This window comes from Lepus europaeus, chromosome 7, assembly GCF_033115175.1.
Source record: "Lepus europaeus isolate LE1 chromosome 7, mLepTim1.pri, whole genome shotgun sequence".
Taxonomy (NCBI): domain Eukaryota; kingdom Metazoa; phylum Chordata; class Mammalia; order Lagomorpha; family Leporidae; genus Lepus; species Lepus europaeus.
In genome coordinates, this window is record NC_084833.1 from 58,763,644 (window position 1) to 58,825,967 (window position 62,324).

Sequence of the window (62,324 nt, forward strand, 5' to 3'; positions counted from 1 at the left end):
ACTACATAAGTTTTAATTTAACTTTGACATTTGTTAAAATGCACTATTTAAGAAAAATTCATACTGGATCTCAAAAAATAATAGTTTTAGGGGCCGGCACTGTGGTGCTGTGGCACAGTGGGTTAACGCCCTGGCCTGAAGCGCTGGCATAACAATGGGAGCCAATTCTAGTCCCAACTGCTCCACTTCCCATCCAACTCTGCTGTGGCCTGGAAGGCAGTGGAGGATGGCCCAAGTCCTTGGGCCCCTGTACCCATGTAGGAGACCAGAAGAAACTCCTGGCTCCTGGCTTCGGATCGGCGTAGCTCCAGCCATTGCGGCCATCTGGGGAGAGAACCAGAGGTTGGAAGACCTCTCTCTCTCTGTCTCTACCTCTCTGTAACTCCATCTTTCAAATAAAAAAACATAAAAATCTTTTAAAAAATTATAGTTTTAACATGGGATCCCATTAAACTGACAATAAAACAAGGAAATAAGAGCCTGAAAATGAAAGCTTAGGATGTACTTTTCTCTGAAGGGAGGAGAGAACTTCCACTTTGCTTATGGTCTTGTCTAAATACCGACAGAGTTTGTAGTCACAAAAGGCTTCCACAGCCTTGGCAGCTCATGTCGAAAGCTTCAGGTGATCACTGATATCATAAACAAGAGTGTTAATTGTTAAATTAACAATGGAAGTCACTCTGCACTTACTCCCCATGTGAGACCTCTGTCCTTTATGAGTTGTACTATGAGAATTAACTGCAAAACTTGTCTTCAAACAGTACTTTTTACGTTGTGGGGGTGCAAACTGTTGAAACCTTTACTTAGTATAGAGTTGATCTTTATTTAAAGTTAATTAAAAATGAACCTTAAGAATGGGATGGGAGAGGGAGTAGGAAGTGGGACAGGAGTTGTAGCTATGAAATTTGCATTTTTAAAGAAAAGCTTTAAAAATAAGATAAAATTTAAAAAAAGAAAGCTTAGAATTCACATTCATTAAGAACTTAACAAATGTTCATGTTAGAAAACATTTTTGCCAATTGAGATGAGACTGGAAAACAAAACTGAAAGCCTGTTTTCAGTATTAGAGGTTGACACAAATGACAGGGTGTGGCTGTGGGGAGGAATGAAGTACTTTACTTCTTTCACTGGTGCATACAGCATTATTGAGACTTACCGCGCACAGGCAATGTTTCTACAATCAGAGAGAAAACTCCCGATTTTCCTTTTTTTTTTTTTTTTTTTTTTTGTGAAGACCTATTTATTTTCTTTGAAAGGCAGAGTTACAGAGAACAGAGAACAGAGAACAGAGGCAGAGAGAGAGAGAGAGAGAGAGAGTCTTCTATCCGCTGGTTTACTCCCTAGATATCCACAATGGCCGGAGCTGTGCAGATCCAAAGCCAGGAACCAGGAGATTCCTCCAGGTCTCCCACGTGGATGCAGGGGCCCAAGGACTTGGGCCATCTTCTACGCGTTCCCAGGTCCTAGCAGAGAGCTAGATCGGAAGTGGAGCAGCCAGGACTCCAACCAGTGCCCATATGGCATGCTGGCTCTTCAGGCGGCGGCTTTACCTACTATGCCACAGCGCCGGTCCCTGTCCCAAATTTCGTGGAACTTACATTCTAATGGATACAGACAAATAATCAAGGCAAAACATACTATGTTGGATGATGGCAACAGCTAAGGAGGAAAATATACAAAATAAGTATATTACTTAAAATATACAAAATAAGTGTATTATACGTCCTGAACATTGAGGATGGCTGTTTATTACTGAGTCAGCAGAGCAGACTTTCCAGTTGAGGGGATATAGAAAGGGAATCCTGAAGAAATTAAAGGACTGAATGATGGGGATAGCTGTGAACGAGGTTTTTAAAACGGAGGGAACAAGAGTGAAGACCCTCCAAAAGCAGAAGTATGTCTGGGGTGGCTACATCACCAAGGAAGACAGTGTGGCTGTGGCAACATGAGCAATCAAGAGGGTGGTCAGAAACAGAGTTGGAGAGGGAGTAGCCAGAGTAGGCTAGCAGATGGCACACAGCCTTGTGAGACCTTGTAAGCATTGTTTTCAGGATCTGTCAGCCCACAAAGCACAAACAGCCACAGACTTGTCAAGACACACTGCCTCAGAAATAACTTTAACAAGTATCCTGCCAAGAACACTCTAACTGCCAGAATGATGCATTGTAAATGAGTAGCTCTGCCCATTCTGTTCTTGCTTGTCATGCTCAGTAGCTATGGATGGAACTTCCCCTAGGCAGCTGCTCCCCTTATCAGGATCCATAGTTACTGATGAGGCTTTTCTGCATGTACAATTTCCCCCTTTTCCCAGCCAATAGCTTAATTTCCTTACCCACTGGCTAGGAAAGCTGAAGCCTCTTTTCAGAACCCTTGCCCACTGTCCTATCAGACTGAAATCCAATACTACTTTACTATGCTATTCTTTAAAAATAAATATCACTGTTGGCGCTGGCGCTGTGGCTCACTTGGTTAATCCTCCACCTGCAGTGCCGGCATCCCATATGGGCACCGGGTTCTAAACCCGGCTGCTCCTCTTCCAGTCCAGCTCTCTACTGTGGCCTGGGAAGGCAGTGGAGGATGGCCTAAATGCTTGGGTGCCTGCACCCACGTAGGAGACCAGGAGGAAGCACCTGGCTCCTGGCTTCGGATCGGCATAGCTCCAGCCATAGCAGCCATTTGGGGGGTGAACCAATGGAAGGAAGACCTTTCTGTCTCTCTCACACTGTCTAATTCTATCTGTCAAATAGATAGATAGATAGATGAATATCATTGTTGCCTTAATCAACCAGAGCTGGGCTAGGCTGAAGCCAGGAGCCAGGAATTCCTTCCAGGTCTTCCATGTGAATGCAGGTGCTCAAGAACTTGAGCCATCTTCCGATGGTTTCCTAGGCCTCAGCATGGAGCTGGATCAGAAGTGGAGCACTGAGGACTTGAACCAGCACCCATATGGGATGCTGGCGCTGCAGGCGGAGGTTTAACCTACTATGCCACAGCGCCAGCTAACGGGTTGTCTTTACACCCTCTTTGAGGTAATATCTTAAACCAACAATTATTACTTTGAGAATGAGCTGGGAAGCTCTTGGAGGTGTCTTAGCATGAGAAGTGTCATCCTACAACCATCTTAAAAGCATCACTCTGGTTATTATGTGGGGAATAGACTGTGAGATGGGTAGAAGTAGAGTAGAATAGCAAAGAGAAATCAGCTGATTTCTCAACAATGTTGCAGTGGATTCATTTCTGAGAGGAGGAGCGTGGTGGGGGCAAGAGGCGCAGAGTCACCACATAGACTCCAGGAGTCAGGTGAAAGCAGGCTTGAGGCGAGCAGCCCACAGACTCGTTTATTTCAGTTGGTACAACATCTTATATAGCCAAGACCAGATAATCCGGTCAAGGGGTGATCTATGCCCCAACCAATCACAGCCTGTTGCCAGGCAGTTTCCAAAGCCATCCAATCACAGCCTGTTGCCAGGCAGGCTCCGTTGCCAGGTGGGTTTCAAAGCCGTTCCTGAGTAACTGACACTCACTTGCCAGTGCCCACCTTGGCATGGCCTTCTCATTCCACCACAAGAAGACCTCTGCAATAACCCAGGAAAGAGACTGATAACTTGGATGAGGGTGGTGATCAGTCCTGTACACGGTACTGTAGCAGGATTCGTGCAGAGACAAGACACTAAGGCCTTTTAACAGGAAGTAGCCTTTTATTATTTATGCTGGCATAAGGCCCAGGTGGAATTTCTTATCCAAAAGCCTGAGCCTAAACACAGAGGGGTATTTTCTTACATATGGTTTTAGTGTCTTTGTCTCCCTTATATGGTTACATGCACACGTTTGATTGAATATTGTAATGTTACATGGTGGATACAATACTGTGCATGCATACATAGTCACTGATGATAAGCTGTCTGGCAAGATGATAAGCTGTCCAGCGAGAGATAACACCACTGCTTTGTACTAGCAAGCAGAACCTGAAATGTTTACCTATAAGCAGATAATAACATCAGTTGAAGCATTGATAGGCAAACATATAATAACCACATTCCATTTCCAGGGTAAGTTTCTTTTTTCTGTCTGACCTTGGGGAAGCCTCTACCACAACTTAAATCATGTTAGTTAGAAACAAATTTAATTAGAAGACAAAGGCCTTTACCACAGTACAAGTGGTCTAAACTGATACAGAAACATATACCATTTTGACCATAATGCCAACAGAATTTGCTTGAATTGCTTAGGTAAACAAGTGACCAGGTTCATCAGTTTGAGAGTTCAGAAATATTCCTACAAAATGGTATCCTAAGTTACATCAACTCCAAGTATTACTTGACTGACCTAATAACAATCTTAAATCAGCTCGCTCCTCTGACCCCAAATCCAGGGATTCCTTTGTCAGTTAGTAATCTCTTCTCTTGCACTCAACATTCACTAGGCCCACTAGGCGAAGTGGGCCTTAGGCACAGTAGTTAAGATACTGGCTGGGCACCTGTAGCCCACATTCCTGTGTCTGGGTTTGAAGAACCAAAGTGACTCCATTTTAAGACAATAAAAAAAGCAGCCTCCATTTCCCATAGCAGACCTAAGTCCTTGTAAAAGCAGGCATTCAGGCATTCTGGAGATATCAAAGCTTACCAGGGACAGCTAGCTCCGTAGACCAAGGACAGCACAGTAGAGATTGCTAAACAAAGTAACTCCCTGTACCCAAAGCTTCCATGCTGTATGTAACTCTTTTTTCCTGCTGATGTAGCCCTTTTTTCTTTTAAAAACTCTCCCAAACAAATTTAAGCTGCTAAAATCAATCAAAGATACATTTTAATTTGTGGGACCTGAATCTGTGTATCATATGTTTTAAACTTGTTGGTAGAAAGAAACTAAAAATATTTTAGATGGTTGTGCTTAAGTTTACTGGCTAAACAAACTACACCATGTTAGATATTTAAGAGGTGTTTTCAAATACATGATTCTTAAAATTTATAGAAGGCATTGGACCTTCTGGTAAATGTTTTCTTAAGTTGTTATCTAATGGTTGAAACGGTTTGCTAAGTATTCATGTGATATTGCTATTGTCAGCAAGCGATCTAGGACTTGCTCCCTCATTTCTCTATTCTAAGCCCAACTTGTTCTTTCACTTCTCTATTCTCTTCAAGGTAGGAAACTAATTCTATTATGAAGGAATCTGTAGGATGCACAATTTAATCTTTAGACCTTATAAAAGAGATGGCTAACATTTTTCTGCAATAGCATAGCCAAAATAAGAACTTAAATAATAATCTCATAGCTAGATTCACTTCGCCATCAGCGAAGTATACAGTAAGTAGAAAAAACCTCCCTTTCAGACCAAAGGGAAAGAAAGTTTTAAAGTGAGAATATAATTTTCCTCATGGGCATTGTCTACCTTAGAAAAACTACTACAGAACATGCCTGTGACTATAGACTTGTAGTTCAGGCCACCGAAGATTAGAGATGGGACACGGGCACTCCCTTGACTTGCATCCTCTGGTCTGCTTTAACACAAACCAGGAGGAAAAGAAAGCTAGGCATCAGAAGCAATGGGTGGCAGGCCTATTAATGGCTGATCTGTACAGTGATCTGCCCTCAAGGAGACCCAACAGGCCAGTCCACTGCAGTGGCTTTCAATGTGGTAAGCCTGGGCTTCAGCAGAAGTCAGCTTGTGAAGAGCCCTGGCAGCTCTGCCAAGAGTTGGATCACTGGAAATGGACCTGCCCTGGAGTCGAAGGATGCCCAGGTCAGAGCCACAGATCTTATTGGCTCTAAGCTGAAAAGCCCTTCACTCAGCCCAACTTCCAAAGTGACCACTGCAGCTGAGGGGATGGTCAAGTAGGGTCAGCAACATTGCAGGCAGAACTGTAAATTTCTTGTTAGAGATGCCACCTGCCTTTACCTGGCCAGCTCTCCTCCCAGGCCAGCCAAGTAATGAAAGTCAACAGAATGCCTTCCCCTAGGAGGTTCACACCTCCCTTAGGATATACCCCATGTGAAGAGATAGATAGGTCTGGGCCTCTGAATTTACAAGGCCTAAAGCCCACCAGATTATTATCAAGCCCCTTCTATCAGGTTCTATTCGCCTCTCAATCAGAAAACTTAATTGTAGCTTAGACAGCACCTTTCTTAGCTCCTCTAATAATGACTCTGTCCTTTGTTCTAGGCCCTGTCTAGTGCACTTGGGCCTCATTCCTTTGTAATCATAACCTCTACTCTACCACCAATGGCTCTACTCCCAACCTGTGTGTACTGATGGTCCTCTTCCCCACTTAATGCTGTATAATTGTTCAAACCTGGTAAATGCCACTCTTAGGATCATTGGTTACTATCCTCACTCTGTCTTTTATGACCTTGTCTAAATATGATCAGAGTCGGCAAACTTGGAAGGCTTCCATAGCCTTGGCAACTCATGACGACAGCCTAGGATGGTTACTGGCACCATAAACTAGAGTGTCAATTTGTTGGGTCAACAACAGGAGCCACTGTGCACTTGCTCCTCATGTGGGATCTCTGTCCTTAATGTGCTGTACATTGTGATTTAATGCTATAACTAGTACTCAAACAGTATGTTTCACTTTGTGTTTCTATGTGGGTGCAAACTGTTGAAATCTTTATACTAAATTGATCTGTATATAAAGAGAATTGAAAATGAATCTTGATGCAAATGGAAGGGGAGAGGGAGCGGGAGAGGGGAGGGTTGCGGGTGGGAGGGAAGTTATGGGGGGGGGGGGAAGCCATTGTAATCCATAAGCTGTACACTGGAAATTCATATTCATTAAATAAAAGTTAAAAAAAAAAAAACTCTCCCAAACAAAGGCCGGGGCCTCCCTCCTTCCTCTGCTGTGGCGGTTGGTCAGATGGGGTCCCTGTCATGGCTTGTACTCCCGAATAAACTTTGCTTTTGCAGTTCGGTGTGATCGACTCTCTGGGCGTCTCTGCAGGGATCTAACGATCTGGGCACAACATATTTTTTGGTGCCCAACAGGTTAAAGTTCCAGCTCTTCCCAATTCCAGCTTCATGCTAATGTACACTCTGGGAGGCAGCAAGTGATGACTCAAATAGTTGGGTCCCTGTCATCCATGTGGCAGACCTGGATTGAGTTCTGGGCTCCTGGCTTTAGCTTGATCCAGCTACAGCTGTTGCAAGCATTTGATAACTGAGTCAACAGATGGAGATCTCTCCTCCCCCTCTATCTGTGTGCTGCACATATCTGCCATTCAAATAATTTTTGAAAAAAAATTGTTAACACTCTTTTAAAAACATATTCACTATGAGGCGGGTGCTGTGGCATAGTGGGTTAAAGCCCCAGCCTATAGCACCAGCATCCCATATGGCCGCTGGTTCAAGTCCCGACTGCTCCACTTCTGATTCAGCTCTCTGCTATGGCCTAGGAAAGCAGTAGAAGATGGCCCAAGTCCTTGGGCCCCTGCACCCGCGTGGGAAACCCGGAAGAGGCTCCTGGCTCCTGGCTTCAGATTAGCTCAGCTCTGGCCGTTGTGGTCATTTGGGGAGTGAACCAGCAGATGGAAGACCTCTCTCTTTCTCTCTCTCTGGCTATACCTCTCTGTAATTCTTTCAAATAAATAAAATAATCTTTAAAAAAGAGAAAAACAAAAACACTTTAGGGGGTTGGCGCTGTAGCATAGTAGGCTAAGCCTCAGCCTACAGCACCAGCATTCCCTATTGCCAGTTCATGTCCTGGATGCTCCTATTCCTATCCAGTTCTCTGCTAATGACCTGGGAAAGCAATAGAGGATGGCTCAAGTGCTTGGGCCCATGCATCTGTGTGGGAAACCTTGAGGAAGCTCCTGGCTCCTGGCTTCAGATCAACTCAGCTCTGGCATTGTGGCCACTTGAGAAGTGATCCAGTGGATGGAAGACCTTTCTCTCTGTCTCTACCCTCTCACTGTCTGTAACTCTAGCTCTCAAATAAATAATAAATAAATAATTTTTTTTTAAAAAAGAAAAGAAACATTTCTGGGAATTGAGATGAGATTGGGAAATGAAACTGAAACTGGGGAGTTGCCATAATAACAGGATGTGGCTGTATGGAGGACTTTTTTTAAAGATAATATTTATTTGAAAGTCAGAGTTACACAGAAAGAGGAGAGGCAGAGAGAGAGAGGTCTTCCATCTGCTGCTTCATACAAGCAATCAGTTGGGTATATTTTGGTTGTTTTTATTCAGCATAGGAATATCACGCCTGCCTTTTAAATAAAATTGTTTGTTTGGGGTTTGCTTACTTTGATAGCTTCCTAAAAATAGGATCACCAGGACCCAGGGAGAGCACAGCAAGTCAAATATGAATAGCTTTAATTTGCAGGTTTGTGTTGCTTTGCTCTTGTTGGCTTTGTCATACCTTGTTCTTCTTGAGCTCAGTGCCCAGTACCTGACAGGGTTAAGTACACTGCAGGATAACACAAAGCTCTCTTAAAGCTAACAAAATAGACTAAAATGATAGGGATTTTAAAAGTTTATTCTGACGATTTTGTGTTGGTCAAAACCACCCTAAATCACTCTCTCTCACTACTGAAACCTTGGGGAAAGCCCCACACAGTGATCTCATCTGCCTACACCACAATAAATGTATCCAGCCTAGACTCTGGGATCCATCTATGTGACGAAAGACACCATCAACAACAACTCCTACAAAGCCACCAAAGGACCCAAACCAAGGTCAATGGATAATGGTTGCATTGCCTATCTGTCAATCTCCACATGGGTGGTCCAGCCACTGTTTATTAACTCTTGATAAAACCAGGATCACCAAAATAGTAGACACTCCTTGTATTATCCTCTTCCTAATAGGCTCCTGACTCGGGGTCCTTCCATTTCTAGCTTCTGTAATTGTTTATAAACTAAACCTGGGATAAATAATCCTATCTGTATAACTTTATTCTTACTCATGTTTGGCTCATACATATTTAATCTTACAGTAAAACTTGGTTCTTTTCCCCTACAGGCCATTAAGTCCAGATGATGCCACAGATACAGCCTCAGCTAACAACCTCATTCTACTAGGAGCCCTCGGACCAACCCTTCACAGGGGCAAACTTGACTGCCAACCCACTCCTGTGCCAACTCTCAGGAAGAAGTAGGTACAGCCATCATTGTCCCATGTCCCAGATGAAGTTAGTTACTTCTGTTGAAAGGGGAATAAGAGAAGAAACAGAGGTCACAGTGAAGCCGACAGATAGGGTACTGGCCCCAGCTCTCAGAAAGAGAAACTGAGTATGAAAAAGGTTGTGTGAGGCTCTTTTTTGGAAAACCCACAGGGTAACCACAGGAACTTCCTTGTCAGTAGACAGATGCTAGAAAAAGTGCAAGCTGAGCTCAAAATCCTCTGGTTGCAAAAGTACTTGGCTCATTGCCCAAAACTCTGAGAATCCTTTCTAAAGAACAAGTTGGCAGAGTCGGCGTGGGGCAGTAGGCTAAGCCTCCACCTCCAGTACCAGCATCCCATATGGATGCCAATTCTAGTCCTTGCTACTCCTCTTCCAATCCAGCTCTCTGTTGATGGTCTGAGAAAGCAGTGGAAGATGACCCAACTGCTTGGATCCCTGCACCCACATGGAAGATCCAGAAGAAGTTCCTGGCTCCTGGCTTTGGATTGGCTCGGCTCTGAGCTCTGGGGCCATTTGGGAAGTGAAACAGTGGATGGAAGACCTTCCTCTCTATCTCTTCCTTTCTGTGTCCGTAACTCTACCTCTCAGATAAATTAAAACAAACCAAAAAAAAGAAAGAAAAAAGTTGGCTGTGGCTGTTGCTGTGGCATAGTGGGTAAAGCCATCACCTATAATACCAGCTTTCCAGCTGCTCCGCTTACCATCCAGCTCTCTGTTAATGCGCCTGAGAAAGCAGCACGAGATGCTCCAAGTCCTTGGACCCCTGCACCCATGTGGGAGACCCTGAAGAAGCTCTTGGCTCCTGGCTTCAGATGGCTCATCTCTGGCTGTTGCAGCCATTTGGGGACTGAACCAGCAGATAGAAGATTTCCTCTTCTCTTTCTCTGCCTCTACCTCTGCCTCTTTGTAACTCTGCCTTTCAAACAAATAAATAAATAAATCTTAAAAAAAAAAGTTGGCAGACAACAGCTAATTATTAATCTGATGATTGGCTGTTTCTTGCTGGTATTTTACTTTCAGGATTGACATCCTAGCCAACCAATCAAAAGAACTCCACATTTATCAAGATAAAACTATGTCCCAAATCAAGCCAGATGATCTCCTCCTTCAGGAGCCCCTCCAGATGCCAAGAGTTTCTCTTCTGCCCTCTCCATACTAATAACCTGGCTTTTGCTATATTCACTCTTTCTGTCCACATCTTCCTCATAAGCATGGAACAAGAGCCTGGTCAGACCTGGTCAAGAATTAATACCAGAATTTCTGCATCACTGAGAGTTTCAAGCTGAATTTGTGGAGTGACATAGTTTCTAAAATATAGGAAGGCCACCCCATGCACTTGGCCTGTTCTACCCATTTAGTTTCTCTTTCTGTTTTTCTGCCGTGTTGTGATCCAGCCAACTGGGCCATCAGCATCAAAAGATGGGACCACTTGATCTTGGACACTCATCATTTAAAACTGTGAGATAAATAAAACATTTTTCTTTAAACAAGTATTTACTTTCAGTTATGCTGTTATAGCAACAGAAAGTAGACAAATATATACATACTAATCAAACTATCAAAGATAAGACAAAGAAAAAGTAAGACGAGCAGCAAGAGATAAGAAATATATCACATCACATACAATGGGTTCCCATACAATACCAGCAGAATTCTCAGCAACCCTGTAGGCTAGGAGCGAGTGAGATGGTATATTCAAACTGCTGAAGGAAAACTAACCAAAGCAAAATATTTTAGCTCAAATAGAGTTCCCAACTCCTGACTTGGGCCTGTCCCAGCCTTGACTGTTCAAGCATTTGGGGAGTGAACTAGCAAACAGAAGGTCTTTCTATCTATCTATTCTATTCTATTCCACATACTTTATCTCTCTCATACTCAGTCTCCTTTTCAAATAAAAACATCTAAATAAAAATATATAATAAATATATTAAAAATATATAAAATAAATTAATATATAAAATAAATAAACATATAAAATAAATAAATAAAATTTAAAAGTTCAGTTTTTAGAAGCTTGAAATAGACTGTAATCATAAAAAGATTTTATGTATAAGCCTCATGGTAACAAAAAGTAAAAATTAAAATTATTCACAATATACCAGTACCAAAAGTCATCAGAACCCAAAGGAAGACAGTAAGAGAAGAATATACAAGGGTCGGCGCTGTGGCATAGTGGGTAAAGCCTCCGCATGCAGTGCCGACATCCCATATGGGCGCCGGTTCAAGTCCCGGCTGCTCCATTTCCTATCCAGCTCTCTGCTATGGCCTGGGAAAACAGCAGAAGATGGCCCAAGCCTTTGGGCCCCTGCACCCATGTGCGAGACCTGGAAGAAGCTCCTGGCACCTGGCTTCGGATCTACACAGCTCTGGCCGTTGAGGCCAATGGGGAGTGAACCAGTGGATGGAAGACCTCTCTCTCTCTCTCTCTCTGCCTCTCCTTCTCTCTCTGTGTAACTTTGACTTTCAAGTAAAATAAATAAATCTTGAAAAAAAAAAAAGAATATACAAGGTGTCTTCAAAAAAGAAAGCCAGTTCAAATATGAGCCGCTCTAATCAAACTATGCTAATGTGCCTGGGAAAGCAGCAGAAGATGGCCCACATGTCTGGGCCCTGGTTCCTGGCTTCAGCCTGATCCAGCCCTAGCTGTTGCAGCCATTTGGGGAGTGAACCAGCAGTTAGAAGATCTCTCTCTCTCTCTCTCTCCTCTCTCTGTAACTCTGCTTTTCAAAATAAATAAATAAATAAATCTTTTTTAAAAAGAAACAAAATGGATCGCTTCTCGGCCTTTTGGCTAAGATCATGTGTAAAAAAGAAACAAAATGGAAATAGTAATTCCTTTCCTACCAATATTTCCCTTGAATATAACAGATTATGTTCTGAAATAAAAACATATACAGTGAATTAATAGGTTTTAAAAAAGAAAAAAAAAAAGACCCAACTCCTCACTGCCTACAAGAGATTCTTCACCTCTAAGGACATACATAGACTGAAAGTGAAGGGACAGAGGAAGCTATTCCAAGAAAATGGAAACCAAAGGAGATTAGGGGTTGTGCTATTATATAAGAAAAAAATACTTAGTTCAAAAACTATAAAATTATATAAAGGACATTATGTAATGAAAAAGAAGACAATCAGTTATGAGAATATAATAATTGCAAATTTATATGCACCCAAAAATGGAAAACACAAATGTAAAAAGTAAATATTAAAGAGTCTAAAGGGATACATAAATTCCAATACAATTGCAAAAGATATCTATATTTTCAATAACGAAAAAAATTCAGACAGAAAATTCATAAGGAAACATTGAGCAATACATTGGAATAAATGGATCTAATAAACATACATATAATGTTCCATCTATCTGCAAAAAATTACACATCCTAAGAGAACACAGAAAATTCTGCAGTATAAATTATATGTTAGTTCACAAGACAAGTTTTAATAAGCTTAAGAATACTGAAATTAAAAAAAAATGCTGAAATCATTGCAAATATCTTTTCTTACCACAGTGGTAGAAAACTAGATACCAGTAAAGGAGGAAATTTGAAAAATTCACAAATTCATGGAGAACAAACAGGATGCTCCTAAACAACAAACATGTCAATGAATAATTAAAAGGAAAGTTAGAAAATACTTTAAGGCGACACTCTGTCAAAAAAAAAAAAAAATGACCTAAGTGAAAGATCTCCGTGAGTGAGATCCCAGTGGAAAGAACAGGTCATCAAAGAAGGAGGTACCTTTCTCAGCCGGTGCCACAGCTCACTAGGCTAATCCTCCGCCTTGCGGCGCTGGCACACCAGGTTCTAGTCCCGGTTGGGGTGACAGATTCTGTCCCAGTTGCCCCTCTTCCAGGCCAGCTCTCTGCTGTGGCCAGGGAGGGCAGTGGAGGATGGCCCAAGTGCTTGGGCCCTGCACCCCCATGGAGACCAGGAGAAGCACCTGGCTCCTGCCATCGGATCAGCGCGGTGCGCCGGCCACAGTGCACCAGCCACTGCGGCCATTGGAGGGTGAACCAATGGCAAAGGAAGACCTTTCTCTCTGTCTCTCTCTCTCACTGTCCACTCTGCCTGTCAAAAAAAAAAAAAAATTAAAAAAAAAAAGGAGGTACCTTTCTCTGAAGGGAGGAGAGAACTTCTACTTTGACTATGACCTTGTCTAAATATGATCAGAGTCAGCGAACTCAAAAGGCTTCCATAGCCTTGACAACTCATGACAAGAGCCTAGGGTGATTACTGATGCCATAAACAAGAGTGTCAATTTGTTAAGTCAACAACAGGAGTCACTGTGCACTTACTCCTCATGTAGGATCTCTGTCCTTAATGTGCTGTACATTGTGATTTAATGCTATAACTAGTACTCAAACAGTATTTTTTTTCACTTTGTGGAGACAAGACAGAGTTAGACAGTAAACCCAGGCACACTGTTTATATCAGAATTCATGAACAGAGACGAGACACCAAGGCCAGGAAACAGTCTTAAGTTATGCTGGCATAAGACTCAGATGGATTCGTATCCATAAAGACTGAGCCCAGAACAAAGAGAGGTATTTCCTTATACATGGTTTTTAGCATCTTGGTCTTCCTTATATGGACACATGCATAGGTTTTATTGTATATTCTAATGTTACATGGATGCCACAGAAAATGATACAATACTGCACTTGTGTACATAGTTACTGATGTTGTTTCCACATCCATGTACCTGGGGCAAGGGTTAACACCATTGCTCTGTACCAGCAAGCAGAACCTTAAATAGTTAACAAATAAGCAGATGATAGCTACAGTTGAAGCATCCATAAGCAAGCAGATGACCACATTTCCTTTCCAAGGTAAGTTTCTTTTTCTCTATCTGACCTTGGGGAAGCTTCTACCACAATATGGTTTATGGGTATATTAAGCAGTCTCTTAATGTCTTAGCCATACACCTGCCTCTTCACCATTTTTAATAAGGATTTATTTACTTGAAAGGCAGAGTTACAGGGAAGGAGGGAGAGGCAGAGTAGAGATCTTCCATCTGAGGGTTCACTCCCCAAAATGGCTGCAATGGCAAGGGCTGGGCCAGGCCAAAGCAAGAAGCCTGGAATTCTATCTGTGTCATGGGTGTCACAAGAGCAAATACTTGGACTATCTTCCTCTGCTTTCCCAGGCATGTTAGTGGTGGGGCTGAATCAGAAATGGAGCAGTGAGGACTTGAACTGGCACTCCTATGGTGTGCCAGCATTGCAGACAGCAGCTTAGCCTGCTGCACCACAATGCCGGCCTCCTTTTACCACTTCTTCAACGTAGTCCTGGAAGTCTTGACCAGAGCAACTACACAGAGAAAGCAATAAAGGGCATCCAAATTGGAACTGAGGAAGTCAGATTGTCATTGTCTGCAAAGGACAAAACCCAAACAGAGCAGGCTCCATGGCTCAGTTAATCCTCCGCCTGCGGTGCCAGCATCCCATATGGGCGCTGGGTTCTAGTCCCAGTTGCTCCTCTTCCAGTCCAGCTCTCTGCTGTGGCCCGGAAAGGCAGTGGAGGATGGCCCAAGTGCTTCAGCTCCTAAACCCACGTCGGAAACCAGAAAGAAGTACCTGGCTCCTGGCTTCAGATTGGCGTAGCTCCAGCTGTGGAGGCCATTTGGGAAGTGAACCAATGGAAAAGAAGACCTTTCTCTCTGTTCTCTCTCTCACTAACTCTGTCAAATAATTTAAAAAAAAAAAAAACAAAGAACCCCCCAAAACACCAACACTCCATCAAAAAGCTCATAGGAGACAAGTCAGCTTGGGGGAGGCAGTGGTGGCACAGCAGTAGGGGTGCAGCCAAGGCCACAGCCCTACCCAAGGCCCAGCAGCAGGGCGGTTGGGCGAGCAGCAGCAGCCCCAGCATAGCCCAAGGCTATCCAATCCTCTCTTAAAGAAGTAATGAGGGGGCTCTAACATCCTGAATCTTTCATCTACAAAGACTGGAGAATTATCACCTCTCTCACCCAAAAAGCAGCAAAGTTAGTATTTTCACCAAAAAGAAAGACATGGAATTCAAGAGACTTGCAGACAATGAGGGTGATTACACTCCATAGGAAAGAATGGGACCTTGTTAACCCAACAACACACTCTTCTGACTGTTTTAAAGTAAACATAGTTACAAAAACCACTCAAGAGAGGGAAAGCTCCCAACCCACATGCAGATATTTGCTTACTGTGTAGGCCAATAGCTGCGAACTACATGAGGTTTTTTAGTTTTTAATTAATAGTTAAGATTTTTAGACATTACAGACACAACCCTATAACTTTTATCTTTTTCCTATTTTTCTTACCATCTACCAATATTGCTGCATATGCCTTTAGAATCCATGCAGTATTATCCTTGAAACATGGGACTCTTACCAACTCACAAAGCCGCTTAGGAGCAAACTATAACATTGTTAGGTATTGAGGGTTCTTCTTCCTGCATCATTGAAGCTGCTCATCATCATTGGCAATCAATTTCAACCAAAAAGCTGCTGGATAACACTTGTCATTCCTGCTCTTTGCAAGCACTCATACTAGGATTTTAGCACATTTGGGGTCATAAAGAGAAAGCATCAGTTATTGATAATCTTCTGTTGGGGCCATGCTATATTTCTCTTGAACTATAACGTAATGATGCTCTTCATCTTCTGATAATTTTCCTTATTTATCAAAAAACTGTATTAAAAGATACTTTCCTAGGCCGGCGCCGTGGCTCAACAGGCTTATCCTCCACCTTGCGGCGCCGGCACACCGGGTTCTAGTCCCGGTTGGGGCACCGGATTCTGTCCCAGTTGCCCCTCTTCCAGGCCAGCTCTCTGCTATGGCCTGGGAGTGCAGTGGAGGATGGCCCAAGTCCTTGGGCCCTGAACCCCATGGGAGACCAGGAGAAGCACCTGGCTCCTGCCTTCGGATTAGCGCGGTGCGCCGGCCGCAGCACGCCGGCCACGGTGGCCGTTGGAGGGTGAACCAACGGCAAAAGGAAGACCTTTCTCTCTGTCTCTCTCACTGTCCACTCTGCCTGTCAAAAAAAAAAAAAAAAAAAAAAAGATACTTTCCTAATGTCAGCCAACATGGTGGTCCAGGAATAGCAAGCAGATAGTAAAATACAAGGTGTCCAGAAGGTTCGTGCAGTTTTAAGCATTTGTGTGTGAGTGGGCCCTCCAGGGCACTGCAGCAGAGGTAGACATGCTACAAACGTAGACAGAACATCATGTGAAAGTTTAATTATATTTCTTTTAAACTTAGTTTTTCGTAAATTTGGAATGTTAAGCATTTAATTTTAATGTTTTGTTTCAGTCCCATCTTAGATTGCATCTATTGACTGAAACCCCCTCTCCCCAAATAGAATTGGAAGTTTGATATTCCAAATTTTCAAAACTAAATAAGCCTGAAAGAAATAATTGAGCTTTCAAGTAATGTGCTGTATGTAAGTTTGTAGCATTTATACTTCTACAGCTATCAAAGCTTAAAGCAGCTTTAATAGTTTTCAAATACCTTGTTGTCACCTAGGAAGAACCTCCCTTCTTAAAGCAGTCCTTTGCAGAGCTATACTCTCTCTGCTTGGATCACCTCCCTTTACTCTAGATCTGGTAAAGGAAGATTATGAAGAGCAGTGTTAATGCACATGTGATCAACAACAAGGAACTGGACCCTAAATTGTTGTAGATGATGCAAAGCGGTTGTTTAATCCCACACATTCACCTAGCTGCAAGCGTCCCATTTCAAGTCCTGCTGTTTAAACAGGAACTTACATAAATCTTAGGAACCCTCCTAATGCTTTAAAGGACAAGGAATAGACAATGTTAGGGGATTGGTAACAACATCACCCTAGATTTGAAATACTGGGGGAAAAAATGAGTGTTCTCAACTATATGAAATCTGTTTCTCCTACCTTCTCAAGTATAATCCCAGGAATCTGACCAGTAAACAAAGCATTTCTGGGCCAGGAATATTTTCTCTAATATAGCAACACTCTACATAATATTGAGTATTATAGGTACCATCATTTTTAAAGGACAGAGACATAAATAATGGTATATAAAATATTACAAATCTGTCACCTCAAAAAAATATTGTTTATGGAGTTCAGAGCTTGGAGATTCAAGAGTTGGTTGCAATTTTATTTTGAAAAGAATGCTGCAACTCACCTGATTTTTCTTGTGTTTATATTAAAAGAAAAGCTAATAAACTATATTTTAATTTTTTAAAAGCTAATAGAACTAATAAATAAACCAATAAACAAATTCTACAAATACCGGAAACCAGCTCCAGCCAGTCCAGGGGCCCCAAGGTGTGAGAGGTGTCGACGCTCAAAGAAATGAGAGACACTCACAGCAAGGCTGATGGCATGGCTCTGGCTTTCGAGCACCAGACTTTATTTTTATATGATAAGCCACATAATGATTTTTTTCTTCTTACAATGAAAAGCCTGTTGTCCATTTTCTCTAATTACAATTTTTTTTATTTTCAAGGGCATATTTAGAGCATGGGTAACAATCACAGACAGCTGCAAGATAACAGGCTGCCCACACAAGCCAAGGCCTCGAGTGCTGCTGAACTATGCAGAAATTGGCTACATAAACTAGAATAGTACCTTCCTAATCTAATCTTTACTAGAAGCTCCAAGTTCAAAGCGGACCCTTTTTAAAATGTATCCCTTCTTTGCAATTTTTTCTGTAATTCTTTATTGCACTTATTTAAAGGTTTACTTAGATCTATTCTACAGTTTTGACATCCTAACCATTGTAGTATTTGCAGCATATAGTGAATTAAAGCTTTATTAACATCTATCTTTATTCTACTGGGAAGTATATACCAGAGAGCCTGTTGCCTTTTAATTCTTTTCCACAAATAGCTTCAGAAAATAGGAGCTATTCACACGTTCTGGAGAAATGGACATCCCGGGAGGGGAAGCACGAACGTGGGTGACAGCTGGCTTGAATTTGGCCTCCTGTTAGGGGAAAAGCAGCCGAGATGTTTGGGAGGTGAAGGTGAGCTGGGAGCTGGGTGATTGGTGGCTCATGGTGTTGCACAGTGCTGTTCCCATCATCTGTTGTATAAATGATCAATTATAAAAATTCCTGTAATGTGGAGCCCTTTCTGTCTTAAATTATTGTTGCCTAACGCTAATAAATGCGAGTCATGAACCTCAAAAAAAAAAAAAAAGCATAAAGCATTAACCCTTTCTCCTACACTAACATTCTGCTTGATTAAAATTCTACAAAGCAATGGACATTTCGGAGGTTATGAGACTAAGTGCTCTTCCCTAAAATTAGGAATACAGCAATCATTAGCAGGACCACCAGGAAGCTCCGGCTTGCTTATGCAGAATGTAGTTCCCATCAAACCTAAAACCACCAAGAGGATCGCAGCTGTCCTTCTCACGCCTTGCTGAGACAGACCTTCTGCTGTGACCTTGTCAGCCAGCCGAAGTTGCCTTGGCCTCGTCATACAAATTTACAGGATACAAACATACAAAAATCAATAGCATTGTTATACATCCATAGTGAATTATATGAAAAAGAAATCAAGAAAGCAGTCCCATTTTCAGCATCTACAAAAGATAAAATAAAATACCCAGAAATAAGAGATGAAATGTCTCTACAATGAAAACTATTACGATGCAAAAATATTGAGGAAGACAAAAGCAAAGGGAAAGAATGAATGAATGAATCGATGTCATTCAAATTTCCATACTACTTAATGAGATTTAGAGACTTAATACAATTTCTTATCAAAACAATACCAACGATTTTTTGGAGAAATAGAAAGAAAGAGTGCTAAGTTTGCATAGGACCACAAAAGACGCAGAATAACCAAAGCAGTTCTAAGGGGAAAGGACAAAGCAGGAAGCGTTAAATACCTGATGTGGGGAGCCAGTGTAGCCAGTGCTATAGTGGGTTAGGCTGCCACCTGAGACACCTGCATCGCAACATCCCCTTTGGACATCGGTTCATGTCCCAGCTGCTCCACTTCCAGCCCATCTCCCTGCAAAGGCATCTGAGCCACTCATGTGGGAGACACAGATGGAGTTCCACATTCCTGACTTTGACCTGGCCAAGCCCTGGTTACTGCAGCCATTTGGGGAATGAACAAGTGGATGCAAGGTCTCTCTCTCTCTCTCCCTCTCTTTCTCTCTCTCTCTCTCAACTCTTTCAAATAAATAAATTTAAAAAAGAACTATGTGACTATAAAATATATTACAAGGCATAGTAATTAAACCAGCTTGGTTTGGGCAAAAAACTCTAACTGGATCTCCCGTATGTGTAACAGGGACCATCATCTGTTGCATTCCCAGGGACATAAACAGAAAGCCAAAACTCAAACCAGCACTGTAATAAAGATGAGAGCATACCAAGCAGCTGCTTAATCCACTGCACCAGAACCCCCACCCCAAAATCATAGATTTTGTAGTCAATGAGACCCCTCAAGAATTCAGGTAGAAGGCATACTATCAAAGAAGGATGAGAACATTTGTGTTAAGCAAAAGCACTCAGTGGAACATCATGCAGTTTTAGATCTCCTCTTTGCCCATTTTGAAAGTTTGTGTATGATGCTGAACAAAACTGAATGAGACACTTATTTTTCCCTTGATTTACCAACAGAGGAAGCTCAATTTAAAAAATGGTACTACTGCAGTTTCTCTGAAATGCCACCAAATAGATCAAGGACATTTCTCAGGGGGGGAACATATTGTTTATAGGAGCAGCTAGCTGTTGATTTGCAAGAATCCTGAATAGTGGATGGCAAATATGGCTATTCTAGGATTTTCTAATATTCTTGTCCCTTTTAGTTGGTCTCCAGGTTACTGTGACTTGTATTACCAGTGTAACTGCAAAAATGGTTATCTCTTTAAATCAGGCTATCATATAGTTAACATAATTGCCATGGAACGCTGGCCACACTGTGACCAATTATATCCAAACAATGTAAAATTGTCTGGCCTGAACTTTGAGCTTTTGGATTTTGATCAGTCCAGTTCCTGGATACCTAAGTGTACTTCAGATTAAAGTAATTTTTTACCAGGAATCAACACAAGACACAATCAGGCTTCCTTTTAATCTGCTGACTTTTTTTAAAAGGGGGGAACAAAAAGACAAGATGAAAGTGAAACAAAGTTCTTCATTTCCTGCCTCTCTGAGGATAAATACAGTCCCCATTCACACATAGAGAACCAAAACGCCGGGATGGAGCTGTGAATCAGCAACCTACCACACTCTGGGAAGGAACTCACTCCACCAGATCTCTCTGTGGCAGCTAGGAACTTGGCTTCAAGGAGACAGGTAAGTGAAGAACAAAGTGGGAAATAGGGTAGATAAAAACAGCACATGCAAAGACTAAAATGAAACAGAAATTGATGGAAATAGTCATAGGGAACAATCAGAGACACAGGGAATTTAAGACATGCAAAGTATCAGCTGTTAAAAAAAAGAATGAAATCCTGTCTTTCTCAATAAAATGAGTGCATCTGGAAACCATTATTCTTGGTGAGACAAGCCAGTTTCAAAAAGATAAATATCATATGTTTTCCCTAATCTGTGGTAACAGGGTACAGAAAATATAATATATATGAGCAAAATTGACATTTTGAGATTTTTTAAATATTTTTATACACAAGACACAATCAGGCTTCCTTTTAATCTGCTGACTTTTTTTTTTTAACATTTATTTAATGAATATAAATTTCCAGTGTACAGCTTATGGGGGAACAAAAAGACAAGATGAAAGTGAAACAAAGTTCTTCATTTCCTGCCTCTCTGAGGATAAATACAGTCCCCATTCACACATAGAGAACCAAAACGCCGGGATGGAGCTGTGAATCAGCAACCTACCACACTCTGGGAAGGAACTCACTCCACCAGATCTCTCTGTGGCAGCTAGGAACTTGGCTTCAAGGAGACAGGTAAGTGAAGAACAAAGTGGGAAATAGGGTAGATAAAAACAGCACATGCAAAGACTAAAATGAAACAGAAATTGATGGAAATAGTCATAGGGAACAATCAGAGACACAGGGAATTTAAGACATGCAAAGAATCAGCTGTTAAAAAAAAAGAATGAAATCCTGTCTTTCTCAATAAAATGAGTGCATCTGGAAACCATTATTCTTGGTGAGACAAGCCAGTTTCAAAAAGATAAATATCATATGTTTTCCCTAATCTGTGGTAACTAACAGGGTACAGAAAATATAATATATATGAGCAAAATTGACATTTTGAGATTTTTTAAATATTTTTATTTATTTATTTGAGAGGTAGAGTCACACAGAGAGAGAAGTCCTCCATTCACTGTTTCATTCCCCAAATGGCCACAACAGCTGGCCAGGAGCCAGGAGCTTCCTTCATAAGCAGAGCGGGGATCAGAAGAGGAGCAGCTGGGACATGAACCAGCACCTTACAGGATGCTGGTGCCACAGGCAGAGGCTTAGCCTACTATGCCACAGCACCAGCCCTGACATTTTGAGATCTGATTATTGTTTACAGTCCTTGTCTCTATTGAGGAACAGTGTTTTTTTTTTTTCTTACCATTTTTTGAATTCTTTACTTAGTAGAGTGTTAAGCTTATGATTATAAAATAAACTGAAAGTATGTCATTGTAAAAATTAAGAGAAAGAATAAGAATAAGAAAGGAAAGAGAAGGGAGATGGGACTGTAGGCGGGTAGGAGGCTAAGTTGGGAAGTATCACTGTGCTCCTAAATCTGTATATATGACATGAAAACATTTGTTCATCTTATATAGATTATAAAAATTGAAAAAAATAAAGAACATCTACCAAAAAAAAAAAAAAAGACATGCAAGGAACACAAATATGAATGCTCCAAAAAACAATTCTCAATTCCAGTTTCTAGCTAAGTCATACCCTGTGAGGCAACCAATGATGGTTCAAGTAGTTGGAGTCAGCCATTCATGTGGGATGCCTGGATTAAGTTCCTGGCTACTTTTTGGCTTTCTCCTGGCCCAGTTTCATCTGTTGCAGGCATTTGGGGGAATTAATCATCATATTCATATTTCTCTCTCTCTCATTCTCTTTTTCTAAATAACTAAATAAACACCAGAAGAAACTTTTCCCAAATAGCTAAATCTAGAAATTTAGCATAAGATTTTAATTGAATAAGATACTCTACATAGATGACCCAACATGCTCTAAGAGAAGCTTCAGATCTGAAAGAATGAGAATATATAGGCTAAGGGGTAAAATCTAAGAGGCAAACTAAAATTTGATAGCAATTAGAAAAAGCAAGAAGAGCTTAAAGCACCATTATGAAATTATTTTCCTTATTTGTGTATTTACAAATTTGTAGTCTGTCTTCCTTATTCAAATGCAAGTTCTCCAACTGCAAGGATCTAGTCTGTGAACATTTCCCAGCACACTGAAAGTCCTCAATAAGTGTGTGAAATAAATTCTAGTATTTTTAGCATATTTTTGTTAAATCTCTAGTACATATTTTGTGTGATCAAATTTAGTGATAGACACATTATCATGATGGTAGATGACAGGAGAGCCAACAAAGGATGAGTGGGATAAAAATGTAGGAGAGACATCCAGGCTTAGTAATTTGAATGTACTGGGCCTATAAGAACATTTTTAGAAAAATGTGAAAGCATAATGAGACAAGTTAAAAATGGGGAGGGTACATTCATAAATTCAACAGGAAACATTTATTGACCCAGGTATATATATTTAAAGTACTTTTTGAGAAACCTGGAAATTGTGTAAATATAAATAATACAAAAAATTATAAAGTAAGGAGAATATAGACTGCATAGAAATAGAACATGAGCATATGTTTTTACATAACATGAAGGAAAGATGCTCAAAATCCTCAAGATATAGATAACAAGACTAAAGGGAAGGTGAACAAGATTAAGAGAACAGAGTCAGTACTGTAAAGAGGCTAGGGACATTTCTTCCTTGGGGAAGTAAGAGAGAAAGTGAGGGAGGAAGGAAGGGAGGGAGAGAGAGAGAGAGAGAGATCCCCTCTATCACCCATTAGTTCTTATGTGAGCCTTTAGGCTACATCTAAGATTTAAATTAACATAAGGCTGATCAATAATAGAAAAGTATACTCATCTTATTAAATTTGCATCTATGTGAGAATCTTTCCAAGAGAGTGAAATCTAAAGAGATGACCAAGGCAAGATACTTTAAAACTTTGAGACACAGAACAATACATTTGTGAAGGAACGGAGCTCTGAACCAGGGTAGCAAATTGTAAGGATTTCAGTAAGACATGAGAAAAGGCTATAAAAGCCAGTGAGGGGCCTGCGCTGTGGTGCAGTGGGTTAAAGCCCCAACCTGCAGCACCAGCATCCCATACGGGCACCGGTTTGAGTCCCAGCTGCTCCTCTTCCGATCCAGCTCTCTGCTATGGCCTCGGAAAGCAGTAGAGGATGGCCCAATCCTTTGGGCCCCTGCACCTGTGTGGGAGACCCAGAAGAAGCTCCTGGCTCCTACCTTTGGATCAGCTCTGGCCATTGTGGTCTTTTGGGGAGTGAACCAGAGGAATGAAAGACCTCTCTCTCTGGCTCTACCTCTCTGTAACTCTTTCAAATAAATAAAATAATTCTTAAAAAAAAAAAAAAAAGCCAGTGGAAAGTAAGAGTTAGTCCAATGAGGTTATCTATTCAGATTCAAGGCTACCCCAGTTATCAGTTCTTGGTAGTTATGAATGTTTTCTTGCCTTAGTTGAGGGAGAAAATCCCTCTGAGAAGAATTTATGGCTGAAGTATTACATTGTACATCAGCAGTCAGCACAAGAGCTGATCAAGTCACTGTTTCTCATAGTGTCTATGTCACTTCAACAGGTTTCCCCTTTGGAGCTCAGTTAGTTGTCGCCAATCAGGGAGAATATATGATATTTGCCCCTTTGGGACTGGCTTAATTCACTAAGCTTGATGTTTTCCAGATTCCTCCATCTTGTTGCAAATGACCGGGTTTCATTGTTTTTGACTGCTGTATGGTATTCTATAGAGTACATGTCCCATAATTTCTTTATCCAGTCTACTGTTGATGGGCATTTGGGTTGATTCCAGGTCTTAGCTATTGTAAACTGAGCTGCAATAAACATTAAGGTGCAGATGGCTTTTTTGTTTGCCAAATTAATTTCCTTTGGGTAAATTCCAAGGAGTGGGATGGCTGGGTTGTATGGTAGGGTTATATTCAGGTTTCTGAGGAATCTCCAGACTGACTTCCATAGTGGCTTAACCAGTTTGCATTCCCACCAACAGTGGGTTAGTGTCCCTTTTCCCCCACATCCTCTCCAGCATCTGTTGTGGGTAGATTTCTGAATGTGCGCCATTCTCACCGGGGTGAGGTGGAACCTCATTGTGGTTTTGATTTGCATTTCCCTGATTGCTAGTGATCTTGAACATTTCTTCATGTGTCTGTTGGCCATTTGGATTTCTTCTTTTGAAAAATGTCTATTGAGGTCCTTGGCCCATCTCTTAAGTGGGTTGTTTGTTATACTTCATCCATTTTAGTATTTTTTTCTCTGTTTTGTTCTAGTACTATTGGTTGAACTCTGCAATTAACACACAATTATTCTTAGGTGTTTAAAGCTTAACTGAAAAGTGATTGCTGTTAAATATAAGAGTGGGAATAAGAGACGGGGGAGATGTACAATTTGGGACATGCTCAATTGGACTTGACCCAAATGGTGGAGTTAGAAATGTGCCAGGGGATTCCAATACAATCCCATCAGGGTGGCATGTACCAATGCCATCTCACTAGTCCAAGTGATCAATTTCTGTTCACAATTGATCACACTGATAGGTCTAAGAGTCAAAGAGATCACACAAACAAGACTAGTGTCTGCTAATACTAACTGATAGAATCAAAAAGGGAGAGAAAGATCCAACATGGGAAGCGGGATACACAGCAGACTCATAGAATGGCAGATGTCCTAAACAGCACTCTGGCCTCAGAATCAACCCTTAAGGCATTCGGATCTGGCTCAAGAGCCCATGAGAGTATTGTAGGCATGGAAAGCCAAGACACTGTGGCAAAACAAAAAAAGAAGAAGAAGAAGATGACCTAAATGAAAGATCTCTGCAAGTGAGATCTCAGTGGAAAGAACTGGGCCATCAAAGAAGGAGGTACCTTTCTCTGAAGGGAGGAGAGAACTTCCACTTTGACTATGACCCTATCAGAATAAGATCAAAGTCGGCGAACCCTAAAGGCTTCCATAGCCTTGGCAACTCATGACTAGAGCCTAGGGAGATTACTGACGCCATAAACAAGAGCGTCAAATTGTTAAGTCAACAACAGGAGTCACTGTGTACTTACTTCTCATGTGGGATCTGTCCTTAAATTAGGGTCCAATGTGAAGTAATGCTATAACTAGTACTGAAACAGTATTCTACACTTTGTATTTCTGTGTGGGTGCAAACTGATGCAATCTTTACTTAATATATACTAAATCAATCTTCTGTATATAAAGATAATTGAAAATGGATCTTGATGTGAATGGAATGGGAGAGGGAGTGGGAGATGGGAGGGGTGAGAGGGGGAGGGAAATTGTGGTGGGGGGGAAGCCATTGTAATCCATAAACTGTATGTTGGAAATTTATTTTTACTAAATAAAAAATTTAAAAAAAAAGAAAGCAAAAAATAATTTATGGCTTGCTGCACATAGGAAAAGAAAGGTGAAATGGCCCTTTCTGAAGCTGCAGTTCCTCAAGTGACCACAGCTTGAAACAGTCGATTTATTGCTCTGTTTGCACCCATGAATTCCTGTTTCACTTGTATTTTTTTCTTTCCTACTTTTGTAGTACTCATTGAAATTTATTTTCTTTTTATTCCATTTGTTAGGATGTAATTACCATTTTTGTGTGAGCTTCATGACCACCCTCTATTGTTATATGATACTTTCAAAAATAATTCTCCATGAACTTATCACATGGTCACTCTCACCACCACCATCACACGTACTCTATCCTGTTCTGTACTAAATCATCTCTTATATTGAACCAGCTGGAATTTTAACCACAGACTTTTATATTTTATATTAGCAACAATACTTATACACTAATAGCTTTACTTGTTTCTTTACTAATTTGGTGTGGGTATAATCTTGGGTTCCAAATAATATTCCTTTTTTTTTTTTTTTTTTTTTTTGACAGGCAGAGTTAGACAGTAAGAAAGAGAGACAGTCAGAAAGGTCTTCCTTCCGTTGGCTCACCCCCCAAATGGCTGCTACAGCCAGAGCTACGCCGATCTGAAGCCAGGAGCCAGGTGCATCCTCCTGGTCTCCCATGGGGTGCACGGCCCAAGCACTTGGGACATCCTCCACTGCCTTCCCGGGACACAGCTGAGAGCTGGAATGGAAGAGGAGGAACCGGGACAGAACCGGCGCCCCAACCGGGACTAGAACCCAGAGTGCTGGTGCCATAGGTGGAGGATTAGCCAAGTGAGCCGCGGCGCCGGCCTCCAAATAATATTCCTTAAGAATATTAAAAATTGTGCTGTAATATCACACAGTATCCGGTGCTATGCTGAGATCTCAATATTAGTCTGCTTTTGACTTCTATGTCAATAAGAATTTACTTGTTCATTTATTTCTTTGTTAAACTCATTATTTAAGAAAATGAAAGTTATTCTAGAATGAATCTAGTTATTATTATTATTATGAATTTGGATCAGCATTTGATGTACACTTTCAACATGAGGAATTAGGTTATACTGCAGCTCTGGGAAATGTTCTTCTATTGTCTCTTTGATCATTTCTCTTCCAGGTTCTTTCTCATGCCTCCTCAAAATCATACCAGAATCAATCCAAGTTGGCACCACTTCTGGACCTATGTTCCATGCCTTTTTATACCTCCTGTTTTCTATTTCTTTATCCTTTGACTCTAAGTTATAAATCAGTTGAATATTTTAGCATAGTAATTGAGCCTTCAGATGTGGTCATGCAAATATTCAGACAGAAAGAATACTTCAATGGAAAATTAGGATGCAAAAAATCTAAAAGAAGTTGTTTTCATATCCAAACCATCCAGAATGGCATATTTTTTATACTCTCATAATCTCTCCACTGGAAATGTTTCCTTAGAAACTGACTGACATTTGGCATTACTTATCAAATGAAATTTAGGGTGTTTATGAAAATAATGCTTTCTTGGAGTCTGTGTTGCTACAGCATGTTAAGCTGCTTGCAGTGCCAGCGCCTCATTCCAGGGTACCATCTCAAGTCCGTGATTCTTTACTTCTGGTTCAGCTTCCTGCTAATGCATCTGGGAAGGCAGTGGATGATGGCTCAAGTTCTTGGGTCCCTGCCACTCACATTGGAGACCTGGAAGAAGTTCCTGGCTCCTGGATGTGGTCTGGTCCAAGCTTGGCTGCTGTTGCAGGCATTGTGGATAGAAGATTTCTTTCCCTTCTCTCTCTCTTTCTGACACTGCCATTTGATTAAATTAGCAAATAGACCATTAAAGAAAATAATAGTCCTTTGACACAGGGCTTCTCTCCTCCTCTGCAAGTCCGGATGACAAAATCTCCAGAATCAGACTTCTGGAGGGGTCTTGGTCCAAAACATTCCACTTCCCCAACAAGTTTCTACCCTAAATCCCACTTTTAGGACCTATAGTTTTAGGATTTGGGCCAGGTAAGGCTGTGGAAGATCCAGAGATGAACCAGTCGCTGGGTCGTGGCTTAGGAAGAGTTGATAGGATATGTGGGGATGCTTAGGGTGAACTAGGCTCACTCTCTTCTCTTCTTTTGTTATATCTCCACTCTGAAACTTTATTTTTTGTGATCAAGTAATTCATGGTTATCTTTAGCCTTCACCACTAGGACTTTGTCCATACTGCCAGTGGCCATTGACAAGGTCATGGTGGTGAAATATATGGGTTTCTCCTTCCTCCAACTTGACAAAGCACTAATACTTGCACTACGGAATCACTGGATTCCAGGGAATGCTGCCCACATCTGATAGAGGAGTCATCATGGATGTGGGATTCTCAAGGTATCATCATAAATGAATGCATGATGGTATATGCCAGTGGGCAGGAACATTAGACTAGAGCCTGCTAGGCTAACGAGTAGGTACTTCTGTTTGAATAGACACCAATAAAGACTAGAATCCAGGTACTTTTTCTGTACAGAATTTCAAGCTGAGTTCCTGCTACCCCAGTGAAATGTGTAAATACTATGCTGACAGACAAGAGTTAATGAGAAATACTGACCAACTACTGCAAGTCACCAAAACTTCCCAGGAATTCCATCCAGAGATGCTGTTCCCCCTCTACCACAAAGCCATCTGCAGTCCAAAGTCAGCACTAAAGATGCCCCAAGGACCCAGGAATCCTAAGATTTATCAGTGAATGATAAATGTATTCTCATGCCAGTAGTACACTGTTCTGATTTTTGTGGCTTTGCAGTGAATTCTGAAATCTAGAAGTATGATTCTACCAATTATGCTCTTAATGTTCAGTATTACTTTGGCTACTTTGGGTCCCCTGTACTCCATTAAACTCTAACTTTCAAATAAACAAATAAATTTTTAAAAATTGGGGAGGCTGGCGCTGTGGCGTAGTGGGTAAAGAGGCCGCCTGCAGTGCCAGCATCCCATATGGGTGCCAGTTCATGTTCCAGCTGCTCTACTTCAGATCCAGCTCTGCTGTGGCCTGGGAAAGCAGTAGAAGATGGCCCAAATCCTTGGGCCCCTGCATCTGCATGGGAGACTTGGAGGAAACTCCTGGCTCTTGCCTTTGGATAGGTGCAGCTCCGGACATTGCAGTCAGTTAGGGAGTGGGCCAGCAGATGGAAGACCCCTCTCCCTCTCTGCCTCTCCTCTCTCTGTGTAATTCTAACTTTCAAATAAATAAATAAATAAATCTTTAAAAAATTTTTGACAAAATACTGTATTTCCAGCAAAACAGATATACATAGGCTTTTCTTTCTCTCTTTATTCCTTTTTGTAAACGGTGCTTATACAAGAGACATTTATTAATGTTCTGTTGTATCTACAGGTTTAACATAGCAAACCAAGATGAATTACCATGTGAGCAGAAAGCACATCATTCTACATTTACAACTAATTTGTTTCTGCTAACACATGATAAAGTAATACAGTACATCAAGGATCATCTCAAAAGTTTCAAGCTAATTCTTTCTTTGCTCTTTATACCCAATCCTCTGGGACTCTAATCAGACAGACAATATCAAGAGCTATATCTAGTAATTAACCTGCATTTGCCCTGTCCTTCCTCTTTTATACAGTGACACTTGTAGAATTCCTATGGTACACCCACACAACAATAAAGTACTGTAAAATTTCAAATACAGACTATTAAAAAAATCAACACTTTTTATTTTCCAATTAACATGTTTTTGACCACATCTTAAATGTATTTTGCACTATGATTTTGTTTCCAGGTGTTCATGAATAAATTTATAGGTTAATTTATGGATTAATAAACAAAAATGCAATAATAGCATGCTTTAACTTTTGAGAAAACCCCTTTAAAATGCCAGCATTATACATATATTACACTAAAATGTTTAATTCCAAATTCACTTTGAGCTGGAGGCAGAATAAAGTAAGACTGCCCCCTACTGACAAGAGACTTGGTTCATGCTATTTAAAATGGCTACAAATAATACATAAGGCATTACTGTACATCACAGACTTCATTGCAAGAGCTTTTTCAAACATTAACCACTAATATTCAATGATTAGAGAATTCGGCATCAACTATTAAAATTTTACCTAGGAACAAGCAGAAAGAGATGGTCTTTTTCAACAGAATTTATTGTTTCAAAGCAGGTGATTATTCTTCTATGTTCTCCATCTTGATTCACTTCCTGCAGGTGTTCTCTTGCTGCTTCAGAGAGAATTTGTAAATGCAGGAGAGCCTTCTCAGAAAACACCTTTGATAAACACAGAGAACTTTGGTCCTGGGGAGACTTGAGAAAGTTTCTGGCATCTTCCAAACTCCCATGTCATTAATATTGTGATGTCTCCAACTTGATGTTTTCCCCTTCAGGATCATTTTGGGTATTCTAGGTCTTTTGTGATTCCATAAGTATTTTATAGTTGATTTTTCTAACTCATTAGAGACTGTCCATTGGTATATTGATAGGAATCCCACTGAATCTATAGATTGTCTTCAGAAATATGGACATTTTAATTATATTAATTCTTCCAACGCGTGAAAAAGGAATAGCATTCTATTTTTTGTGTGGACTTGATGATTTCTTCCATCAATGTTTTATGAATTTCATTGCAGAGATCTTCCACTTCTTTGGTTAAACTTAATACTAAATATTTTGTTTTTCTGGCTACCATAAAGGAGACTTATTTCTTGATTTCTCTTTAGGCAAGATCATTACTGCTATATAAAAAAAAAGCTACTGTTTTTTGTATGTTGATTTTCGTGAATTGGTCTATCAGTTCTAATGGGATTTTGGTGCAGTGTTTATGGTTTTCCATTTATATTATGTCATCTGCAAACAGATATTTTGACTTTCTGCTTTCCAATTTTGATGCCATTAATTATTTCTCCTCACTAATTGTTCTTGCTAATGCTTTCAATACTATATTGAATAAGAATGGTGAATGTGGACATCCTTGTACCAGATCTGAGGAGAACTGCTTTCAGTTTTTACCCATTCTGTATGGTATTTGAGGTATATGCATTCTATACCTAATTTGTGGAGGGTTTTTCATGAGATGTCAAATCCCATCAAATGCTTTCTCCACATCTAGTGAAATGATCAAATGTTTGTTCCTCATTCTATTGATGTGATTTATGACACTTATTGATTTACAAATGTTGAATCATCTTGATTTCTAGGATAAATCTCACTTGATTATCATGTATGAACTTTTTTTAAACTTTTATTTAATGAATATGAATTTCCAGTGTACAGCTTATGGATTACATTGGCTTCCCCCTCCCGTAACTTCCCTCCCACCCGCAACCCTCCCATCTCCCGCTCCCTCTCCCCTTCCATTTGCATCAATATTCATTTTCAATTCTCCTTATATACAGAAGATCAATTTAGAATAAAGATTTCAACAGTTTCCACCCACATAGAAACACAAAGTGAGACATACTGTTTGAGTACTAGTTATAGCATTAAATCAAAATGTACAGTACATTAAGGACAGAGATCCCACATAAGGAGCAAGTGCACAGTGACTCCTGTTGTTGACCCAACAAATTGACACTCTAGTTTATGGCACCTGTAACCACCCTAGGCTGTCGTCATGAGTTGCCAAGGCTATGGAAGCCTTCCAAGTTTGCCGACTCTGATCATATTTAGACAAGGTCATAAAAGACAGAGTGAGGATAGTAACCAATGATCCTAAGAGTGGCATTTACCAGGTTTGAACAATTATACAGCATTAAGTGGGGAAGAGGACCATCAGTACACACAGGTTGGGAGTAGAGCCATTGGTGGTAGAGTAGAGGTTATGATTACAAAGGAATGAGGCCCAAGTGCGCTAGACAGGGTCTAGAACAAAGGACAGAATCATTATTAGAGGAGCTAAGAAAGGTGCTGTCTAAGCTACAATTAAGTTTTCTGATTGAGAGGCAAATAGAACCTGACAGAAGGGGCTTGATAATAATCTGGTGGGCTTTAGGCCTTGTAAGTTAAGAGGCCCAGACCTATCTATCTCTTCACATGGGGTACATCCTAAGGGAGGTGTGAACCTCCTAGGGGAAGGCACTCTGTTGACTTTCATTACTTGGCTGGCCTGGGAGGAGAGCTGGCCAGGTAAAGGCAGGGGGCATCTCCAACAAGAAATTTATAGTTCTGCCTGCAATGTTGCTGACCCTACTTGACCATCCCCTCAGCTGCAGTGGTCACTTTGGAAGTTGGGCTGAGTGAAGGGCTTTTCAGCTTAGAGCCAATAAGATCTGTGGCTCTGACCTGGGCATCCTTTGACTCCAGGGCAGGTCCATTTCCAGTGATCCAACTCTTGGCAGAGCTGCCAGGGCTCTTCACAAGCTGACTTCTGCTGAAGCCCAAGCTTACCACATTGAAAGCCACTGCAGTGGACTGGCCTGTTGGGTCTCCTTGAGGGCAGATCATTGTACAGATCAGCCATTAATAGGCCTGCCACCCATTGCTTCTGATGCCTAGCTTTCTTTTCCTCCTGGTTTGTGTTCAAGCAGACCAGAGGATGCAAGTCAAGGGAGTGCCCAAGTCCCATCTCTAATCTTCGGTGGCCTGAACTATAAGTCTATAGTCACAGGCATGTTCTGTAGTAGTTTTTCTAAGGTAGACAATGCCCATGAGGAAAATTATATTCTCACTTTAAAACTTTCTTTCCCTTTGGTCTGAAAAGGAGGTTTTTTCTATCTACTGTTTACTTCGCTGATGGCGAAGTAAATCTAGCTATGAGATTATTATTTAAGTTCTTATTTTGCCTATGCTATTACAGAAAAATGTTAGCCATCTCTTTTATAAGGTCTAAATATTAAATAGTGCGTCCTGCAGATTCCTTCATAATAGAATTAGTTTCCTACCTTGAGGAGAATAGAGAAGTGAAAGAACAAGTTGGGCTTAGAATAGAGAAATGAGGGAGCAAGTCCTAGATCGCTTGCTGACAATAGCCATATCACATGAATACTTAGCAAACCGTTTCAACCATTAGATAACAACTTAAGAAAACATTTACCAGAAGGTCCAATGCCTTCTATAAATTTTAAGAATCATGTATTTGAAAACACGTCTTAAATATCTAACATGGTGTAGTTTGTTTAACCAGTAAACTTAAGCACAACCATATACAATGTTTTTAGTTTCTATCTACCAACAAGTTTAAAACATATGATACACAGATTCAGGTCACACAAATTAAAATGTATCTTTGATTGATTTTAGCAGCTTAAATTTATGGACAATCTTATCTATAAGCCATTTAAAATAAAACTCTTAATAAAATTTCCCCATGTGGACATACAATATGTACACACATATAACATAGCATAATAGACCAATATAGCAATTTTAATAATACCTTTTAAAATCTTTAACTCTTTTTGTAGATTGCCAATTGATTTGATTTGCTTTTTGTTTTTAGTAACCTCAGTTAACCATACTTTCTCTCAGTTGGTACTGTTAATACATTATTGGCTTCATCTGTTTACAGAGCCATCCCAAAGTACTGAATACAATAGAAGTGGCTGGAAAAAGTCCATAGGAACCTATAGGAGGACAGCTAAACACAGAGCCAACAACGCTTTAGTTTTATGAACAGCAAATCATATATAACTGTGGATGACAAAAGACTTTAAGTTGCCATGTTTAAAATTATAAACTCATCAACCAACAAGAGGCACTTGCTTACCTCACAGTATTTTTGAAAGCACCTGTAGGATTTTACAAGTATTTAACCCTTTAGGCCTCTGGGGCTTCCTCATTAAGATAACTATCATGTCTAGTAACACAAGATCATTAGACTTTTTAATTCTCAAACATTTGTATTAATAGCATTTTCCATTATAGAAACTTAAAGTTTGGTGCCACATCACATCTTGACAGTACTTCTAATATAATCCAAATAGCCTGATTAGTTGGTGTCTCTATAAGATGAGAGACATAGGTCCTTCGAGTTTTTCAGTTGGGCCCAAACTGGAAAAACCAAAGTCCAGGATTTAACTGGAAATTTTAGAGACCAGGTTGTTCGAAACTTTGATTTTTTGAATGCCTGTCAAGAATGCCAAGAAGGCTCAAAATCCAAAATACCTGGTTGAAATAAGATTCCTTAAAATCATGACATAACATAGACCAAATTTGATCATTGTTACAAGGTGATTATTCAAATCTTTGAAAATAAGCACATATTCAAATAACCCATAGCTCTTAATATAAATTAGGCTGTTTTTGAACAATTACAATTTAACAGACATCAAGAGAACATAATAGATTACTTTAACACATTGCTATAACAGAGCATCAGATTTTAATTCTATGTCAAAGAGAAATTGAGCTTCCTGTGATCTTTTGCTGTGAGGTTTCCTTCCTTTACCTTCTTTCATATTGATGACCATGTTTCTGTGTTTCTGTGTGTAACGCATCTTTAAGCATCTTTTGCAGGGCAGGACGAGTGGCAACAAATTCTTTCAATTTCTGTTTGCTATGAAAAGTCTTAATTTCACCTTCATTCACAAATGAGAGCTTTGCAGGATATAATATTCTGGGCTGGCAGTTTTTCTCTCTTAGTACCTGGGCTATGTCTCGCCATTCTCTTCTAGCTTGTAGGGTTTCTGATGAGAAGTCTGCTGTGAGTCTAATTGGAGATCCTCTGAGAGTAATCTGGCATTTCTCTCTTGCACATTTTAGAATCTTTTCTTTATGTTTCACTGTGGTGAGTTTGATTACGACGTGTCATGGTGAGGATCTCTTTTGGTCATGTTTATTGGGGGTTCTATAAGCTTCCTGTACTAAGATGCCTCTGTCCTTCTCCAAACCTGGGAAATTTTCTGCTAGTATCTCACTGAAAAGGCCTTCTAATCCTTTCTCCCTCTCCATGCCTTCAGGAACTCCTAGAACCCGAATGTTAGGTTTTTTAATAGTATCCTGTAGATTCCCGACAATATTTTTTAGATTTCTAATTTCCTCTTCTTTTCTTTGGTTTGCCTGTTTCCTTTCCTGTGCTCTGTCTTCTAATTCTGATATTCTCTCTTCTGCTTCGCCCATTCTGTTTTTAAGGCTCTCTAATGTGTTTGTCATTTGATCTATTGAATTCTTCATTTCATTATGATTTCTCATCACTATCACAGTTTCTTGTTGTACTAGTTGTTTCATTTCATTTTGATTCCTCCTTAATATTTCATTTTCACGAGAGAGATTTTCTATCTTGTCCATTAAGGATTTCTGTAGTTCAAGAATTTGTTTTTGAGAACTTCTTAATGTTCTTATCAATTTTTTGAGATCCGCTTCTTGCATTTCTTCGATCTCATCATCTTCATAATCTTGGCTTGGGGTGTCTTGTTCATTTGGGGGTGTCATATTGTCTCCCTTGTTCTTGTTACCTCAGTTTTTGCATTTGTTCTTTGGCATGTTGGAGATATTTGGTTTCTTCACTGTGGTGTTTTTTCTTGTTACACTATGGCTCTATATTAAGTGGACTGTCTGCTTTCGGTGGAGCCTTAGAGGCTTGAGATGAATGTGACCTGAGAGCTGTGTTTGATTCCTCAGGGTTGAGGGTGTGTCAAAGATGACACTCCCAGGTTAGGTGTGGTAAATCTTTCTTTTTTCTTTTTTTTTTTTTTTATTCAAAAGGGAAGTAATTCCGCACAGCTGAACATAATTGGAGGTAGTTAGCAGGCAAATGATATACCCACAGGAGCCAGAGATCGGAAGCTCTTTCCCAAGGACCACACAGGGAATCTCTGCTGCTCTCGGTGTGGGATCAAATTCTCCTGCAATCTCCCACTGGGTTGCCAAGTTAGATCCTAATCTCCTGTTATTTCACCCCTCCCCCCAGAGTCAGGTTTTTCTGCTAGGCTCAGGGCCGGTGCAGACCTGCGGTCACCCTGCTTATGACGTATGTCCAAAATGGCGCCTGCTCTTTGTCTTGCTAGCCTTTGAGGGGTGAGCGGAGAGAGAGAAACTCATGTCCGTATCGGTCACTTTTTTTTTCTTCTCTCTCTTCTAGTTAGCCTGGTGAACTTTTCCCCACGGAGTTTCAAGCCTCATTCCCTCTAGTCTCCTCTTTCCGCTTTCCCGCTGGTGTCTCGGGCTATTGAGGTTCGGCTCACCTCGTGTTCCAGCACTGGTGTGTTGATTCTGCCTCTGGTGTCCCGAACTTGGGCTCCCACGCTCTCCACGCAGGTCCACTGTGAATCACTAGTTAGGGAAGAGTTTCCTCTGCTATTTCTTCCCCTACTCTTCCTTGACCCTGCAGTATCTCCACTTTTATTAACCTGTGTCTTGCCAAACTATCAGTGTGCTCCCTTCCTATTCCGCCATCTTGCCGCTCTCTCATGTATGAACTTTTTGCTTGCTAGCATTTGTTGAAAAGTTTTGTGCCTATGTTCACCAAAGATGCTTGTCTGCATTTTAATTTTTTTTACTATGTCTTTGTTTGGTTTTGGCATCCAGTGATGCTGGCCTAATAAAAAGAGGTTAGCAGAGTTCTATCCTGTTCAATATCTTGGAATTGTTTGAAAAGTATTGACATTAGCTCCTCTTTAAATGTTTCAATAGAATTTGATAGCAAAGCCATCGGGCCCTGGACTTTGGTGACCTAGACTTTCATTGAAGGGAGACATACAATTAGTGCTTCAATCTCATTGCTTGTTATAGGTCTGTTTACATTTATGACTATATTCTTGATTTCAAGAATATGTGTCCAGGAATTTATACATTTCTTTTTAAGGTTTTCCAATTTGTTAGCATATACCTTTTCATAGTAGTTTTTATTAATCCTTTGTATGTTAATGGTATTGGCTATAATATCCCCTTTACATATCTAATTTTATTTTGAATATTTTTCTCTTTTTTTCTGTTAGTCTACCTAAAGATTTGTCTATTTTGTTTATCTTCTTAAAAAAACAGTTTTTGTTTTGTTGATTTTTAGTTTCAATTTTATTTTTCTCTGCTCTTATCACTATTTATTGCTTCTGGCTGATTTTAAGTGTGGTTTGTTCTCATTTTTCTGGGTTTTTTTTTAAAGATTTATTTATTTATTTGGGAGGCAGAGTTACAGACAGACAGAAGGAGAGACAGAGAGAGAAAAGTCTTCCATCCACTGGTTCACTCCCCAAATGGCCACAATGGCCAGAGCTGAGCCGATCTAAGCCAGGAGCCAGGAGCTCCTTCTGAGTCTCCCACAAGGGTGCAGGGGCCCAAGCAGTTGGGCCATTTTCTACTGCTTTCCCAGGCCATCAACCAGGAGGTGGGTCAGAAGTAGAGCATCCTGGAGTCAAACCAGCGCCCATATGGGATGCCGTCAAAACAAGTGGAGCTTAACGTACTAAGCCACAGCCCCAGCCCCAGTTGTCATTATTCTAAATCCTTGATGCATCATTAGATTATTTATGTGAGAGCTCTATTTCTTAAATGTAAGCACTTATTGCTATAAACTTCCCTTTTAAAAAAAAAGATTTATTTATTTATATGAAAGTCAGAGTTACACAGAGAGAGGAGAGGCAGAGAGAGAGAGAGGGAGGTCTTCCATCCAAAGGTTCCCTCCACAGATGGCCACAACTGCCAGAGCTGTGCTGATCCAAAGCCAGGAGCCAGGAGCTTCTTCCCAGTTTCCCATGTGGGTGCAGGGGCCCAAGGACTTGGGCCATCTTTTACTGCTTTCCCGGGCCATAGCAGAGAGCTGGACAGGAAGTGGAGTGGCCAGGTCTTGAACTGGCGCCCATATGGGATGCCGGCGCTTCAGGCCAAGGTGTTAACTCACTGTGCCATAGTTCCAGCCCCTCAAAGTCTTTATATGAATCCAGCATCACTTTAATTCCTAAACCCATTGCTGTTTCATTGAGTACTGATTACCTGGAAACCTCAAAATTTGGAAGGCCGATGTGTGGATGGAGCTCGCAGAGCGTTCAGTAGCATGGAAGGAGTTCCGGAGGTGTGCTTTGTGACTGGCAGAAATCCAGGACCACAGAGCACTGGGGGACACTGAATTACCAATATGAGGCTATCCAAGTCATGGCACCAATGTTATATCTTAATGTTAGCCGTCGCAAAGCATACCGGACACCGGAGTAAGGGAAAGGGCTTATTGGGGAACACCCTACAGACCGGAGTGAAGGGGCGGCAAAGGAAAAAGAGAAGGAGACTGTAAGAGAGAGAGAGACAGAAAGGAGGGAGAAGAGAGACAAGAGGAGGAGAGAAGCCAAGAGAGGCCAAGAGAGCAGGGAGCAGAGCCAAGAGATAAACTTCCCTTTTAATACTAATTTTGCTATAACCCACAGATTTTGTTGTGCCATTTTTTGTTTTCATTTCATTCATTCAAAGTTTTTTATTTCCTTTTTATAATTTCTTCAATGACCCATTGGTCATTCAGTAGTATATCGTTTAATTTCCATGTATTTGCAAATATTCTATTGTTCTAGTTGTTGATTTCTAGTTTTATTTTCTTGTGGCCTGAGAAAATACATATTATGATTTCAATCTTTTAAAATTTACTGAGCTTGGGCTGGTGCCACAGCTCAATAGGCTAATCTTCCGCCTGTGGCACCAGCACCCTGGGTTCTAGTCCCGGTCGCAGCACAAGTCCTATCCCGGTTTCTCCTCTTCCAGTCCAGCTCTCTACTGTGGCCCAGGAGTGCAGTGGAGGATGGCCCAAGTCCTTGGGCCCTGCACCCACATGGGAGACCAGGAGAGGCACCTGGCTCCTGGCTTCGGATCAGCACGGTACGCCGGCCGCAGCCAGTTCAAGACCCGGCCACTCCACTTCTTGTCCAGCTCTCTGCTATGGCCCGGGAAAGCAGTAAAAGATGGCCCAAGTCCTTGGGCCCCTGCACCCACATGGGAAACTGGGAAGAAGCTCCTGGCTCCTGGCTTTGGATCAGCACAGCTCTGGCAGTTGTGGCCATCTGTGGAGGCCGGTCACAGTGGCCATTGGGGAGTGAACCAACAGAAAAAGGAAGACCTTTCTCTCTGTCTCTCTCTCTCTCTCACTGTCCACTCTGCCTGTCCAAAAAAAAAAAAATTTACTGAGCTTGATGTGTGGCCTAATACACAGTCTATCCTAGAAAATATCCAGGTGTTAATTAAAAGAATGTGTTAAAGGAATTCTCTAGCTGTTGGGTGAAATTTTCTGTAAATGTCTGTTTAGTTCAACTCTGTTGAATGTTGTTGATTTTCCATCTGCATGCTCTGTCCACTGATGACAGTGGGTGTTGAAGTTCCCCACTATTACCGTTTTAAAGCCTATATCTCTATTTAGGTCTAATAGTATTTCCTGTATATATCTGGGTGGTCTTGTGTTGGGTGCATATATATTTATGATTGCTATATCCTTTTTTTTTACTTGACAGGTAGAGTCATAGTGAGAGAGAGAGACAGAGAGAAAGGTCTTCCTTCCGTTGGTTCATTCCCCAAATGGCTGCTACGGCCAGCACTGCACCAATCCGAAGCCAGGAGCCAGGTGCTTCCTCCTGGTCTCCCATGTGGGTGCAGGGGCCCAAACACTTGGGCCATCCTCCACTGCCCTCCCGGGCCACAGCAGAGAGCTGGACTGAAAGAGGAGCAACCAGGACTAGAACCCGGCACCCATATGGGATGCCAGTGCCGCAGGTGGAGGATTAACCAAGTGAGCCATGGTGCCGGCCTCAATTGTTATATCTTCTTACTGAATTGATCCTTTTATCAATATAAAATGTTCTTCATCTCTTTTTGCAGATTTTTATTTAAAGTCTGTTTTATATGAGTATAGCTGTTCCTGTTCGTTTTTGTTTTCCACTTGCCAGGCATATATTTTCCAGTCCTTCACTTTCAGGCTATGTGTATCTTCTTTACTTGTGAGTGGGTTTACTGTAGGCAGCATATAGTTGGGTCTTCATTTTTTGGCTTGTGGGATTTTTTTATTTGTTTTTTAAGATTCATTTATTTATTTGAAAGTCAGAGTTGCAGAGAAGCAGATTGAAGGATAGGGAGAAAGAGAGAGGGAGAGAGCAAGAAAGAGAACTTGCATCTGCTGGCTCATTCCCCAGATGGTCACAATGGCTGGGGCTGGGCCAGGCGGAAGCCAAGAACCAGGAACTTCATCCAGGTCTCCCACATGGGTGCAGGAACCCAAGGACTTGAACCATCTTCTGCTGCCTTTGCAGGCACCTGAGCAAGAAGGTGAATCAAAAGTGAGGCAGCCAGGACTCAAACCGGTGCCCATATGGGATGCCACCACAGCAGGTGGCAGCTTTAGCCACTACACCACACTGTTGGCCCAGTTTTTATTTTTTTACTCATTCAACCGATCTGTATCTTTTGACTATGGAATTTAATCCGTTTACATTCAAGATTACTTTCGATAGGTAAGAACTAACAGCTGCCATTTTGTTGACTGGCTACTGATTGTATCTGCATGGTTAGTGAATTTAGTAGTGTCATGTGTTTTCACAATGTTTATTTCTAATGTAGGAATACATTCAGAATTTTTTGTAAGGCTGGTCTGTGGTGATGAATTCTTTCAATTTTTACTAATATGGGAAATTATTTATTCTTCATTTCTAAAGGATAGCTTCATTGAATATAATTATTTTGGTTAGAAGTTTGGTTTTTTTTTTCTTTTTCTTCTTTTTTTAATTTGACAGATAGACAGTGTGAGAGAGAGACAGAGAGAAAGGTCCTTCCTCCATTGGTTCACCTCCCAAATGTCTGACACGGTCAGAGCTGCGCCGATCCGAAGCCAGGAGCCAGGTGCTTCCTCCTGGTCTCCCATGTGGGTGCAGGGGCCCAAGCACTTGGGCCATCCTCCACTGCCCTCCCAGATCATAGCAGAGAGCTGGACTGGAAGAGGAGCAACTGGGATTAGAACCCGGTGCCCATATGGGATGCCAGCACCACAGGCAGAGAACCAACCAAGTGAGCCACGGCACCAGCCTTTTTCTTTCTCTTTTAAGACGTTGACTAGATAACCCCGTCTTCTGGCCTGTAGGGTTTCTACTGAGGAGTCTGCTGTTAGTCTAACTGATTTTCCTTTATATGTATATTGACAGTTTCCTATTACTGCCTTTAGATTCTCTCCCTGTTTTTAACTTTCAACAATTTAACTACAATGTGCCTTGGACATGGGTTTTTTGGTTGAGTCTGCATAGGGTCTTTTAAGTTCCTGTATCTGGATGTCCATATCTCTTTCTAGAGTTGGGAATTTTTCAACCCTTATTTCATTTAGTAGGTTCTCAATGTATTCCTTCTCTTCTCCTTTAGTCATCTCTAAAATTCAAATATTTGATCACTTAGTGGTACCTCATGTTCTATGTAGGCTTTCTTCATTTGTTAATTATTTTCTGGGTTATTTTAAAAGTAATGTCTCCTACTCTCCAAATGCCTGCAACAGCCAGTGCTGGGTCAGCATGAAGCTCAGAGCCAGGAACTCCATCAGGGTCTTCCATGAGGACAGCAAGCACTCAAGGATATAAGGCATTATCTGCTGCTTTTCTAGGCACATTAGCAAGGAGCTGAATCAGAAATAGAGTAGCCAGGACTGGAATGGGCACTCCAGTATGGGGTGCTGGCATCATAAGTGTTGGCCTAACCCACTGCCTCACAAGGCCACCCCCACCAAAGGATTTTTATAAACAGTTAACAATATCTGAGCTCTCCTTCTGAGGTTCTGGTTTTAGATGCAGCTGAGAATCTGCATTCTTAGAAAGTTTCAGGGCTGATCCTGGTGATCAGAGAGGGTTTAAGAATCGTGTAGAAGAAAGTTTTCAATCACTCAAAAGAAGGCATGTGAAAAAATCCTGATGTTTATACAAAGTACTTGATATTAAATTAAATATTTGATGTCAAATTATTAAAATTATTTGATATGCATTGAAGATATTTTGATGTATATTAAAGTAGAAAAATCTATCAAAAAAGTCATATCTTCTAGATCAGAATTTCATTCTTCCATTTGGTCTTTTCTTCTGTTGAAGTTCACACTTGTATTTTTTAATTTGTTGATTGAAATTTGCAGCTCCAAAATTTGTTTGCTTCTTATTGATTTCTACCTCCTTAGTGAATTTCTCACTCATTTCACCTATTTATTTCTTTGGTATTTCAAACTGTCCATCTGTATTCTCTTGCATCATATTGCATTGCCTTAGGATCATTAGTTTGAATTTTATTTCATGTATTTCATAGATTTCCTTCAGATCAGGATCTATTTCTGGAACTATACTGTTGTTATGGAGATGTCATACTTCCTTGCTACTTCATGTTTCCTGTGTCCTTATGTTGACATCTGCACATCTGATGTAGTAGCCCATTCTTCTTTAGGGAGTACATTTTGTAAAACAAATACCACATATTCTCCAATATATTTGGAAGCTAAAACTTAAAAAGAAGAAATCAATAAACAAAAAAGGACAGAAATGCCTGTGTGTGACAGTATGGCTATAAATATAGTTTTCTCAAACTTTATTTTTTGTCAAACCAATGGTAAGAATATTATACTACCATAATTTTAATGGTCTATGATTATTTTAAAATTGTATATGGGTGAAATGGTCGTATTTACATTTGATTGTTGTGTATAGTGATTGCCCATATCTCCACTGAGTTAAGATCTTTTTACTTTTTATTTGTTGAACTTTCATTTAGTGGATCATTAAGCCCTTGACTATAACATAAATTAAAAATGTTATCTCAAGAACTAAAAAAGAAAGAAAGAAAGCGAGGGAGAGAGGGAAAGAGGGACACACAGAGGGGAAGGGAAGGAGAAAGGGGAAGGGAGGGAGAAAGGGAATATATTCTTAGAATTGTATCTATGAAAAAATTTAAAAAGAAGAGTTCTTTTGTTCAGACACAATGCAAGATATTCACTTGGTTTGTTGCTTTGGCTTTGGTTCTTGTTGAGTCCAGAAGTGTTGAGAATTTCTTTTGTTTTAATCAATGTCAACAGTGTCTATAAGTCACAGCTGTCTAATCTGCAGTAGTGCATTGAGGTAGAAGTATGACTTAAGATGATGGCTTTTTAGGGAGTGTATCTTCAGTCCTCAGAGTTGGGTGTCAGTCACACCAGGATTTGTGATAGATGGAGCCTTGTTCTTGGTACTGAAGGACACCAAGGGTGCCGTCTTCTTACCCCACTGAACATGCCTGAGTGATGCTGGGGTTTGTGGCATCAAACACCTATGGCTCTAGCACTGTGTGATGTGGATGGGACCTGATCCCAGGTCCCGCTGCGAGAGTTTGGGGCTGGGGCTTCAAGCTCCAAAGCCCTAGTCCCAGAACTGGAGGATATGAAGGGACCACTACTCCAATACTACAAGGTGACTACAAAATATACTGGAGATGTTGCACTGGAAGATAGGGGTCCAGAGAAGTGAATGCTTGCAGGTTCTTTCCTGAGTCTCACAGGGTAGATACTGGCGATGCTGAGGAAATTATTACTAATTGACATAGTCCTGGTGCTTCAGGATATTGTGGGGTCATTATTCAGGTTCCCAAGACAACAGCCACTTGTGCTAAGGATGGTGATAGTCACCTGCTTAAAGCAAAGCAATGCAGATGGAGTTCTCCAGATACCACAAGCACATGTTACTACAGATTGTAATAGCAATATCAGCAGTCTCAGCTCTGCAAGGAGCTTACAAAGCTGCCCCAAATTCCCACACGACATGCAAGGGTGATGCTGGGGTTTGTACACTGGGTTTCCAGCACTGTAAGCTGGGAGGTACAGAGGAGTATCCACAGTTCTGGTCCTCTTGAATTTATTTATTTTTTTAAGATTTTATTTATTTATTTATTTGGGAGGTAGAGTTACAGACAGTGAGAGGGAGAGAAAGAGAGAGAAAGGTCTTCCATCCTCTGGTTCACTCCCCAGTTGGCCACGATGGCCGGAGCTGAGCTGATCCAAAGCCAGGAGTCAGGAGCTTCTTCCCAGTCTCCCACGCGGGTGCAGGGGCCCAAGGACTTGGGCTATCTTCTACTGCTTTCCCAGGCCATAGCAGAGGGCTGGATTGGAAGTGGAGCAGCCGGGACTAGAACCGTTGGCCATATGGGATGCCGACGCCGCAGGCAGAGGATTAGTGTACTGCGCCACAGTTCTGGCCCCAGTCCTCCCGAGTTTATCATGCTGGTGTTAGCACCAAGAAGCCAAGAGGAATCACCTTGGATTGCACAGAGTGAATAAGCAAAAGCTGCAGAACTTACGCCTAAAACTCCACAGTCGTTAGGCATACAGAGTCTTTTCTCCACTCTGGAAAGTGTCCTGTCTCTGGCTCTTGTGGCTTCTGGCAGCATCGGACAGCTTGCTGTTCCCTAAATCGGAACACAGTTCAGCAGCAAATCTGCCCTAGTGAATCGAGTCCAACAGGTGCTGGGGAGGAAGTAAGGCTATGCCGTTTCCCTTTTTAGAACAATATAAATGCCCCAGCCCCAGTCAGCTCTCCAGGCTGGACTTGAAGTCAGTGGAGACTGTGGAATTCTCTGGCAGTAGGGCTGCTTGCTGTGAAACTGAGGCACCCTCTTCTTACCTTTTCCGAGCAAGATGGCATTCCCAGGCTGGAAGCTGTCAAGTAGGTGCTGCAGGGGATGCTGGTGGCAGTTGGCCGTAGCGATGTGTCCATCCTCTCTCTTTCTTGTCTGACAGAGTCTTTGCTGTTCTGTCACTTTCTTACTAGAAATTTATCTCAATCATTTCTCTGGGAACACAATCCTTCCTTTGTTTATCTGGTATTTCTCTGTGGCTGAGGTGAATGCAGCATCTCACTATCCAACCATCTTGAATCTCCTTAATTCCATTTTTATACTGTGGTGCTTCTGGGAATTTTCTTTTTTTTTTTTCTTTAATATACCTTATCTAATTTGTTGGACTTCCTATTTTCATAGTATTCTTCTAGGACATTTTTGTGTTTTTGACCTTAAGGTCAATAGCAATGCCCACACTTTAATATCTGATTTTCGTAATTTGAGTCTCCTGAATTGTCAGTTTTGTTGTCCTTTTCATAAACAAAATTTCTGATCATGTTGATTTACTCTATGATTTTTCTATTCTATATTTTATTTATCTCCTCCTTAACATCTATTATTTCCTTCCTTCTACAGTCTTCAAATTCACTTTGATGGTTTTCTTCCAGTTCCTTAAAATGTAAAAGTAAGTTATGGATTGTTAAATTTATTTTAATCTAGGAATTTGTAGCATGAATTTCTTTTTTTATTTTATTATATATATATATATATATATATATATATATATATACACACACACACACACAGAAGATCAGTTTAGTATATATTAGGTAAAGATTTCAACAGTTTGCCCCCATATAGCAACACAAAGTGAAAAAAATACTGTTGGAGTACTAGTTATAGCATTAAATAACAGTGTACAGCACATTAAAGACAGAGATCCTACATAATATTTTTTTAAAAATTAATTAATTTTCTGTGCCACTTCCAATTTAACACCAGGTTTTTTTTTTCATTTCCAATTATCTTTATATACAGAAGATCGATTCAGTATATAATTAGTAAAGATCTTTACCCACACAGAGACACAAAGAGTAAAAATACTGTTTCAGTACTAGTTATAAAAACAAGCCTCTGTGCAGCTACAGATTTTTTTTAAAGCACTGATTATATTTCTTCTATTTAATTCAGGAAGAAAATATCATTTCCTCTGGGATGAAATAAAATTTAAGTTTTTTTTAAATCCCCGTGCAAAATTTAAGAACTACAAATGAGAAACTGAATGAGGTCATTAAGTGCACATTGATTACTGACCAGCTATTTATATTCTGCTTATTCCCTAATTCATCCAAAAAACCCTTCACATTAGATCTTCAGCAGAATAATCCTTAAATATACTTTTCAAGCAAAGTAAGCACTTTTGTTCACAAAGTTTCTGGATTTTTACTGCTCCTAATTATATTCTGAAACTCAGTTTTACCCCAAACCATAATTACCATATTAACTTTGTAACACGCAGTTGTTCACAATTCAGCAAAGCAGTAGTATACCATCATTCTACTTACCTAGAGCTTAGGAAAAGATTGGTCACACCCACTTAAAGACACTACCAATGTTTCAGTTTCAGTTCTGAGAATGAAATACATTGATATATATTTCTATATCTAGATTTTCAGATGTAGCCAAAGGGGGATCACAGCTCAGCCTTGCCTGATGGAAGCTGATTTTGTAACTTCATAGTCAGACTGAAGTCGCCAGTGATTTTACGCTGCCTTTAAATAAGGCCAACTGAGAAGTGAGTCTGTAGTTCTGAGTCAGCCATGAGGACTGCACAATCAGCCTTGTCACCTGAATTAGGAAGCAGGGATCCTTTGCCATTAGTCGCATCTACCACCCAGGTGGCTTCTGTACCCCAGGGCCATTGTTCACCTGGGAAGGCAAAACATCACCACTTTTCTTCACAAATTGTTCTCCTTACTCTTCAAGCTTCTTCTCAACCTCCTTACAGACAAGATGGACCTTAATTCCATCATCTGAAGAGCTGGTTGGAGGAGACTCAATTTGATGGGCTCTAAAAGAACAGGCAGCTTCGGGAAAATCCATCTTGCAGTGTGACAACTACAGCTCCTCTGAGACCTAAGTCTCCACCAGAATTCTTTAAGCATATGTCACACTTTTGTAGAATTTTTATGTCAATAACGTCCTTCTGTGTATTATTATTATAGCTCCCTATCTTCTGGCTTCCACTAAGAGCTGCTTAAAAGTCAGCTCTTGCTGTAAACGTTTTATAGGTCTTCTCTGAATAATTTGTTGTTTTGTTTCTTCTCCTCCAGTTTCACTGTAAATTTCTTTCATTTTTCTTGCTTGGTATTTGCCAAGGTTCTAATTTTGTCTAATATATAGGAAATTGTTAAGTCATTATTGCTTCTTATAATCTATCTCTTCTGTAAGATACACTGCACTATCCAGTAAACTCTTTGAGGCTTTAAAGACTTTGTCTTAGAATTTTATTTAGCTATCTTAGGTGTCTTCAGCTTAAAATGTTGGTTTGAATTGCTGAGTCTACCATGAAAGCCTAGATTCAAATTTCAGTGACAATGGGAAAGATGGAAATCACAACGTGAAAATGAATGTAAGATAATATCTTAGTCCATTTGTGTTACTATAACAGAATACATGACACTGAGTAATTTGTAATGAACAGACTCTTACTGGCTCACAGCTTTCAAAGCTGAGAAATCTAAAACAAAGTTCCCAGCACCTGCTGAGCAACTTTTTACTCAGTTATCACATGGCTGAAAGAGAAAGGGAAAAGAGGAAAAAAAAAAAAAAACCAGCCAAATTCACACTTTTATAATGGGCATTAATCATGTCTTTTATAATGACATTAATTATGGCACAATCTAAAGTCCAACTTCTCAATACTGTTAAAATGGCAATCAAATACAAATGAAGGAGACAAACATTCATATAGCATTTCAACACTGTCCTCTCAAAACTATATCCTGCTCATATACAAAATACATTCATTCCATCCCAATAGCCCCAATAAAATGTTAACATGGTCCAAGTCCAGAGAATCATCTAAATCAAATATAGCAGAAAATAAAAAAACAATGCATTCTAAGTAAATTCTTCTTCAGCTGTGAATCCATAAAATCTAACAAGTTACCTACTTCCAAAATGCAATGGTGGGGCAGATGCAGTATAAACATTCTCTTTCCAAAATGGAGCAACAAGAAAGAAGAAAGGAGAAACAGGTCCCAAGTTAGTCTAAACCCTAAAGTTTGAGAATAATGTTCTGACTCCATTCATTTCCTTCTTTCAGGGTGTATTAGGGTGGGAAACCAAGACCTCAGGCAGCCGTGACTCTATGGCGTTGCTGACATTGGTCCATACAGCTCACCTAGTTTGGAGTCTCATGCCTGTAGCTCCCCCAGGCTGGCACTGTACATTGGTGGTTCTTCACTTCTCAAGTCTCAGGGAAGTCCATCCCCCATGGCTCTACTAGGCCCAGTGGAGAATCTCTTCAATGGATCTGCCCCTGTAACATACCTTGGAAGCATCCTTTGTAATCCAGATGGAGGCAGTCATAAATCAACAATTCATATACCCTATCTGTTTGCACAATCAGTGCCATGTAGATGCCACCAAGGTTGATTGTACTTTAAGGAATGGTGATCAAGGGCCCACCACGGCCCATATTAATCATAAGTGGGGTGGTCAAGGAGAACTACACGAGAATACAGGGAGCTGATACTTGATGCGGCACAGGGCAGCAGGTGCTCATTTCCTATAAGCACCTTGGGTACCACTCTAGAACCCTTTCTGCTCTCAAGGCCCTAGCATTCTGGGCCTGTTATGGGAGTGGCACCCTCAAAGATTCTAAAATGCTTCTGTCATTCTCTTTGTAGTGATGAATATATAACGTCATCCTTCCATCCACATTGATTTCTTTATCAAATGGTCCTTGACCACACCTTTGACTTCCTCTATTAACCCATGTCACCATGACACCAGCCCCAAACAACATGAGTTTTAGAGGGGACATAGCAAATGGGCTATTATAGCAATCCAATAAAGATGTGAGGAAGACAAAATCAGGCAGACCTGGCAAGGAACAAATAAGAAATGGGTTTAAGAGGATAAATTGAAGATACAGTGTATGGGGCCAGTGTTGTACTATGGGTTAAGTCACTGCCTGCAACACCAGAACTCCATATGGGTGCTGGTCTGAGTCAGGCCTGCTCCAGGTCCAGTCCAGCTCCCTGTTAATGCTCCTGGGAAAAAAGTAGATGTTCCAAGTGTTTTGGCCAGAGCACCCATATGGGAAACCAGATGAATCTCCTGGCCATTTGGAAGATTCTTTCTCTCTGTCTCTCTGTCTCTCTGTCTCTCTCTCTCTCACTGCCTCTGCCTCGCCTCTCTTTTCAAAATAAATAAATAAAACTTTTTAAAAAGAAAAAACATATAGTATATTAAGTTCATCTTAAGAAGAAAAGGGATGAGTAGGACACCCATTGCCTAGAAGTACCACAGTATCATTTAGTAGGACAGAAATTGAGTGAGGAAGGGAAACCTGAACGATGTATGAAGTTGAAACATGTAAAATCTTATCTCATTTGTGATCCAAGGATATGTCATTAAGAAAATTTAAAGAGAAAGCATAACACTGATGAGATTTAGGTACTGGAGCACATTAAGTCTATATACAAAGATGTAGATGACATAAATAGTTTTGCATGTAACAAAGAAAATATTAAGTAAGAAAAGAGAAAGTGTAAGAAGTGGGGTAGATGTTGTGGCTAGTGAGTTAAGCTGTTGCTTAGGAAGCCTGCATCCCACATCAGATTGCCAGTTGAGTACCAGCTCCACTACTACTGATACAGCTCCTTGCCAATGCAATTCAAAGGGAGGATATTATGACACAAGTGCTAGGGTTTTTGTCACCAATATGAGAGATTCAGATGGAATACTTGGCTCCTACGCTTTGGCCTGGTCCAGCAGACTTTTGGAGTGAACCAGCAAGAGGAAACTCTCTATTCTCTGCCTCTCCCTCTCACTCTGTTATTCTACTTTCAATGAAAAAAAATCAACCTCAGAAGGAAAAGGCACAAAAGTGATGCATATAACTCTGACAACATAATCTGCCCTTAAAGCATTCTAGTATGGCAGAAAAGCCCATGAGATTGTGGTTAAAAATGTCCTACATGAAGGACCTCAGTGGGTGAGACCCCAGTCAAAAGAAATGGTCATTAAAGAAGGAGGTACTTTTTTCTGAAGGGAAGAGAGAATTTCCACTTTGCTTATGGCCTTGTCCAAATACTGACAGAGGGGCTGGCACTGTGGCATGGCAGGTAAAGCCGCCACCTACAGTGCTGAAATCCCATATGGGCGCTGGTTCAAGTCCTGGCTGCTCCACTTCTGATCCAGCTCTCTGCTATGGCCTGGGGAAAGCAGTAGAAGATGGCCCAAGTCCTTGGACCCTGTACCTGCATGGGAGACCCAAAGGAAGCTCCTGGCTCCTTCCTGGCTTCTGACCAGCTCAGCTCTGGCTGTTGCGGCCAGTTGGGGTGTGAACCAGCAGATAGAAGACCTCTCTATCTCTCTCTGCCTTTCCTTCTCTCTCTCTCTCTCTCTGTAACTCTTTCAAATAAGTAAGTATTTAAAAATAAATAAATACATACATACATACATACATACTGACAGAATTTGTGGTTTCAAAAGGCTTCCATAGCCTAGGCAGCTCATGTCAAGAGCCTCAGGTGATTACTGACCTCATACATAAGAGTGCTAATTGTTAAATTAACAACAGGAGTCACTGTGCACTAACTTCCCATGCAGAACCTCTGTCCTCAAGAAGTTGTATTATGAGAATTAACAGTAAAACTTGTTCTCAAAGATTTATTTCATTATAGTGTATTACATGGATGATATTCTTATGTCATAAGTTTTAGTTATGCCTAAGTGTCCAACTCCATTGCTGTTTTCTTAGGTGCTTCCTTTTTTTTTGTTTTTTAAGATTTATTTTATTTATTTGAAACACAGAATTAACATAGAGAGGTAGAGACAGAGAGAGAGGTCTTCTATCCACTGGTTCACTCCCTGGATGGCCGTAATGGCCAGAGCTGTGCCAATCCGAAGCCTCGCCAATCCAAAGCCAGGAGCCAGGAGCTTCTTCCAGGTCTCCCACGTGGGTGCAGGGGCCCAAGGACTTGGGCCATCTTCTACTGCTGGATTGGAAGAGAAGGAGTTGGGACTAGAACCAGCACTCATATGGGATGCCGGCACTTCAGGCCAGGGCATTAACCAGCTGCACCACTGCACCGGCCCTGAGGTGCTTCCTTAATTAATGATAAAACGTGTTCTCAGGGACTTACTTTCTTTTAATGTATTAAGTGGAGGATATTCCTATGTCTAATAAGTTATAATTATGTCTAAGTGCTTTCAAAAGATGTATCATTCTTGGGTGCTGCCTTAAAGTTAATTAATTTTCTAAAAATAAAAAAAAGAAGGGAAATTAACTTCGAGATGCAATGACTTTGAACAGCCCTTGTCTCAACTGTTGAGGAACAGTTTTGTGTGTGTGTGTGTGTGCAAATTGTTGAACTCTTTTAGTATAGAGTTGGTCTTCTGTATATAAAGTTAATTGAAAATGGATCTTAGTGGAGATGGGACTGGGAATGGGAGAGGAAGGAGGATGAGAGGTAGGAGTGATGGTGGAGGGGAAGGTATGATGGGAAGAATCACTATATTCCTAAAGTTGTACTTATGAAATGCATAAAGTTTGTATTCCTTAAATAAAACTTTATTAGGGGAAAAAGAAGTCATCATGGCATCCTTATGAGGATTTTCCTCACAATATCCTGGACATAAAAATGCATTAATCTTTCATTTCTCTGTGTCATAGTAAAACACATGCTACTGTGGTTAGTTATTAAGATGTTGCCTCTATTACATATCTACCTACCTGGGAAAATGATCATTTCTTTTTAGATCTTTATGTCCATGTAATGCTAAAGAAAATTTACAGAGTCAAAACAACAAGAATTGATGGATGCAATTACTAGTAATAAAGTTATTAATTTACTAATAAAAAGTGATGCATATAAAAGGGCAACAAAAGAAATACATATTATTAAACACCCTAAGAAAAATTCATAGAGAGGTGGTAATAGAACCAGCCAACATTGGTTTTACTGAAACAAATAGAGGTAAGTTAAGTGATAGGTACCATTACTCCTGTTTGAAAAATAAACATCAAGCTTTCAAACTCACACACATTTTCAAACTTCATTTCAAAGGTAAACAGTCTCCATGGAATTGATTCTGTGAAATAAGTGTCAAACTCAAACTCAGGCTAAGAAGCAACTCACCATGGCAATTAAAAAAAAAAAAAGATTTTGTGAACACCCATAATGATGACTTGCACTTAAAATATGTGTTGGGGTCGGCGCCATGGCTCACTTGGTTAATTCTCTGCCTGTGGCACCAGCATCCCATATGGGCACCAGGTTCTAGTCCTAGTTGCTCCTCTTCCAGCCCAGCTCTCTGCTGAGGCCCGGGAGGGCAGTGGAGGATGGCCCAAGTGCTTGGGCCCCTGCACCTGCATGGGAGACCAGGAAGTAGCACCTGGCTCCTGGCTTAGGATCGGCCCACCGCCAGCCGTGGCGGCCATTGGAAAGTGAACCAATGGTAAAGGAAGACCTTTCTCTCTGTCTCTCTCTCTCTCACTGTCTAACTCTATATGTTAAAAAAAAAAAGTGTTAACAAAAAACCTATGTTGGAACACTTAAAGGAGGGAATTATCGTTTCTATACGTACTCCATTGGTTATGAGACTGATACCGCCTAGAGTCAGGAAGCAGTCAGGCTAACTGAATTCCTGTTTTCCACACAGCCATGGCCACAGCAGGACACACCCATGATGAACATCTGCTCAGAGATGGAAGGAAGCAAGATCTCCAAGAGATGCTGAGAGAAGCTGGACTGGCTGTTGAGTACTGGTTGCCAAAGCTGCAGGAACACTTAGGTGTGACCTGTGCCCAAGCCTTGCAACACATTGATGAAGAGGACCTCCAGAAGCTGAAATCCCAAGCTCAATATCCATGGGAGAAAAGGGCCCTGGAGAAACTGCTGGAACTGTCACAGTCTGGTCTTTCAGAGTCAAAGCAGTCTCATGTGGAGCTGATAAACCAAAAGCAGATGCAGGCACAACAGGCCCTGCAGGGACTGAGAGACTTGCTGTCAGAAGGTAGGCAGAGACAGGAAGAGGCAGTTAGGAGAAAGGAAGCAGAGCTGAGGCAAGCAATGGAGATCCCTGAGGAGTACTGGCCACCATCTGAAAAGCCCCTTCAGGAAGTCATGGAAAACATGCAGAGACAACTGAAGGTCACAGAAGGGACACTGTCCAACAGGCAAAACCTCCCAGATAGAGATCTGGTGAGATGGGCATCTGGAGGGCTGGCCCTGCAGGGAATTTTCAAAACCAGCCAACAAAGGGGCCTGCTAGAGAAGAGAGAGGAACTACTCAGTGTGCCCAAGGAGTTCTCACTCTTTGGCCCTGAGCAGGGTACATGGATGGAAACAAAAGAATTCACCTCTTATCAAGCACAGTCCATGTTCACTCAGAGTATAGAGAAGCTGGGCTTCAGTTTAACTGCATCTGCTAAGGGTGGAGGTTGGGGATTTAGTCTAGAAGCCGGTATGGATCACAGCAAACACTCGGAATCCAAGGAAATCCAAAGAGCACATTCTGAGCACTCTTATTTTTGCTCAACCAAGTTCAGCTATATCCCCTTGGCCTCCTGCCACTTTTCCATGGATCAGCTCCAGTTATCCACTGCTGCTCTACAGGAATTGAAGTGCATTGAAGACCTCCTGGATCAGACCACAGGCCCAAGCAAAATCCCCATGCTGAGGTGCAGAACTGAAAACTTCTTCCACAGGTTTGGCTCTCATGCTAACCAAGGCCCTCTGCACCTGGGAGGGATCTACTGGTGGAAGGCCATTTCAGAAGGTTTCCAAAGTGGGCAACTGGAAGAAGTAAAACAGCAGTCAGCTGAGGCCCTGGATATTTACATCATGGGCAGCTACAGTGGCTTTGGAGTGAATGTTGTTGCAGGTGGGAATGTGTCCAACATGCATTCAAAAACAGACTTTCAGAGAAAAACTTCCCAAAATCTCCAAACCAAAGTGCAATTGTCTGTGGCCCAGACAGGTGGCCCACCAGAAGCAGATGGATTCGTGCAATGGAAAGCTGGCCTTGTTGCCAGCAATCAAACCTGGTGTGTCATTGATCGGGGACATCAGCTAGTACCCATTTGGGACATCATCCTCTTTAGCCACAGAAATGATTTTAGGAATGCCCTCCAGGTGGCTAAGTGCCTGAAAGACACCTATACTGCTGTGACGAGCCTAAATGTCCAGAGCCAGGATGGGGAGGAAATACTGAGTGCTGGGAAGGAGGCTAAAGTTTTCCTAGAAGATGTGAAATCCTGGGAAGTATCTGATCCTGAAGAGCAGCTTAAAAAATTAATAAATTTCATGCAGATGCTGAATCAAAAAATGAAAGGTTATGACATGTGGATTAACACATGTCTTACAAATTGTGATCTGCAGAATTTTCTAGTAAAAACCGTAAGTTTTTGCAAGCAGTTTTCCACTTATAAAACAAAATTTATTAAATCTCAGTTGTGCAGTCTTCTGGATCCACACATCTACAAAGTGACAAACTTTCCTGAGGCTCACTCCATCATGCAGTGGATCTTCCAGGCAGAGACTGAGCCAGAGCAAGTTACTATCTCCCAATTTTCTGAATTGGTTAAAATTCTAAGAAAAACCTACAATGAACTCATGGACTTGAAGTTCAAATCTGAGTCCCCAGAGACAGTAGAAGAAGCTCAAAGAAAGGCCAATTATGAAATCAGCTTGGCTCTCAGCTGCTTCTTAAATTACCTCCAAGAAGCAGGACAGACAGACACACACCTCTTGTTACTTTCCATTGCAGCTGCTGCAGGATATCAAATGGTACACAATACTTTTCAGTGTTTGGGGAGTGACGAGTTAAACTTCCTACTGAATGAAATGCAGGCTGCCCAGAATAAATACCAGGAGCTCAAAAGTATTTGCAGCTACAGGGCTCAGGCATTCCTGATGCTCACAGGTCTGACAGCCACAGTTGGAGTCACAGCTATTTCTCCAGAAGAAAAAAAACAACGCCTGGCATTAATGAGACAACACATTGGACAATCATTGTCTGAAGAGGTTGCCCATGTCCTCACCAAGCCTAGAGTAGATGATGATTGGCAGAATCTAGAGAAAGACCTGAGATTGCTCATTGATGGGGATTATGAAGCCACAAAGCCAACTTTGCAAATGGATGACGTAAGAAAACAATTGGAAAATGTCTTCCATGAGAAGAAACAACCCTATGAACCACATGAAAATAAAAATACAGAAAGGGAGGTGATAGAAAATGGACCCTTCCTAGACCTACTGCAGCGGCTAGGCTTAGAGCATTACTACCCAAAAAGAATGAGCAGAGCTAACTTCCATCAGATCTACAAGACTTCTGTGTACAATACCCAGCCCAGCTCTGAACAGGACCTTCCCTTTTATTTCCTGCAGAAGCTGCTGATGCTGGATTACAGCCTGAGACACCTGGTCTTCAAAGATGATAGAGACACAGAACACCAGGTTGACTCAGGAGTTTCCAATCAAGAAAATGAGGATTTTGATCCATATGAAGACTTTTTTGAAGATGGACCTAGTTCCACTAAACCTTCAGCCACAAAGCCATACCAGCCCACTAAGACTTACATTCACCCAATGGATATTCAGATGGCAATTTTTCACTGTGCAGATGATTTTGCCAGACAATATATTTTGGCCAAACTTTCCATTTGTCAATTTGCCCTCCCACTTCTGGTGCCGAATCCGTGCACTTCTCAAATTGAATTCTCCCTCTGGTCTCTCAGGCAAATCAGGAGAAGTTGGCAGCAAGTCAGCAAATCACCAGATGGGAAGAAGAACAATTACAAGAATCAGCAGATGTGTTGTGTCTCTACCTCCATTGTGTCCTTCATTAGAGTTGGAAATGGCTTATATGCTTCCAAATCTCAAGTCATGAACTGCCTTCTTGGTAAGCGTAAACACAATACATTTTTTCACCGCCACTGCACAGGAAGTACAAAAGACTGTCTCTTGATGGGGGGTGTAGTGGAAATCTGCTGGTTCTGTCCTGGGGGGGATGATGAGGACAGATTTGACAACTGTGTGACCTTCACCAATCTTCACGGAGATGCAAAGGAACACCCGCAGCAGCTCATCTTCCTACAGGAAATCTCTTCTCTCATTGTGGTCCTCATGTCGGTTTCTGATAACAATGAGGAAAACCGGAAAATTGTCCGTGAGCTATGCCAGTCATCACAACCTTTGATCTTCTTGATTGATGATAAAGAAAAAACCATAGCAAATAATTCTGGTCGGAGAGTGAGAATTGGCATCAGGAATAGAAATGAGGCAGAATTAATAGGGGAGATCACAACTGCAATCAGACATCTGTTGGAGTCCTCTGACACTACTCTCAGCTTAGAGGACTGTTCCCAAATTGCTCGCCAGCAAGGATTCCTTATTGATGAAGACCAGAGAGACTGCAAGGAAGCCAAAGAAAAGGCACAGATTCTAATGGCCCTCATGTCAGAAATGGAGTTATCTCACATGAAGGAGGAGCTATTGCCTCTTCAGGGACAGCTCTGGCATCTCTGGTGTAAGAAGGACAAAGAACTCTACCATCTGAGAGAAAAGGGGAATCGGAGCATTGAACAACACAAGAGTGACATTGAAACTGAGAAACAAATGATACGGCATGAACAGTTGACCAGAGCCTTTCCTCTGAATGAGTTAATGAGATCTGTTCTTGAAATTCTCCAGGGACATTCACAAACTCACACCAAACTCTACTTCTTGCAGTGGCTGAGTGTGTTTTTTGACAATCTGACTGCAGGACACTTGGAAAAGCTGCGTGAGAACCAAAAATCATTGTGGCTACTGGTACAAAAAGAGAAGAAAAAAGTATCAAAGAGCAGTTCTCTGAAAGACTGGCAAAATGAGATAGAAGCCATCACCACTGAGATTAATAACTGTACATTGGGAGTTGAGCAACTTCTCAGAGAAATTGGTCAGATCTATGAAGCTCTAGAAGAAGTCTCCTCCAAAAAAGAGATTCTCTTTCTCTCCCTTCCTGAAATTGCTGCAGATCTGATGATATATGGTGTTCCCATTGAGCTGATGGATGGGGATGCTTCTTATGTGCCTCTAAAGTGGGTGGCAGCTGTTTTTGACAAGCTTGCTGAGAAACTCGGAGACAAAAAGGTGTTTGTTCTCTCCATCCTTGGCCTGCAGAGCTCAGGGAAGTCCACTCTGCTGAATGCACTTTTTGGGCTGCAGTTCACTGTCAGTGCAGGCAGGTGTACACGGGGAGCCTACATGCAGCTCCTGAAGGTGGAGGAGAAAATCACAGGGGAACTTGGCTTTGACTTTGTGCTTGTTGTGGACACTGAGGGTCTTCGAGCCCCAGAACTCAGCAACAAATCCCAGAACAGGGACAATGAGCTGGCAACCTTTGTCATTGGACTTGGAAACTTGACTCTGATCAATATTTTTGGAGAGAATCCATCAGAGATGCAGGATATCCTACAAATAGTTGTCCAAGCCTTTCTGAGGATGAAACAGGTGAAAATCTCACCAAGTTGCCTGTTTGTCCATCAGAACGTGGGGGAAGTTACAGCTGAAGATCAAATGATGGAGGGACGAAGGCGACTAGAGCAGAGACTAGATGAAATGGCAAAATTAGCAGCAGAACAAGAACAGTGCTCAGATATAAACCGCTTCAGTGATGTCATTAAGTTTGATGTCAACACTCACGTGTACTATTTTGCTCACCTCTGGGATGGCAACCCTCCAATGGCCCCTCCTAATCCTCGTTATAGCCACAATGTCCAAGAACTGAAAAGTAGTATTCTTATGACTGCCAAACAGGAATCCAAAGGAAGCATCATGAAGATATCAGATATAAAATTCCGTGTTCAAGATTTGTGGAGAGCTCTAGTGAATGAGAACTTTATTTTCAGTTTTAGGAACACTCGAGAGGTCATGGCCATGAGCAAACTAGAAACCATGTATAACCAGTGGACCTGGCAACTAAGGAGTCATGTGCTAGACTTGCAGAACCAGCTGACCAACCAGATTAAGAATGGAAAAATCCAGACACTCACAACAAGTACAGTAGAGGCTCCAATTACAGAAAAATATGAAGCCATCAAACAAGAATTTGAAAAATTTTTTGATGAAGACACAGATAATGAAATACTTGTTCAATGGAAAGCAAACTTTGAGCATAAACTCACAATGCTTAAAGAGGCACTTATTTCAGACAGCAGAAGAAAATTCAATGAACTTATTAGTTTTAAAAAAAGCCAAGAAAGGCTGGATAAGAAAAAAACAGACTATGAGAGAGAATTATTGGAAAGGAGCAGGAAATTGGCTTTATCTATAAAGAATAAAGAATTAAGCGAGGAAGAATTACAGGAGAAATTTAATCAACTTTGGACAAAATGGGTCTGTGATGTGTCTTCAACTATCCCTCAAGTCGAAGAACCTACTATTGATGTAGATTCTGAAAACATCCTCTTGGATTATTTCAAAAATGAGAAAAATATGGGGGAAATACTGAGTGAAAATTCAGGAAAGAATTTTCAAATAAATTATGACAGACATGTCAAAATGAGTAAGAAATATTATCTTATCAAAGAGCAGTTAAAGACCCATGATAAAGAATCCATTAATATGATTACTAACTACATCTTTAAAAGATTTAAGGAAACTATTGAAAACATTAGGAGGCAACAGCGTGATTACAATCCAAGTTATTTCCATAACATCCTGAGACTAATAGATGAGGAAGTGAAATCTGCACCCACAGAAGAAAGATATTCGTTTACAAATAAATACAATATTGACATAGCTTTGTATTTATTTCGAAGAGCCTCACAGAAATTTAAGGAAATGCACAGGGCATTCAAGAGAGCAAATGATCCTGTTAACTATTTAGAGAGTAAGAAGGGTGATTTCTTCATGAGTTTTAAAATCTCTAGCCAAGGTGCAACCTCCATCAAAACATTCGTTGATTTTCTGTGGAACAAGCTGTCTCCTGCTGTGTCCACCACAATATGGGAAAAAATAGTCCCTAAAATTGCTGGGGACATGAGAAATAATTGCTGTGAATTCAATGGAAACAGAGCTAACTTAGAAAAACACATTCTCATCTCTCTGGCAGAGAAAGAAAACTTTGAAAAGTACTGGCAATACCTTCATAATCCAAAATCATTTTTTAGTAGTTACATTGAAACCCATATTACAAAATACTGTTCAGGAACAGGAGCTGAAACAATAAAGCTTTTTTTAAAAATAAGTTTAGATGACATCAAGAATGCCTTACTCTCTGCTATTCACAAATCCACAGCAGAAGCTAAAGACAAAAACAGCACTGCATCTGAGTGGCTGGATTTGTTCTGTGATCAGCTGGGGAGCAGACTGATCTTTCCACGAAGTGACTTGATAAGCATTGAACACCAGGAAATTAAAGACATGGAATTTCTCAAAGAAGCTATGAGTGTAGCTTTGGATCCTGCAATGAAGACAGTTGAAGAGAACTGTCTGAGTAAACCAGTAGAAGGAATTGTTCCTGAAATTGAGAAAATACTCTCTGAACACCTCTGTGGCTGCTGGAAACAATGCCCCTGCTGTGGAGCAATCTGTACAAACACAATTCCTACACATGAAGGAGACCACAGTGTCCCCTTCCACCGTCCTATGGCTGTCAATGGTGAAATATGGTATAAAACCAACACCTTTGTCATTGAATGCTGTACTAGTTTGGTGGCAAGTGATTGCTTATTGGTTCTCGATGATGGCCGGAAAATCCCATATAAGACCTATAGACAAGCAGGAGGGGAATATGCCACGTGGAACATCACTCCAGATTCATCCACCCAGCCCTATTGGAAATGGTTTGTCTCTCACTTCAGATCAAATCTAGAAAAAAAATATGATAAAAAATTTACAGGTAAAGGTAAAATCCCTGATGCCTGGGCCACAATCTTAAAGCAGGATGTGCTTGATGACTTGAAAAAACAGTAACACTCAGAGTGGGCTAACTCAAAAGACTTCCATAGCCTTGGTAACTCATGACAAGAGACTAGGGTGATTACTGATGCCATAAACAAGAGTGTCAATTGTTAAATCAACAACAGGAGGTCACTGTGCACTTTCTCCCCCTGTAGGATCTCTGTCCATTAAGTGTTGTACTATGTGAATCAATGGTATAACTAGTAATCAAACAGTACTTTACACTTTGTGTTTCTGTGTGGGTGCAAACTGTTGAAATCTTTACTTAATATATGCTAAATTGATCTTCTGTATATAAAGATAATTGAAAATTAATCTTGATGTGAATGGAATGGGAGGGGGAGTGGGAGAGGGGAGGGTTGCAGGTGGGAGGGAAGTTATGGGGTGAAAAAGCCACTGTAATCCAAAAACTGTACTTTGTAAATTTATATTTATTAAATAAAAGTTTTAAAAAAATAGCCCTAGGATCTCAACAAAAGACTCATGGCACCTGGACAACCCTAACACACCTCCTCGTCACAATGAGAACCCCACTACTGCCATTTTAAAAAGGAAACATGCCAACACAAGTCCATTATCTGTTCAAGAGTTGAAGATTTCCTGTGAAAGGATTTTATGTCTCTATGCCTCAACTCCTTCTGATTTAAAAACAATTTATACCAGTGAAAACAGTCCAGGGAATGGCAGCCAAATGACTTGGATCTTCAGAGTAGAGAGATACCAATGATAACTCTACATCCTATGTCTATTTAAAGGACTTTAAGCATATTCTCAGATTCAGGTCAGATGAATATGTCTCCAGAAGAAATCATCTAACAGGAAAATTATGAAGGACAGGTGTTCTTGAACATTACAGCTTTCCTTTCATTTCCTGGAAAACACACTTGATGAGAGTTGGAAAGGTCTCCTAATCTGATAAAATTACAATAGTGATGGAAACAGAACACTTGCACAGCACTGTGCCTATCTCTCACATCATTGATCCTTGGAAACTATACAATGTTCAATTATCATTTGCTGAATGTTGCTCATATTTGTTTAAATGAAGCCACAAAAGCTTTTAACTAAGAAGTATCTTGTATCCTGCTATCTTTGATTTTCAAACTAAAATAACTGTATATAAATAAATAAAGGATCATTCATAAATTCCTCTGGCATTTAGACAGTGTTATTCTTCATGATATTTAGAGTCTGTTTGTAAAAGCACACCAAAATTGGAAAGAGGTAAATGGAGATAGGAAGATGACTATTCTTCACAAGGGTCCAGAAAACCCCCCTTCCATTTTCTCTCCTCTATGAAATCCTCTCATTATTTGGTTAATGCCACTACCAGGACCATTAGTTGCTACTCTCACCCTGTCTTTTATACTACCATGTCTGTTTAAGTGTTTACAGGAGGAGATAATGGAATGAACCAAGGCCTTCATCAGCCAGAAAGTTAACCAAATGCTGCTATAGGGATATACTCAGCTCCCTACCCAGGAGACAGCAGCTTGAGGTATCACCCCACGCCAGCAGAGAGTACCTCGTCACCCCATGTCAGCAGGAAGTAGCTATACAGATCATCACCCCTTCTGGACTTTTAGGGCTATACAACACTTGCTTTATAAAAAAAAAGGGGGGGGGGAATGTTAGTAAAATGGCACAGTTTTATCTATGGCGCGATCTATACCCCAGACATCATTCTAGGCTCTAACCCTCGCCGCCATGGCTGGAAGCCAGGTGATCCCATGGCCCAACCACTAGTGTCAGCTCCACTCCCATCCTAATGGGATTCGCTGCTCCTACTTCCCTGCCTGCCCCCCAGCAAAGGTTTAACAGGACCTGTTCCTGAACACGTGGCGACTCTATCTCAATCTCTGTCTCCCTCTCTCTCTCTTACACTCTCCTTCTCCCTCTTTTCCTTCTTCACCCCTTTCCTCCAGTCCATCTGGTTTCCCCACCAATAAACCCTTTCCATTTAAAAAAAAAAAAAGATGACTATGAGGAGTGGGGTTTTCTGTGATAGTGGTGGGGAAAATTATGCTGCCACCAGGGGGATACGGAATTGGAAGGGATTTCAGTTTCATCAGGTTACGCATGATTGGGGAGGAGATCTCAGGAAGGTTGGAGTAGGGGGAATAAGTACGCTAGGGATGAGATCACCAAGAAAGGTAGACACTGAGTCTTGGTGTAGATCACAAAATTAGAAGTGGGCTAAGTTATAAGATTAGCAGGGATAGAGTTGACATGACCAGTAGGGTCTCTCAGAGTTGTTGAAAATAGAGGACACAAAAACACAGGAATTGAAGATCACATCAATGGGTTTAGGGAAAGGTTCTGGACACTTAAGACAGAGATCTCAAGTACAGTGGCAAAGAAGTCCCAAAGCCTATAGGAATAGGACTAGGACAGTGGACAAGTTAACCCTATTAAGTTTGGGGATAATTTTCCTTTGCACTATGGAGAAAGACATACGAAACACACAATTTTTCTTTGCCCCTTCCTTTAAAATTGGAACTCTCTTCATTCTGACCCTTCAGAGAAGTCTAAATAAGCCTTTAATCCAGCATGATAGTGCTGTGGCACAGAAGTGGGCAAGGCAGTGAAGCAAAGTATCATGTTATCACTAACACTACCATGACAACCACCAGTACCGCTGTCTTTGTAGTAAACATGCCTGTGAACTATGGACATGGCACTTAATCTCTCTGTTTTGAGGAAGTTTAATTGGTTTTTTTTTTCATTTTCAATTCTCTTTATATACAGAAAATCAGTTTAGTATATATAACGATTTCAACAGTTTGCCCTCGCATAGCAACACAAAGTGAAAAAATACTGTTGGAGTACTAGTTATAGCATTAAATAACAGTGTACAGCACATTAATGACAGAGATCCTACATGATATTTTTTTAAAAAATTGATTAATTTTCTATGTAATTTCCAATTTAACACCAAGTTTTTTTTTTCATTTTCAATTATCTTTATATACAGAAGATCGATTCAGTA

At 40.9% G+C, this 62,324-nt stretch overlaps 1 protein-coding gene and 1 pseudogene across 1 annotated transcript; one reads left to right on the forward strand and one right to left on the reverse strand.

The window, feature by feature from the left end:
• The first annotated feature begins 20,148 nt into the window (after positions 1-20,148).
• On the forward strand, positions 20,149-60,485 carry LOC133763206 (interferon-induced very large GTPase 1-like). The gene is made up of 3 exons (XM_062196576.1): positions 20,149-20,397; positions 20,805-21,017; positions 52,047-60,485. Exon 3 carries the CDS (start codon positions 52,049-52,051, stop codon positions 59,345-59,347), a length of 7,299 nt encoding a protein of 2,432 aa, XP_062052560.1. The 5' UTR covers positions 20,149-20,397; positions 20,805-21,017; positions 52,047-52,048; the 3' UTR covers positions 59,348-60,485.
• LOC133764472 (sterol carrier protein 2-like) lies at positions 45,841-46,250 on the reverse strand (annotated as a pseudogene).
• Positions 60,486-62,324: the final 1,839 nt, after the last annotated feature.

Coding starts and splice junctions, on each gene's coding strand:
- LOC133763206 (XM_062196576.1), top strand. CDS start 52,049: ATGGCCACAGCAGGACACACCCATGATGAACATCTGCTCAGAGATGGA.